This window comes from Pristiophorus japonicus, chromosome 19, assembly GCF_044704955.1.
Source record: "Pristiophorus japonicus isolate sPriJap1 chromosome 19, sPriJap1.hap1, whole genome shotgun sequence".
NCBI classification, from domain to species: Eukaryota; Metazoa; Chordata; class Chondrichthyes; family Pristiophoridae; genus Pristiophorus; species Pristiophorus japonicus.
In genome coordinates, this window is record NC_091995.1 from 59,125,284 (window position 1) to 59,196,857 (window position 71,574).

A 71,574-nucleotide genomic window follows, 5' to 3' on the forward strand; every position below is an offset into this window, starting at 1 on the left:
TACTCAATGGGACTCTCTCTGACCTTTCTCCCCAGTCCCCCAGGACCAGTTTGTATCTGAGTCAATGGGACTCCCTCTGACCTTTCTCCCCAATCCCCCAGGACCAGTTTGTATCTGAGTCAATGGGACTCTCTCTGACCTTTCTCCCCAGTCCCCCAGGACCTGTGTGTATCTGGTTCAATGGGACTCTCTCTGACCTTTCTCCCCGGTTCCTCAGGACCAGTGTGTATCTGAGTCAATGGGACTCTCTCTTACCTTTCTCCCCAGTCCCCCAGAACCACTGTGTGTCTAAGTTAACGGGACTCTCTCTGACCTTTCTCCCCAGTCCTTTCCCAGAACCAGTGTGTATCTGAGTCAATGGGACTCTCTCTGACCTTTCTCCCCAGTCCCCCAGGACCACTGTGTATCTCAGTCAATGGGACTCTCTCTGATCTTTCTCCCCAGTCCCCCAGGACCACTGTGTAGCTGAGTCAATGGGACTCTCTCTGACCTTCCTCCCCAGTCCATCTCCAGGACCAGTGTGTTTCTGAGTCAATGGGGCTGTCTCTGACCTTTCTCCCCAGTCCCCAGGACCAGTCCGTGTCTGAGTCAATGGGACTCTCTCTGACCTTTCTCCCCAGTCCCCCAGGACCAGTGTGTATCTGAGTCAATGGGACTCTCTCTGACTTTTCTCCTCAGTCCCCCAGGACCAGTGTGTATCTGAGTCAATGGGACTCTCTCTGACCTTTCTCTTCCGTCCCCCATGACCAGTGTGTATCTGCGTCAATGGGACTCTCTCTTACCTTTCTCCCCCGTCCCCCAGGACCACTGTGTATCTGAGTCAATGGGACTCTCTCTGACCTTTCTCCCCAGGCCCCCAGGACCAGTGTGTGTCTCAGTCAATGGGACTCTCTCTGACCTTTCTCCCCAGTCCCCCAGGACCAGTGTGTATCTGGGTCAATGGGACTCTCTCTGACCTTCCTCCCCAGTCCATCCCCAGGACCAGTGTGTATCTGAGTCAATGCGACTCTCTCTGACCTTTCTCCCCAGTCCCCCAGGATCAGTGTGTGTCCGAGTCAATGGGACTCTCTCTGACCTTTCTCCCCAGTCCCCCAGGACCAGTGTGTATCTGAGTCAATAGGACTCTCTCTGACCTTTCTCTCCAGTCCCCCAGGTCCAGTGTGTATCTGAGTCATGGAATTCTCTCTGACCTTTCTCCCCAGACCATCCCCAGAACTAGTGTGTATCTGACTCAATGGGACTATCTCTGACCTTTCTCCCCAGTCCCCAGGACCAGTGTGTATCTGAGTCATGGGACTCTCTCTGACCTTTCTCGCCAGTCCCCCAGGACCACTGTGTGTCTGAGTCAATGGGACTCTCTCTGACCTTTCTCCCCAGTCCCCCAGGACCAGTATGTGTCTGTGTAAATGGGACTCTCTCTTACCTTTCTCCCCAGTCCTTTCCCAGAACCAGTGTGTATCTGAGTCAATGGGACTCTCTCTGTCCTTTCTCCCCAGGACCAGAGTGTGTCGGAGTCAATGGGACTCTCTCTGACCTTTCTCCCCAGTCCCCCGGACCAGTGTGTATCTGAGTCCATGGGACACTCTCTGACCTTCCTCCCCAGTCCATCCCCCAGGACCAGTGTGTATCTGAGTCAATGGGGCTGTCTCTGACCTTTCTCCCCAGTCCCCAGGAAGAGTGTGTATCTGAATCATGAGATTCTCTCTGACCTTTCTCCCCAGTCCCCCGGGACCAGTTTGTATCTGAGTCAATGGGACTCTTTCTTACCTTTCTCCCCAGTCCCCCAGGACCTGTGTGTTTGTGGGTCACTGGAACTCTCTCTGACCTTTCTCCCCAGTCCCCCAGGACCAGTTTGTATCTGGGTCAATGGGACTCTCTCTGACCTTTCTCGCCAGTCCCCCAGGACCAGTGTGTGTCTGAGTCAATGGGACTCTCTCTTACCTTTCTCCCCAGTCCCCCAGAACCAGTGTGTGTCTGAGTCAATGGGACTCTCTCTGACCTTTCGCCCCAATCCCCCAGGACCAGTTTGTATCTGAGTCAATGGGACTCTATCTGACCTTTCTCCCCAGTCCCACAGGACCAGTTTGTATCTGGGTCAATGGGATACTCTCTGACCTTTCTCCCCGGTCCCCCAGGACCAGCGTGTATCTGAGTCAATTGGACTCTCTCTGATCTTTCTCCCTAGTCCATCCCCACGACCAGTGTGTATCTGAGTCAATGGGCCTGTCTCTGACCTTTCTCCCCAATCCCCAGGACCAGTATGTGTCTGAGTCAATGGGACTCTCTCTGACCTTTCTCCCCAGTCCCCCACGACCAGTGTGTAAAGAGTCAATGGGAATCTTTCTGACATTTCTCTCCAGTCCCCCAGGACCAGTGTGTATCTGAGTCAATGGGACTCTCTCTGACCTTTCTCCCCAATCCCCAGGACCAGAGTGTATCTGAGTCAATGGGACTCTCTCTGACATTTCTCTCCAGTCCCCCAGGACCAGTGTGTATATTACTCAATGGGACTCTCTCTGACCTTTCTCCCCAGTCCCCATGACCAGTGTGTATCTGAGTCATGGGATTCTCTCTGAAACTTTCTCCCCAATCCCCCAGGACCAGTGTGTGTCTGAGTCAATGGGACTCTCTCTGACCTTTCTCCCCAGTCCAACCCCAGGACCACTGTGTATCTGAGTCAATGGGACTCTTTCTGACCTTTCTCCGCAGTCCCCCAGGACCAGTGTGTGTCTGAGTCAATGGGACTCTCTCTTACCTTTCTCCCCAGTCCTTTCCCAGAACCAGTGTGTATCTGAGTCAATGGGACTCTCTCTGACCTTTCTCCCCAGTCCTTTCCCAGAACCAGTGTGTATCTGAGTCAATGGGACTCTCTCTGACCTTTCTCCCCAGTCCCCGAGGACCACTGTGTATCTGATTCAATGGGACTCTCTCTGATCTTTCTCCCCAGTCCCCCAGGACCACTGTGTATCTGAGTCAATGGGACTCTCTCTGACCTTTGTCCCCAGTCCATCTCCAGGACCAGTGTGTTTCTGAGTCAATGGGGCTGTCTCTGACCTTTCTCCCCAGTCCCCAGAACCAGTGTATATCTGAGTCAATGGGGCTGTCTCTGACCTTTCTCCCCAGTCCCCTGGACCAGTCCGTGTCTGAGTCAATGGGACTCTCTCTGACCTTTCTCCCCAGTCCCCCAGGACCAGTGTGTATCTGAGTCAATGGGACTCTCTCTGACCTTTGTCCCCAGTCCATCTCCAGGACCAGTGTGTATCTGAGTCAATGGGACTCTCTCTGACCTTTGTCCCCAGTCCATCTCCAGGACCAGTGTGTTTCTGAGTCAATGGGGCTGTCTCTGACCTTTCTCCCCAGTCCCCAGAACCAATGTGTATCTGAGTCAATGGGGCTGTCTCTGACCTTTCTCCCCAGTCCCCAGGACCAGTCGGTGTCTGAGTCAATGGGACTCTCTCTGACCTTTCTCCCCAGTCCTCCAGGACCAGTGTGTATCTGAGTCAATGGGACTCTCTCTGACCTTTCTCCCCAGTCCCCCAGGACCAGTGTGTGTCTGAGTCAATGGGACTCTCTCTGACCTTTCTCCCCAGTCCCCCTGGACCAGTGTGTATCTGAGTCATGGGATTCTCTCTGAACTTTCTCCCCAGTCCATCCCCAGGACCACTGTGTATCTGAGTCAATGGGACTCACTCTGACCTTTCTCCCCAGTCCCCCAGGACCAGTGTGTATCTGAGTCAATGGGACTCTCTCTGACTTTCTCCCCAGTCCCGCAGGACCAGTGTGTGTCTGAGTCAATGGGACTCTCTCTTACCTTTCTTCCCAGTCCTTTCCCCGAACCAGTGTGTATCTGAGTCAATGGGACTCTCTCTGACCTTTCTCCGCAGTCCATCCCCAGGACTAGTTTGTATCCGAGTCAATCGGACTCTCTCTGACCTTTCTCCCCAGTCCCCAAGAACCAGTGTGTGTCTGAGTCAATGGGATTCTCTCTGACCTTTCGCCCCAATCCCCCAGGACCAGTTTGTATCTGAGTCAATGGGACTCTATCTGACCTTTCTCCCCAGTCCCACAGGACTAGTTTGTATCTGGGTCAATGGGACACTCTCTGACCTTTCTCCCCGGTCCCCCAGGACCAGTGTGTATCTGAGTCAATTGGACTCTCTCTGATCTTTCTCCCTAGTCCATCCCCAGGACCAGTGTGTATCTGAGTCAATGGGCCTGTCTCTGACCTTTCTCCCCAATCCCCAGGACCAGTATGTGTCTGAGTCAATGGGACTCTCTCTGACCTTTCTCCCCAGTCCCTCCCCAGGACCAGTGTGTAAAGAGTCAATGGGACTCTTTCTGACATTTCTCTCCAGTCCCCCAGGACCAGTGTGTATCTGAGTCAATGGGACTCTCTCTGACCTTTCTCCCCAATCCCCAGGACCAGTTTGTATCTGAGTCAATGGGACTCTCTCTGACCTTTCTCGCCAGTCCCCCAGGACCAGTGTGTATCTGAGTCAATGGGACTCTCTCTGACCTTTCTCCCCAGTCCAACCCCAGGACCACTGTGTATCTGAGTCAATGGGACTCTCTCTGACCTTTCTCCGCAGTCCCCCAGGACCAGTGTGTGTCTGAGTCAATGGGACTCTCTCTTACCTTTCCCCCCAGTCCTTTCCCAGAACCAGTGTGTATCTGAGTCAATGGGATTCTCTCTGAACTTTCTCCCCAGTCCCCCAGGACCAGAGTGTGTCTGAGTCAATGGGACTCTCTCTGACCTTTCTCCCCTGTCCATCCCCAGGATCAGTGTGTATCCGAGTCAATGGGACTCTCTCTGATATTTCTCCACAATCCCCAGGACCAGTGTGCGTCTGAGTCAATGGGACTCTCTCTGACCTTTCTCCCCAGTCCCCCAGGACCAGTGTGAATCTGAGTCAATGGGATTCTCTCTGACCTTTCTCCCCAGTCCCTCCCCAGGACCAGTGTGTATCTGAGTCAATGGGACTCTCTCTGACCTTTCTCCCCAGTCCCCATGACCAGTGTGTATCTGAGTCATGGGATTCTCTCTGACCTTTCTCCCCAATCCCCCAGGACCAGTTTGTATCTGAGTCAATGGGACTCTCTCTGACCTTTCTCGCCAGTCCCCCAGGACCAGTGTGTGTCTGAGTCAATAGGACTCTCTCTGACCTTTCTCCCCAGTCCAACCCCAGGACCACTGTGTATCTGAGTCAATGGGACTCTCTCTGACCTTTCTCCGCAGTCCCCCAGGACCAGTGTGTGTCTGAGTCAATGGGACTCTCTCTTACCTTTCTCCCCAGTCCTTTCCCAGAACCAGTGTGTATCTGAGTCAATGGGACTCTCTCTGACCTTTCATTCCAGTCCCCCAGGACCACTGTGTATCTGATTCAATGGGACTCTCTCTGATCTTTCTCCCCAGTCCCCCAGGACCACTGTGTATCTGAGTCAATGGGACTCTCTCTGAACTTTCTCCCCAGTCCATCCCCAGGACCACTGTGTATCTGAGTCAATGGGACTCACTCTGACCTTTCTCCCCAGTCCCCCAGGACCAGTGTGTATCTGAGTAAATGGGACTCTCTCTGACTTTCTCCGCAGTCCCCCAGGACCAGTGTGTGTCTGAGTCAATGGGACTCTCTCTTACCTTTCTTCCCAGTCCTTTCCCCGAACCAGTGTGTATCTGAGTCAATGGGACTCTCTCTGACCTTTCTCCGCAGTCCATCCCCAGGACTAGTGTGTATCCGAGTCAATGGGACTCTCTCTGACCTTTCTCCCCAGTCCCCCAGAACCAGTGTGTGTCTGAGTCAATGGGATTCTCTGTGACTTTTCTCCCCAGTCCCCAGTACCAGTGTGTATCTGAGTCAATGGGACTCTCTCTGACCTTTCGCCCCAATCCCCCAGGACCAGTTTGTATCTGAGTCAATGGGACTCTATCTGACCTTTCTCCCCAGTCCCACAGGACCAGTGTGTGTCTGAGTCAATGGGACTCTCTCTGACCTTTCTCCCCAGTCCCCCTGGACCAGTGTGTATCTGAGTCATGGGATTCTCTCTGAACTTTCTCCCCAGTCCATCCCCAGGACCACTGTGTATCTGAGTCAATGGGACTCTCTCTGACCTTTCTCCCCAGTCCCCCAGAACCAGTGTGTGTCTGAGTCAATGGGATTCTCTGTGACTTTTCTCCCCAGTCCCCAGTACCAGTGTGTATCTGAGTCAATGGGACTCTCTCTGACCTTTCGCCCCAATCCCCCAGGACCAGTGTGTATCTGAGTCAATGGGACTCTCTCTGACCTTTCTCCCCAGTCCCCCAGGACCAGTGTGTGTCTGAGTCAATGAGACTCTCTCTGACCTTTCTCCCCAGTCCCCCTGGACCAGTGTGTATCTGAGTCATGGGATTCTCTCTGAACTTTCTCCCCAGTCCATCCCCAGGACCACTGTGTATCTGAGTCAATGGGACTCACTCTGACCTTTCTCCCCAGTCCCCCAGGACCAGTGTGTATCTGAGTCAATGGGACTCTCTCTGACTTTCTCCCCAGTCCCGCAGGACCAGTGTGTGTCTGGGTCAATGGGACTCTCTCTTACCTTTCTTCCCAGTCCTTTCCCCAAACCAGTGTGTATCTGAGTCAATGGGACTCTCTCTGACCTTTCTCCGCAGTCCATCCCCAGGACTAGTTTGTATCCGAGTCAATCGGACTCTCTCTGACCTTTCTCCCCAGTCCCCAAGAACCAGTGTGTGTCTGAGTCAATGGGATTCTCTCTGACCTTTCGCCCCAATCCCCCAGGACCAGTTTGTATCTGAGTCAATGGGACTCTATCTGACCTTTCTCCCCAGTCCCACAGGACTAGTTTGTATCTGGGTCAATGGGACACTCTCTGACCTTTCTCCCCGGTCCCCCAGGACCAGTGTGTATCTGAGTCAATTGGACTCTCTCTGATCTTTCTCCCTAGTCCATCCCCAGGACCAGTGTGTATCTGAGTCAATGGGCCTGTCTCTGACCTTTCTCCCCAATCCCCAGGACCAGTATGTGTCTGAGTCAATGGGACTCTCTCTGACCTTTCTCCCCAGTCCCTCCCCAGGACCAGTGTGTAAAGAGTCAATGGGACTCTTTCTGACATTTCTCTCCAGTCCCCCAGGACCAGTGTGTATCTGAGTCAATGGGACTCTCTCTGACCTTTCTCCCCAATCCCCAGGACCAGTTTGTATCTGAGTCAATGGGACTCTCTCTGACCTTTCTCGCCAGTCCCCCAGGACCAGTGTGTATCTGAGTCAATGGGACTCTCTCTGACCTTTCTCCCCAGTCCAACCCCAGGACCACTGTGTATCTGAGTCAATGGGACTCTCTCTGACCTTTCTCCCCAGTCCAACCCCAGGACCACTGTGTATCTGAGTCAATGGGACTCTCTCTGACCTTTCTCCGCAGTCCCCCAGGACCAGTGTGTGTCTGAGTCAATGGGACTCTCTCTTACCTTTCCCCCCAGTCCTTTCCCAGAACCAGTGTGTATCTGAGTCAATGGGATTCTCTCTGAACTTTCTCCCCAGTCCCCCAGGACCAGAGTGTGTCTGAGTCAATGGGACTCTCTCTGACCTTTCTCCCCTGTCCATCCCCAGGATCAGTGTGTATCCGAGTCAATGGGACTCTCTCTGATATTTCTCCACAATCCCCAGGACCAGTGTGCGTCTGAGTCAATGGGACTCTCTCTGACCTTTCTCCCCAGTCCCCCAGGACCAGTGTGAATCTGAGTCAATGGGATTCTCTCTGACCTTTCTCCCCAGTCCCTCCCCAGGACCAGTGTGTATCTGAGTCAATGGGACTCTCTCTGACCTTTCTCCCCAGTCCCCATGACCAGTGTGTATCTGAGTCATGGGATTCTCTCTGACCTTTCTCCCCAATCCCCCAGGACCAGTTTGTATCTGAGTCAATGGGACTCTCTCTGACCTTTCTCGCCAGTCCCCCAGGACCAGTGTGTGTCTGAGTCAATAGGACTCTCTCTGACCTTTCTCCCCAGTCCAACCCCAGGACCACTGTGTATCTGAGTCAATGGGACTCTCTCTGACCTTTCTCCGCAGTCCCCCAGGACCAGTGTGTGTGTGAGTCAATGGGACTCTCTCTTACCTTTCTCCCCAGTCCTTTCCCAGAACCAGTGTGTATCTGAGTCAATGGGACTCTCTCTGACCTTTCATCCCAGTCCCCCAGGACCACTGTGTATCTGATTCAATGGGACTCTCTCTGATCTTTCTCCCCAGTCCCCCAGGACCACTGTGTATCTGAGTCAATGGGACTCTCTCTGAACTTTCTCCCCAGTCCATCCCCAGGACCACTGTGTATCTGAGTCAATGGGACTCACTCTGACCTTTCTCCCCAGTCCCCCAGGACCAGTGTGTATCTGAGTAAATGGGACTCTCTCTGACTTTCTCCGCAGTCCCCCAGGACCAGTGTGTGTCTGAGTCAATGGGACTCTCTCTTACCTTTCTTCCCAGTCCTTTCCCCGAACCAGTGTGTATCTGAGTCAATGGGACTCTCTCTGACCTTTCTCCGCAGTCCATCCCCAGGACTAGTGTGTATCCGAGTCAATGGGACTCTCTCTGACCTTTCTCCCCAGTCCCCCAGAACCAGTGTGTGTCTGAGTCAATGGGATTCTCTGTGACTTTTCTCCCCAGTCCCCAGTACCAGTGTGTATCTGAGTCAATGGGACTCTCTCTGACCTTTCGCCCCAATCCCTCAGGACCAGTTTGTATCTGAGTCAATGGGACTCTATCTGACCTTTCTCCCCAGTCCCACAGGACCAGTTTGTATCTGGGTCAATGGAACACTCTCTGACCTTTCTCCCCGGTCCCCCAGGACCAGTGTGTATCTGAGTCAATTGGACTCTCTCTGATCTTTCTCCCTAGTCCATCCCCAGGACCAGTGTGTATCTGAGTCAATGGGCCTGTCTCTGACCTTTCTCCCCAATCCCCAGGACCAGTATGTGTCTGAGTCAATGGGACTCTCTCTGACCTTTCTCCCCAGTCCCCCAGGACCAGTGTGTAAATAGTCAATGGGACTCCTTCTGACCTTTCTCCCTAGTCCATCCCCAGGACCAGTGTGTATCTGAGTCAATGGGCCTGTCTCTGACCTTTCTCCCCAATCCCCAGGAGCAGTATGTGTCTGAGTCAATGGGACTCTCTCTGACCTTTCTCCCCAGTCCCCCAGGACCAGTGTGTAAATAGTCAATGGGACTCCTTCTGACCTTTCTCCCCAGTCCATCTCCAGGACCAGTGTGTTTCTGAGTCAATGGGGCTGTCTCTGACCTTTCTCCCCAGTCCCCCAGGACCAGTGTGTATCTGAGTCAATGGGACTCTCACTGACCTTTCTCCCCAGTCCCCCAGGACCAGTGTGTATCTTACTCAATGGGACTCTCTCTGACCTTTCTCCCCAGTCCCCATGACCAGTGTGTATCTGAGTCATGGGATTCTCTCTGACCTTTCTCCCCAATCCCCCAGGACCAGTTTGTATCTGAGTCAATGGGACTCTCTCTCACCTTTCTCCCCAGTCCCCCAGGACCAGTGTGTGTCTTAATCAATGGGACTCTCTTTTACCTTTCTCCACAGTCCTTTCCCAGAACCAGTGTGTATCTGAGTGAATAGGACTCTCTGTGATCTTTCTCCTCAGTCCCCAGTACCAGTGTGTATCTGAGTCAATGGGACTCTCTCTGACCTTTCTCCCCAATCCCCCAGGACCAATTTGTATCTGAGTCAATGGGACTCGCTCTGACCTTTCTCCCCAGTCCCCCAGGACCTGTGTGTATCTGGGTCAATGGGACTCTCTCTGACCTTTCTCCCCGGTCCCTCAGGACCAGTGTGTATCTGAGTCAATGGGACTCTCTCTTACCTTTCTCCCCAGTCCCCCAGGACCACTGTGTGTCTGAGTTAACGGGACTCTCTCTGACCTTTCTCCCCAGTCCTTTCCCAGAACCAGTGTGTATCTGAGTCAATGGGACTCTCTCTGACCTTTCTCCCCAGTCCCCCAGGACCACTGTGTATCTGAGTCAATGGGACTCTCTCTGATCTTTCTCCCCAGTCCCCCAGGACCACTGTGTATCTGAGTCAATGGGACTCTCTCTGACCTTTCTCCCCAGTCCATCTCCAGGACCAGTGTGTTTCTGAGTCAATGGGGCTGTCTCTGACCTTTCTCCCCAGTCCCCAGGACCAGTGTGTATCTGAGTCAATGGGGCTGTCTCTGACCTTTCTCCCCAGTCCCCAGGACCAGTCCGTGACTGAGTCAATGGGACTCTCTCTGACCTTTCTCCCCAGTCCCCCAGGACCAGTGTGCATCTGAGTCATGGGATTCTCTCTGAACTTTCTCCCCAGTCCATCCCCAGGACCACTATGTATCTGAGTCAATGGGACTCTCTCTGACATTTCTCCCCAGTCCCCCATCACCAGTGTGTGTCTGAGTCAATGGGACTCTCTCTGACTTTCTCCCCAGTCCCCCAGGACCAGTGTGTGTCTGAGTCAATGGGACTCTCTCTGACCTTTCTCTCCAGTCCCCCAGGACTAGTGTGTAAAGAGTCAATGGGACTCTCTCTGACATTTCTGTCCAGTCCCCCAGGACCAGTGTGTATCTGAGTCAATGGGACTCTCTCTGATCTTTCTCCCCAGTCCCCCAGGACCAGTGTGTGTCTGAGTCAATGGGACTCTCTCTGACCTTTCTCCCCAGTCCAACCCCAGGACCACTGTGTATCTGAGTCAATGTGACTCTTTCTGACCTTTCTCCGCAGTCCCCCAGGACCAGTGTGTGTCTGAGTCAATGGTACTCTCTCTTACCTTTCTCCCCAGTCCTTTCCCAGAACCAGTGTGTATCTGAGTCAATGGGACTCTCTCTGACCTTTCTCCCCAATCCCCAGAACCAGTATGTATCTGCGTCAATGGGACTCTCTCTGACCTTTCTCCCCAGTCCCCCAGGACCAGTGTGTATCTGAGTCAATGGGACTCTCTCTGACCTTTCTCCCCAGTCCATCTCCAGGTCCACTGTGTATCTGAGTCAATGTGACTCTTTCTGACCTTTCTCCGCAGTCCCCCAGGACCAGTGTGTGTCTGAGTCAATGGTACTCTCTCTTACCTTTCTCCCCAGTCCTTTCCCAGAACCAGTGTGTATCTGAGTCAATGGGACTCTCTCTGACCTTTCTCCCCAATCCCCAGAACCAGTATGTATCTGCGTCAATGGGACTCTCCCTGACCTTTCTCCCCAGTCCCCCAGGACCAGTGTGTGTCTGAGTCAATGGGACTCTCTCTGACCTTTCCCCCCAGTCCCCAGGACCAGTGTGTATCTGAGTCAATGGGACTCTCTCTGACCTTTCTCCCCAGTCCCCAGGACCAGTGTGTATCTGAGTCAATGGGACTCTCTCTGACCTTTCTCCCCTGTCGATCTATGGAAGCTGTGTGAATCGGAAGAGTTCTCTCTGTTTGATGATCTCACATTCCTGGGCTGGTTCATCTGCTGTTGTTCCTCAGATAACAATCCCTGTTTCCTTCCACCTGTGGAACTTTCTCAGTCACTCCGTCATTCACCGGGAGATCTAATTATTCCAGGGCAGTAAATGAGTCAAATATTGATGGTGTGAAGTAGAATGTAATGTATACTTTCCTTCCACTTAATAAAACTTAAAGTTCAGGGTTGAGTATTCCTGTTGAATTTTGTCATTTGCCTCAGATCCCCGGAAATCCGGCATGGCTACCCGCAAAGCGCCGGAGTTCTTGACGAAACTGCATAATTTACTGTCTATTGTTTACACAAACCAGCGCTGTGTAATCTCACTAATCCCATCTTTCTGGGGATACACACTGTCTCATCTCACTGGGCCCATCTTCCCCGGGTTACACACGGTCTCATCACACTGGGCCCATCTTCCCCAGGTTACACACTGTCTCATCTCACTGGAACCATCTTCCCCAAGTTACACACTGTGTCATCTCACTGGGCTCATCTTCCCCGGGTTACACACTGTCTCATCTCACTGGGCCCATCTTCCCCAAGTTACACACTGTCTCATCTCACTGGGCCTATCTTCCCCAGGTTACACACTGTCTCATCTCACTGGGCCTATCTTCTCCGGGTTACACACCGTCTCATCACACTGGGCCCATCTTCCCCGGGTTACACACTGTCTCATCACACTGGGCCCATCTTCCCCGGGTTACACACTGTCTCATCACACTGGGCCCATCTTCCCCAATTTACACACGGTGTCATCTCACTGGGCCCATCTTCCCCGGGTTACACACTGTCTCATCACACTTGACCCATCTTCCCTGAGTTACACACTGTCTCATCACACTTGGCCCATCTTCCCCGGGTTACACACTGTCTCATCTCACTGGGCCCATCTTCCCCGGGTTACACACTGTCTCATCACACTTGACCCATCTTCCCTGAGTTACACACTGTCTCATCACACTTGGCCCATCTTCCCCGGGTTACACACTGTCTCATCACACTTGGCCCATCTTCCCTGAGTTACACACTGTCTCATCACACTTGGCCCATCTTCCCCGGGTTACACACTGTCTCATCACACTGGGCCCATCTTCCCCGGGTTACACACTGTCTCATCTCACTGGGCCCATCTTCCCCGGGTTACACACTGTCTCATCTCACTGGGCCCATCTTCCCCGGATTACACACTGTCTGATCTCACCTGACCCCCGGGTTACACACTGTGTCATCTCACTGGGCCCAACTTCCCCGGATTACACACTGTCTGATCTCACCTGACCCCCGGGTTACACACTGTGTCATCTCACTGGGCCCATCTTCCCCAGTTGCACACTGCCTGATCGAACCGGGCCACTGGATTACACACTGTCTGATCTCACTGGGCCCACCCCCGGGTTACACACTGTCTGACCTCACTGGGCCCACCCCCGGGTTACACACTGTCTGATCTCACCTGGCCCCCGGGTTACACACTGTCTGACCTCACCAGGCCCCCGGGTTACACACTGTCTGACCTCACCAGGCCCCCGGGTTACACACTGTCTGACCTCACCAGGCCCCCGGGTTACACACTGTCTGACCTCACCAGGCCCCCGGGTTACACACTGTCTGACATCACCAGGCCCCCGGGTTACACACTGTCTGACATCACCAGGCCCCCGGGTTACACACTGTCTGCTCTCACCTGGCCCCCGGGTTACATACTGTCTGATCTCACTGGGCCCCCGGGTTACATACTGTCTGATCTCACTGGGCCCACCCCCGGGTTGCACACTGTCTGATCTCACCGGGCTCCCGGGTTACACACTGTCTGATCTCACTGGGCCCCCGGGTTACACACTGTCTGGGCCCACTGCTAGTTTCACTCTAACTCCCACATCTCCCCAAACCCCCAGCTCTGGGCCTGTGTTAAGTTCTGTGTTTGCCCTCACAGTACAATCCCGGCCGCCTGAGATTGCGCATTGTGAGCGGTGTGGGCGGATATGCGCCATTCTCTCCGCCGGCTGCACACTAAGCCCCCGCCCTCCATCCCCGGACCGTGCCCTGTATTGTGAGCCGGCTCAGCACATTCCCCGGGAACTGATGCTGACAGTAACAGGCCCGGTTTACCCGCTCAGTTACAGCCCCTTACTGTTAGTTTACAGTCCCTGGGTGTGTGATAGAAAGCCTCAGACCCGAGACTGCCGCATGTTGAGGCCTGCAGACTGTTCCAGCCCCTCACTGTCCCATTCCCGGGTGGATTCTCCGTGTGCCACACACAGTCTGGGGCTGAGCCGCCTGCTCTCAGTCTGTGAGCTCAACACAGCCCAGTTCCCCCAGTGAGAAAGCGGGCCCCGGTAACCTGGGCAACCCTCCTGTTCCTCACCCTCACTCACACACTGGCCCCGCCCCGGTAACCCGGGCAACCCTCCTGTTCCTCACCGTCACTCACACACCGGGCCCGGTAACCCGGGCAACCCTCCTGTTCCTCACCCTCACTCACACACCGGCCCCGCCCCGGTAACCTGGGCAACCCTCCTGTTCTTCACCGTCACTCACACACCGGGCCCGGTAACCCGGGCAACCCTCCTGTTCCTCACCCTCACTCACACACCGGCCCCGCCCCGGTAACCCGGGCAACCCTCCTGTTCCTCACCCTCACTCACACACCGGCCCCGCCCCGGTACAACAGGGACAGCTGCCCAGCACTGCGCCTGCGCAGGATCGAGGCTGCATCAGTACAGCGCCCCCAGTGGTGGGAGGACAACATTCATCTCACCCCCGATATTGCCACTCCCCCCCGGGCACAGCCTGGGGCTCAGTGTGGGGCCTAACCCCCCTCCCCGTTGGCACTGCCTGGGGCTTAGTGTGGGGCCTCCCCCCGGGCACAGCCTGGGGCTCAGTGCGGGGCCTCACACCCTCCTCCCCCCTGGGCACTGCCTGGGGCTCAGTGCGGGGCCTTCCCCCGGGCACAGCCTGGGGCTCAGTGCGGGGCCGAGAAGTGTTGGTGAGCGACAGACCCCAAGAAGGAGGAGAAGCGATCGGCCATGAACCCGGAAAGTGAGCCCGCCCGCCGAGTGCTCTGCCCCGGCTCCAGCCGCCCACCATCAGTCCGGTTCCCCCGCTGCATCCAGGGTCTCGGGATGGACAAGGCGGCACCGAGCATGCGTACGATGGCACACAGCGCGATCGCTGCATAAATTAATGATTCTGATTGAGTCCTCCCGTCTTACTGGCTGCGCACAGGAGATTGACAGCTGCTTGCACCAATCCCTGTTGCGCTCCACCACAGAGTCCCGCCCACGTTCCGCAGAAGCGCACGGGGGGTCACGTGGCTCCTGATTTGAACCTGCGGCAGTTGAACTGTCACGCCGAGCCCGGCCACGCGTGAGACATGGCCCCGCCCACCGTGTGTGAGGTCAGGGCCCCGCCCACACAGCCCCTGAGCTCAGCAGCGGGAATGCTGCAATGTGAGAGAATAAAGAGAGAAGGTGCTGGGAACAGTCAGCCGCTCAGGCAGTGTGTGTGGTGGGAGAGAGAGAATGGACCTGAGGGAAGCTCATTGTCATTACCCTGACATTCAGGGCCATGGGGCTTTACCTGCAGCTGGGGGAAGTGCAGCTGAAAGATTTATTGACAATACACAGGACTGTTTCCTGACTCAACATGTTAATGCAGTAACTGGGGAAAACCATAGATTGGATCTGGTGTTTAGTAGTGAGCCTGACCTTGGATCAGGCCTCCGTGTGGGGAACATCTGGGCAACACTGATCACATTATACCGTCCCAATTGGCCGGGAGAACCAAAGGGACTGAGAACCTATAACTCGGACCGCATTTCAGGGCAAACTTCTCCAAAATGGCACAGGACTTGCAACAGGTAAATTGGCCAACCCTCCTCGGTGGTGATGTGACCGATGTTGAATATAAATGGAAAGTTTTCAAGAACAAGATTAAAAATGTGGTAAACAAACGTAGCCAAAAATCAAAAGAAGGAAATGTGGTAAGAAAAAGCCAAGGTGGCCGACTGGCTCTGTACAAAGACAAATAAGATGTATACAGAAATGTTTCCATAAATTAAATAATTTAATACTCAAATAAATAGGGTGAATACAACGGACAACTAAAGAAAACGAATGCTGCTAAAATTGTTTCACAACTAATTACTTTTGAAATCAGCAAAAAGGCTCTCGGAATAAAAGGATTGAAGAGAACTGTGGCAGTAATGGGAAGAGCTTTTTCAGTTATGTGGTGAGTCAGAGAACTATCAAAGATTGTATTGGGCCACTGAAGGGTGTTTGGGCACAGGTTACACAAGACTCACTGAGTATGGCGGAAATATTAATGAGTACTTTGCATCAGTCTTCACTATTTAACATCATGCTCAAATATTAGAATGTAATAATAAAAGTTTTATCAGTGACATTAACATATATAAGATTATTGTTTTAGAAAAAAATTAAGAACTTGAAAATAGATACAACAGCAGGATATTCACCCGAGGGTCCTCCAGGAGATGGGACATGTGCTGTGAAAGGGTCCTCCGGGAGATGGGACATGTGCTGTGTGAGCCCCTCCGTGAGATGGGACATGTGCTGTGTGAGCCCCTCCGGGAGATGGGACATGTGCTGTGTGAGGGTCCTCTGCGAGATGGGACATGTGCTGTGTGAGCCCCTCCAGGAGATGGGACATGTGCTGTGTGAGCCCCTCCGGGAGATGGGACATGTGCTGTGTGAGGGTCCTCTGGGAGATGGGACATGTGCTGTGTGAGCCCCTCCGGGAGATGGGACATATGCTGTGTGAGCCCCTCCGGGAGATGGGACATGTGCTGTGTGAGGTTCCTCCGGGAGATGGGACATGTGCTGTGTGAGGGTCTTCTGGAGATGGGACATGTGCTGTGTGAGGGTCCTCCGGGAGATGGGACATGAGCTGTGTGAGGGTCTTCTGGAGATGGGACATGTGCTGTGTGAGGGTCCTCCGGGAGATGGGACATGTGCTGTGTGAGGTTCCTCCGGGAGATGGGACATATGCTGTGTGAGCCCCTCCGGGAGATGGGACATGTGCTGTGTGAGGGTCCTCCGGGAGATGGGACATAAGTTGTGTGAGGGTCCTGCAGGAGGTGGGACATGTGATGTGTGAGACCCTCCGGGAGATGGGACATGTGCTGTGTGAGTGTCCTCCGGGCGTTGGGACATGTGCTGTATGAGGGTCCTCCGGGAGATGGGACATGTGCTGTGTGAGGTTCCTCCAGGAGATGGGACATGTGCTGTGTGAGGTTCCTCCGGGAGATGGGACATGTGCTGTGTGAGGGTCTTCTGGAGATGGGACATGTGCTGTGTGAGGGTCCTCCGGGAGATGGGACATGAGCTGTGTGAGGGTCCTGCAGGAGGTGGGACATGTGATGTGTGAGACCCTCTGGGAGATGGGACATGTGCTGTGTGAGTGTCCTCCGGGAGATGGGACATGTTCTGTGTGAGCCCCTCCAGGCTATGGGACATGTGCTGTGTGAGGGAACTCCGGGAGATGGGATATGGTGTGTGAGGGTCGTCTGGGAGATGGGACATGTGTGTGTGAGGGTCCTCCGGGAGATGGGACATGTGTGCGAGCCCCTGGCCTGTATGTTTAATAGCTAACTCTGAAATGCTTCCTACAGGTTGGAAGGATGCTACTGAAGTCCCCATTTTTAAAAAAATGAGATAAGGCAGACCCGGGTAACAAGAGGCCCATCAGTTTAACATCAGTAATAGGTAAGATGTTTGAAAGAATCATAAGGGATACAATATATGAATATTGGATAGGGAGGGACATATTAGGGACACCACAACCCATAATAAAGAGTTCTTGTCTCATAACTCTAATTGTATTTTTTGAAGTTACAAAGTTGGTTGATGAAGGAAGCCCAGTAGACATTATCTACTTAGATTTCCAAAAACCTTTTGACAAGGTACCGCACAAGAGGCTTCTCTATAAGATCGGAGCCTCTGGTAGTGATAATATATTGAGCTGGATACAGAACTGGCTGGCAGGATGTAGGTAAAGAGCAGTTATAGATGGATTTGGATCTGTTTGGAGACCGGTCACCAGTGATGTCACGCAGGGATCAGTGTTGGGACCGTTGCTTTTCACTATTTTTATTAATGATCTGGATTTTGGGGTTGGGGGCACAATTTGCAAATTTGGAAATGATAGCAAGATCTGTGCGAGTGCTCGAACTGTAGAAGAGGCTCGTCTGATTCAGGCAGATCTTAAAGTGTTGGGAGACTGGCCTCATGACTGGAAAATGATGTATAACTTAGATAAGTTCAGTGTTATGCATGTGGGCAAATGCTCAACATTCATACTCCCTCCAGGGAAAGGCATTAAAGATGGTGGAGATAGAAAGAGATTTGGGCATTCTAGTGCATACATCCTTAAAAGGTACATGAGCAATGCGGTGCAGCGACAGCTGGAGCAAATAGGGTGTTGGGGTGTATCCATAGGACAATTGAGTATAAGCCGAGGAGTACTGTTTTGTCCGAGTACAAAACCTTAGTCAGGTCGCAGTTGGAATACTGTGTCCAGTTTTGGTCTCCTCACATGGTGGGTGATATTGAGGCTCTGGAAAGGGCTACTAGACTAATTCCAAGTCTAAAGCATCTTAGTTACCAAGGTAGGTTAAAAGAGTTGGGACTCTTTACCTTAGAGCAGTGTAGAGTTAGGGCGATATAATTGAGGTTTATAAGATAATGGAGGTGAAAGAGAGTGTTCCAGCTGACCATTTATTTCAATTAAGTAGGTTAGGCAGGACCAGGGGCACACATTTCAGTTGTATAAGGCTAGATCTCGGTTAGATGTCAGGAGTGGTTCTTTTCCCAGAGAATAGTAGACCTCTGGAACAAGCTGCCCTCTCATGTGGTGGATACAGACTCACTGAATTCCTTCAAGCAAAAGCTGGATTTGTTTCTGGCTGCGGCGGAGATTAACACTTCCGAAAGGTAGGTACTGCAGGGAATTTAATGGCCAAAGTGATCTCCTGGACTAGTTTCAATTGCTTAGATGGGTTGGAGAGGAATTTCCAGATTTTATTTTCCCAAATTGTCCTAGTGTTAGCGCGAATGTACCCTCCAAGAATCACTCGTCACTCAGGGTCGGTCCATACATCAAAACGGTCTATTATGCCGACGGGGAGATGAAGCAACTGTTGGGTCCAGGTACCTCTCTCCGCCGAACAAAGGGTTTCATGGATTTTTATATCTTTTACAACAGTTTACTACAGTTACATCAGCCCATTTCGGCCAATTACGATCCAATCATATTGATTATAGATTACATATAGATTCAAATAAACCAATAGAAGTGGTCTCTAACCATTAGATGACTGTGTGATTGTCTCATGTGTTACTAAGGGTTGCTCATGGTCTTGTGACATGGTCTGCAACGCCCCCCCCCCCCCCCCCTCCTTATCTTACTGTCCTTGAGTGCTGTCTTTGGGCAGTCTCCTTATCTTAGTCCTGTTATAGAGTCGTATTGTTCTAACATAAACCAGGACACCTTGTCTGAGGCCTGTCAGTCCGTTGATTAGGAACATCTGCAGAGCTCATGTGTATCCCTGCATGAGAAAACAGGGATACACATGAATAACAGCCTGGGTCCCAGTGCCCGGGAGATGGAGCATCCTGGGCATGAGGCTTTTCATCATCTTAGAATCAGAGAGTGGTTACAGCACGGAAGGAGGCCATTTGGCCCGTGGAGCCGATGCTGGCTCCCTGCAAGAGCTTCAGCTAAACCCACTCTAAATACTCTGTCCAGACCCCTCATGATTTTGAACACCTGTCAAATCTCCTCTCAATCTTTCCTGTTCTCAGGAAAACAACCCCAGCTTCTCCAGACTATCCACGTAACTGAAGTCCCTCATCCCTGGAATCATTCTCGTAAATCTTTTCTGCACCCTATCCAAGGCCTTCTCATATTTATTAAAATGAGGTACCCAGAATTGATCCACCTCAGTCAATAAGCTCCCTGCTGGAGTGGAACTAAACTACAGAACCAGTGGCAACCTGTTCAACCTTTGTCGTCTCCAGGCTAGGTCCAACACCATCCACACCTGTTGTCGAGCTACCGTATGCGGACAATGTCTACATCTGTGCACATACAGAGGCTGAACGCCAAGTCATAGTCAACGTATTTACTGAGGCGTATGAAAGCATGGGCCTTACACTAAACACCCATAAGACAAAGGTCCTCCACCAACCTGTCCCCACCGCACAGCACTCTTCCCCCACCCCGCCCCCCACCCCCACCCCCACCCATCAAGATCCAAGGTGCGGCCCTGAACAACGTGGGCCATTTCCCATGCCTCGGGAACCTCTTATCAACAAGAGCAGACATTGGCAACGAGATTCAACACCGCCTCCAATGCACCAGTGCAGCCTTCAGCCACCTGAGGAAAAGAGTGTTTGAAGACCAGGCCTTCAAATTTGTGACCAAGCTCATGGTCTACAGGGCTGTAGTAATACCTGCCCTCCTGTATGGCTCAGAGACATGGACCATGTACAGTAGACACCAAGTCGCTGGAGAAATACCACCAACGATGTGTCCACAAGATCCTACAAATCCCCTGGGAGGACAGACGCACCAACATTAGCGTCGGCGACCAGGCCAACATCCCCAGCATTGAAGCACTGACGCACTGACCAGACTTGATCAGCTCTGCTGGGAAGGCCACATTGTTCGCATGCTGGACACGAGACTCCCAAAGTGAGTGCTCTCCTCGGAACTCCTTCACGACAAATGAGCCAAAGGTGGACAAAGGCAATGTCACAAGGACACCCACAAAGCCTCCCTGATAAAGTGCAATATCCGCACTGACACTTGGGAGTCCCTGGCCAAAGACTGCCCTAAGTGGAGGAAGTGCATCCGGGAGGGCGCTGAGCACCTCGAGTCTCACCCGCCGAGAGCATGCAGATATCAAGTGCAGGCAGCGGAAAGAGCATACGGCAAACCTGTCCCACCCACCCTTTCCCTCAATGACTATCTGTCCCACCTGTGACAGGGACTGTGGTTCTCATATTGGAGTGTTCAGTTACCCAAGGACTCATTTTTAGATGGAAGAAAGTCTTCGTCGATTCCGAGGGATTGCCTATGATGAGACCAGCATCGCGAGAGCGGGCGGCACAGGAGGATAAAGGGCAGCGGCAGCGAGTGGGAGCGGTGGCAGCGGTGGCAGATCAGAGAAGGCCAGCATCGCGAGAGCGGGCGGCGCAGGAGGATAAAGGGTGGCGGCAGTGAGTGGGAGTGGTGGCAGCTTGGAGACGACCAGCTGGTGCAGGGGCAGAAGGTAAACAAAGAAGTAAAAAGAAATTGAAGTGTGACATCACAGTCAAGCGGGTAAGTGATTGGCTGGTGCATTGGTGAGTATTTAATCTTTTTCTTTTTCTTTTTATTTCCTTAGCAACAAGAAACCTCGTCATTGTTGCCAAATTAAATTAATTCAGAGGTTAAGTCATGGCAGGGGAGCCCAGACCATTGTCATGCTCCTCCTCTGCTATGTGGACGTTTCCGGTGTCCCTGACTATGTGTGCAGGAAGAGTATCCAGCTGCAGTTCCTGACAGACCGCATTGTGGCACTGGAGCTGCGAATGGATTCACTCTGGAGCATCCACGATGCTGAGGATGTCGTGAATAGCATGTTTAGTGAGTTGATCACATCACAGGTAAAGGTTACTCAGGCAGATAGGGAATGGGTGACCATCAGGCAGAGCAGTGGAAGGAAGGTAGTGCAGGGGTCCCCTGCGGTAATCTCCCTCCAAAACAGATACACCGTTTTGGGTACTGTTAGGGGAGATGGTTCATCAGGGGAGGGCAGCAGCAGCCAAGTTCATGGCACAATGGGTGGCTCTGCTGCACAGCAGGGCAGGAAAAAGAGTGGGAGAGCTATAGTGTTAGGGGATTCTATTGTAAGGGGAAGAGATAGACGTTTCTACGGCCGCAATCGAGACTCCAGGATATTATGTTGCCTCCTTGGTGCAAGGGTCAAGGATGTCTGAGCGGCTGCAGGGCATTTTGGAGAGGGAGGGTGAACAGCCAGTTGTCGTGGTGCTTATAGGTACCAATGATAAAGCTAAACAATGGGATGAGGTCCTCCAAGCTGAATTTAGGGAGCTAGGAGTTAAATTAAAAAGTCGGATCTCAAAGGTAGTAATCTCAGGATTGCTACCAGTGCCACGTGCTAGTCAGAATAAAACTATCAGGAGAGTGAAGAAGAATGCATGGCTTGAGGAGTGGTACAAGAGGGAGGGATTCAACTTCCTGGGACCAATGTCCTAAGGGGAATGTTTGCTAGCGCTGTTGGGAAGGTTTTAAACTAATATGGCAGTGGGATGGGAATCTATTAAGGGAGACAGATAGAAGAAAAATGGGGGCAGAAGCAACAGGTAGAAAGGAGATAAGGAAAGGTGGAGGGCAGAGAGATCAAAGGCAAAAATCATAAAGGGCCACATTACAACATAATTCCAAAAGGAAAAAGTGTTAAAAAATCAAGCCTGAAGGCTGTGTGTTTCAATGCGAGGAGCATTCGTGATAAGGTCGATGAATTAACTGCGCAGATAGTTGTTAACGGATATGATGTAAATGAGACATGGCTCCAGGGCGACCAAGGCTGTGAACTCCACATCCAGGGGTATTCAATATTCAGGAAGGATAGACAGAAAGGAAAAGGCGGTGGGGTAGCGTTGTTGGTTAAAGAGGAGATTAATGCAATAGTAAGGAAGGACATTAGCTTGGATGTCGAAACTGTATGGACAGAGCTGCGGAAGCCAAAGGGCAGAAAATGCTGGTGGGATTTGTGTACAGACCACCAAACAGTAGTGGTGAGATTGAGGATGGCATCAACCAGGAAATTAGGGATGCGTGCAATAAAGGTACAGCAGTTATCATGAGTGACTTTAATCTATATATAGATTGGGCTAACCAAACTGGTTACAACACGGTGGAGGAAGATTTCTTGAAGTGTATGAGGGATGGTTTTCTCGACAATATGTCGACGAATAGAGAGCCGGCCATCCTAGAGTGGGCCTTGTGTAATGAGAGAGGATTAATTAGCAATCATGTTGTGCGAGGCCCCTTGGGGAAGAGTGACCATAATATGGTAGAATTCTTCATTAAGATGGAGAGTGACAGTGTTAATTCAGATACTAGGGTCGCGAACTTAAAGAAAGGTAACTTCGATGGTATAATTGGTTCGTATAGACTGGCAAATGATACTTAAAGGGTTGATGGTAGATAGACAAAGGCAGACAGTTAAAGATCACATGGATGAACTTCAACAATTGTACATCCCTGTCTGGCGTAAAAATAAAACGGTGAAGTTGGCTCAACTGTGGTGAACAAGGGAAATTAGGGATAGTGTTAAATCCAAGGAAGAGGCATATAAAGTGGCCAGAAAAAGCAGTAAACCTGAGGACTGGGAGAAATTTAGAATTAAGCAGAGAAGGACAAAGGGTTTAATTAGGAGGGGGAAAATCGAGTATGAGAGTAAGCTTGCAGGGAACATAAAAAAGGATTGCAAAAGCTTCTATAGATATGTGAAGAGAAAACGATTCGTGAAGACAAATGTAGGTCCCTTGCAGCCAGAATCAGGTGAATATATAATGGGGAACAAAGAAATGGTGGAGCAATTGAACAAATACTTTGGTTCTTTCTTCACTAAGAAAGACACAAATAACCTTCCGGAAATAATATGGGACCGAGGATCTAGCAAGAAGGAAGAACTGAAGGAAATCCTTATTAGTCAGGGAATTGAGTTAGGGAAATTGATGTGATTGAAATCCGATAAAACCCCAGGGTCTGATAGTGGGCATCCCAGAGTACTTAAGGAAGTGGTTCTAGAAATAGTGGATGTATTGATGGTCATTTTCCAACATTCTATAAACTCGGGATCAGTTCCTATGGATTGGAGGGTAGCGAATGTAACCCCACTTTTTAAAAAAAGGAGGGAGAGAGAAAACGGGGAATTATAGACCAGTTAGCCTGACAGCAGTAGTGGGGAAAATGTTGGAATCAATTATTAAAGACTTAATAGCAGCGCATTTTGAAAGCAGTGACAGAATCGGTCCAAGTCAGTATGGATTTATAAAACGGAAATCATGCTTGACAAATCTTCTAGAAGTTTTTCAGGATGTAACAAATAGAGTGGACAAGGGAGAACCAGTGGATGTGGTGTATTTGGACTTTCAAAAGGCTTTTGACAAGGTCCCACATAAGAGATTAGTGTGCAAAATTAAAGCACATGGTATTGGGGGTAATGTATTGACGTGGATAGAGAATGGGTTGGCAGATAGGAAGCAAAGAGTAGGAATAAACGGGTCCTTTTCAGAATGGCAGGCAGTGACTAGTGGGGTGCCGCAAGGTTCAGTGCTGGTCCCCCAGCTATTTACAATATACATTAATGATTTGGATGAAGGAATTGAATGTAATATCTCCAAGTTTGCGAATGACACTAAGTTGGGTGGCAGTGTGAGCTGTGAGGAGGATGCTAAGAGGCTGCAGGGTGAATTGGACAGGTTAGGTGAGTGGCCAAATGCATGGCGGACACATTATAATGTGGATAAATGTGAAGTTATCCATTTTGGTGGCAAAAACAGGGAGGAGAATATTATCTGAATGATGACAGATTAGGCAAAGGAGAGGTGCAACAAGACCTTGGTGTCATGGTACATCTGTCATTGAAAGTTGGTATGCAGATACAGCAGGTGGTGAAGAAGGCAAATGGCATGTTAGTCTTCGTAGCGACAGGACTTGAGTATAGGAGCAGGGAGGTCTTGCTGCTGTTGTACAGGGCCTTGGTGAGGCCGCATCTTGAATATTGTGTACAGTTTTGGTCTCCTAATCTGAGGAAGGACATTCTTGCTATTGAGGGAGTGCAGCGAAGGTTCACCAGACTGATTCCCGGGATGGCTGGACTGACATATGAAAAAAGACTGGATCGACTAGCTTATATTCACTGGAATTTAGAAGAATGAGGGGAGATCTCATAGAAACATGTAAAATTCTGATAGAATTGGACAGGTTAGAAGCAGGAATAATGTTCCCGATTTTGGGGAAGTCCAGAGCCAGGGGTCACAGTCTAAGGAAAAGGGGTAAGACATTTAGGACTGAGATGAGGCAAAACTTCTTCACTCAGAGAGTTGTGAACCAGTGGAATTCTCTTCCACAGAAAGTTTTTGAGGTCAATTCGTTAGATTATATTCAAAAGGGAGTTAGATGTGGCCCTTACGGCTAAACGGATCAAGGGGTATGGAGAGAAAGCAGGAATGGGGTACTGAAGTTGCATGATCAGCCATGATCATATTGAATGGTGGTGCAGGCTCGAAGGGCCGAATGGCCTACTCCTGCACCTATTTTCTATGTTTCTTTGTTTCTATGATGATGATAATGACCCAGATTTGGACACAATACTCCAGTTAAGGCCGAACCAGTATTTTATGCAGGTTCATCCTAATATCCACACTTCTGTCCTCTATTCCTCAAGCCTCGGATCTGATAAGCCTTTGTAACTGCTTTCTCAACCAGCGCTGCAACCTTCAGCAATTGGTGCACATATTCTCCTGGGTCTCTCTGTTCATGCACCCCTTTAAAATTGTACCCTTTAGTTAATATTTCCTCTCCTCTTTCCTCCTACCAAAATGTATCACTTTTGAACTTTTCCACGTTAAATTTCATCTGCCACGTCAGCACATTCCACCAGCCTGTATGTCTTTCTGAAGTCTATCACCATCCTCCTCACTGTTCACTATACTTCAAAGTTTTGTGTCACCTGCAAATTTGGAAATTGTGCCCCGTATACCCAAGTCTAAGTCATTAATATAGATCAAGAAAAGCAGTAGCCCTACTACCGACCCCTGGGGAATACCACTTCCTCCAGTCTGAAAAATCACCGTTCACCACTACTCTGTGTCACTTAGCCACTTTCATATCCATGCTGCCACTGTCCCCGTTATTCCATGGGCTTCGATTTTGCTGCGATTGCTAACACGCCCGGGATCACTAAACACAAAACCCAGTCTGTTAATCACTTTCAGCTACTGGACTTAGCTTGTACACCACAGTGTCTCTTCTACCTTCAATATGTGAATAGAGCATCACACCTGCAAACCTGGTTTAAGTTTTTATCCACTCAGCAAATCGATTTAAGAAAAGCCTGTAGGCCGATGAGACACTGTTAAGGTGTCAGTGTGTTGCTGGTTTGCTCGGCATTTTGCCTGTAATGGACTCCGTATTTTGGTCTCCATATACTTGCATTGAAGGCTGTTCAGTGAAGGCTCACTAGGTTGATTCCGGAGATGAGGGGATTGACTTATGAAGATAGATTGGGCCTAAGCACATTGGAGTTCAGAAGAATGAGAGGTGATCTTATCGAAACATAAGATAATGAGGGGGCTCAACAAGGTGGATGCAGAGAGGATATTTCCACTCATAGGGGAAAGTAAAACTAGGGGACATGGTCTTAGAATCAGGGGACACCCATTTAAAACTGAGATGAGGAATTTCTTCTCTGAGGGTTGTAAATCTGTGGAATTCTCTGCCCAAAAGAGCTGTGGAGGCTGGGTCTTTGAATATATTTAAGGCAGAGATGGACAGATTTTTGAGTGATTAAGGGAGTAAAGGATTATGGGGAGCAGACAGGGAAGTGGAACTGAGTCCATGATCAGATCAGCCATGATCTTATTGAATGGCGGAGCAGGCCTGAGGGGCTAAATGGCCTACTCCGACTCCTATTTCTTATGTTCTCATGTTCTAACTGAACATTTCACCCAGTATAACCTTGTCTGTAATGAAATACGTGTCATTTAGTAAGCCTCAGGTCTTTGCTCATGTCTGCTGCAAATTCCAGAGTTGATTCCGGAGATGAGGGGGTTGACTTATGAAGATAGGTTAAGTCGGTTGGGCCTATACACATTGGAGTTCAGAAGAATGAGATGATCTTAGTGTGGCCCTGAAGGACTGTGTCCAGGCTGAAGTTCTGTTCCCCCTGTAAGATCCTCCCCCCAGATTGTCCTTTCTCAGCTCCAGCCAGGTGATGCTAAACACTCAGGTGGGAAAGACAAAAATCCACAGCAATGTGTTGAAAGCAACACTAATTTATGTGTCTATATCCCAAATATTAATAACTCCTGTAACTGGGCTGGAGTTTAACATCAGCGTTACAGGAGTTATAAACCCCAACTGTCAGAATGAACACGATTCAGTCTGGGATGTGATTAACAGCAGCAATAACAGCAGAATCCAACCCCTGCAGTCACTTGTGAACTCGCTGGTGGCTCAGCAAGTGGGATGACCGAATGAATCCTTTCCCACACTCTGAGCAGGTGAACGGCCTCTCCCCAGTGTGAATTCGCTGATGTGTCAGTAGGTCGGATAAGCTAGTAAATCTCTTTCCACATTCAGAGCAGGGGAACGGTCTCTCCACAGCGTGAACTCGCTGGTGTGTCAGCAAGTCGGATAACTGCATGAATCCCTTCCCACACTCAGAGCAGCTGAACGGCCTCTTCCCAGTGTGAACTCGCTGGTGTCTCAGCAGGTGGTATGATATAGTGAATCCCTTCCCACAGTCGGAGCAGGTGAACGGCCTCTCCCCGGTGTGAAGTCGCTGGTGTCTCAGCAGATGCTCTTTGCTTTTAAAACTCTTCTCACAGTCAGAACATTTAAAAGGTCTCTCCTCAGTGTGAACTCGCTGGTGTATCAGGAGGTGCTGTTTTCTTTTAAAACTCTTCTCACAGTCAGAACATTTAAAAGGTCTCTCCCCGGTGTGAACTCGCTGGTGTGTCAGCAGTTGGGATGACACAGTGAAACCCTGCCCACACTCAGAGCAGATGAACGGCCTCTCCCCGGTGTGACCTCGCTGGTGTATCAGCAGCTGCTGTTTTCTTTTAAAACTCTTCTCACAGTCTGAACATTTAAAAGGCCTCTGCCCAGTGTGAACTCGCTGGTGTATCAGCAGCTGCTGTTTTCTTTTAAAACTCTTCTCACAGTCAGAACATTTAAAAGGTCTCTCCCCGGTGTGAACTCGCTGGTGTGTCAGCAGCCTGCACGATGCAGTGAATCCCTTCCCACAGTCGGAGCAGGTGAATGGCCTCTCCCCGGTGTGAATTTGCTGGTGTCTCAGCAGGTGGTATGACAGAGTGAATCCCTTCCCACAGTCAGAGCAGGTGAACGGCCTCTCCCCAGTGTGAACTCGCTGGTGTGTCATCAGTTGCTCTTTGCTTTTAAAACACTTCTCACAGTCAGAACATTTAAAAGGCCTCTGCACAGTGTGAACTCGCTGGTGTATCAGGAGGTGCTGTTTGCTTTTAAAACTCTTCTCACAGTCAGAACATTTAAAAGGTCTCTCCCCAGTGTGAACTCGCTGGTGTGTCAGCAGGTTGGATGACAGAGTGAATCCCTTCCCACAGTCGGAGCAGGTGAACGGCCTCTCCCCAGTGTGAACTCGTTGGTGTGTCAGCAGATGCTCTTTGCTTTTAAAACTCTTCTCACAGTCAGAACATTTAAAAGGTCTCTCCCCAGTGTGAACTCGTTGGTGTGTCAGCAGATGCTCTTTGCTTTTAAAACTCTTCTCACAGTCAGAACATTTAAAAGGTCTCTCCCCAGTGTGAACTCGCTGGTGTATCCGCAGGTTGGATAACTGAGTGAATCCCTTCCCACAGTCGGAGCAGGTGAACGGCCTCTCCCCAGTGTGAACTCGCTGGTGTGTCCGCAGGTCGGATGACCGAGTGAATCCCTTCCCACAGTCAGAGCAGGTGAACGGCCTCTCCCCAGTGTGAAGTCGCTGGTGTGTCATCAGTTGCTCTTTGCTTTTAAAACTCTTCTCACAGTCAGAACATTTAAAAGGCCTCTGCCCAGTGTGAACTCGCTGGTGTATCAGGAGGTGCTGTTTGCTTTTAAAACTCTTCTCACAGTCAGAACATTTAAAAGGTCTCTCCCCAGTGTGAACTCGCTGGTGTGTCCGCAGGTTGGATGACAGAGTGAATCCCTTCCCACAGTCGGAGCAGGTGAACGGCCTCTCCCCGGTGTGAACTCGTTGGTGTGTCAGCAGATGCTCTTTGCTTTTAAAACTCTTCTCACAGTCAGAACATTTAAAAGGCCTCTGCCCAGTGTGAACTCGCTGGTGTGTCAGCAGATGCTCTTTGCTTTTAAAACTCTTCTCACAGTCAGAACATTTAAAAGGTCTCTCCCCAGTGTGAACTCGCTGGTGTGTCCGCAGGTTGGATAACTGAGTGAATCCCTTCCCACAGTCGGAGCAGGTGAACGGCCTCTCCCCAGTGTGAACTCGCTGGTGTGTCCGCAGGTCGGATAACTGAGTGAATCCCTTCCCACAGTCGGAGCAGCTGAACGGCCTCTCCCCAGTGTGAAGTCGCTGGTGTATCAGGAGGTGCTGTTTGCTTTTCAAACTCTTCTCACAGTCAGAACATTTAAAAGGTCTCTCCCCAGTGTGAACTCGCTGGTGTGTCCGCAGGTGGGATGACAGAGTGAATCCCTTCCCACAGTCGGAGCAGGTGAACGGTCTCTCCCCAGTGTGAACTCGCTGGTGTGTCCGCAGGTGGGATAACCGAGTGAATCCCTTCCCACAGTTGGAGCAGGTGAACGGCCTCTCCCCAGTGTGCCTTCGCTGATGTATTTCCAGCTGAGACGGATAGTTGAATTGTTTCCCACAATCCCCACATTTACATGGCCTCTCCCCAGTGTGACTGTGCTTGTGTCTCTCCAGGTTGGATGATCGGCTGAAGCCTTGTCCACACACAGAGCACGTGTACCGTTTCTCCCCACTGTGAACAGTGCCTTCTGCTTCCATGGTCAAAAGCTGATGATATTCCAGTCCCAATGGATCGAGTGACTGTCAGATCTTGAAGTGATGTTTGGTTTGAGCTTCCAGTCTACAAATCCTCCCCTTTTAACATCCTGTAAAATGAATTTCAAACAGGAAAAAGGGAGTGTGAGAGAGAACCCACAAAAACACAAAGGCAGGTTGTGAAATTGAGCTTAATGACTCTGGTCATTTGTGGGGCCGGCACTAGACAAAAGTGACCATGAAAGCTGCTGGATTGTCGTAAAAACACATCTGGGTCAGTACTGTCCTTCAGGGAAGGGAACCCACCTCCCATCACAATCCCACATGGGAAATTGTTGGCCCCACTGGGTTAAGAGTTACTGGGGGTGAAACCCAGCAGCTTCCCCCCCCTCTCCACTCCAGCTCAAACTGATGCAACAAACAGACCCACACAGGAGGCCAGTGAGTGACTTCCACATCCAGCACCTACCCTGACAGAGCGGCTGGGAATTGCTGGGCCTGCTGTATAAACGCAAGTTGTTGTTTTCTTGATGTGGGGGAGGTGCTGCCCCCGGGGTTTGCTGGTGCCTGGCCCGGCGGCCCGGGAGCCGCACTCGGTGTTGCCCGGGGCCCGGGAGCCGCACTCGGTGTTGCCCGGGGCCCGGGAGCCGCACTCGGTGTTGCCCGGGGCCCGGGAGCCGCACTCGGTGTTGCCCGGGGCCCGGGAGCCGCACTCGGTGTTGCCCGGGGCCCGGGAGCCGCACTCGGTGTTGCCCGGGGCCCGGGAGCCGCACTCGGTGTTGCCCGGGGCCCGGGAGCCGCACTCGGTGTTGCCCGGGGCCCGGGAGCCGCACTCGGTTAAAAAGGAGGCAGACAAAATGCAGAAAACTATAAACCAGTTAGCCTAACATCTGTGGTTGGGAAAATGTTGAAGAGTTCATTATTAAAGAAGCATTAGCACGACATTTGGAAAAACATAATTCGGTCAGGCAGTCAGCACGGATTTATGAAGCGGAAGTTAAATTTGACAAATTTGCTGGAATTCTTGGAGCATGTAACCAACAGGGTGGATAAAGTGGGTGTGGTGTATTTGGGCTTCCACAAGGCATTTGACAAGGTGCCACATGAAAGGTTACTGCACAAGATAAAAGTTCACGGGCTTGATGTGAATATATTAGCGTGGATAGAGGATTGGCTTACTAACAGAAAACAGAGAGTCGGGGTAAATGGTTCTTTTTCCGTTTGGCAATCAGTAACTAGTGGGGTGCCGCAGGGATCGGTGCTGGGACCCCAACTATTTACAATCTATATCAACGACTTGGAAGAAGAGACCGACTGTAATGTAGCCAAGTTTGCTAGCGATACAAAGATGGGAGAAAAAGCAATGTGTGAGCAGGACACAAATAATCTGCAAAAGGGCACAGATAGGCTAAGTGAGTGGGCAATAATTTGGCAGATGGAGTATAATGTTGGTAAGTGTGAGGTCATGCACTATGGCAGAAAAAAAATCAAAGAGCAAGTTATTATTTAAATGGAGAATGATTGCAAAATGCTGCAGTACAGCGGGACCTGGGGGTACTTGTGCATGAAACACAAAAGGTTAGTATGCAGGTACAGCAAGTGATCATGAAGCCCAATGCAATCTTGGCCTTTATTGCAAAGGGGCTGGAGTATAAAAGCAGGGAGGTCTTGCTACAGTTATACAGGTTATTGATGAGGCCACACCTGGAATACTGCATGCAGTTTTGGTTTCCATATTTACGAAAGGATATACTTGCTTTGGAGGAAGTTGAGAGAAGGTTCACTAGGTTGATTCCAGAGATGAAGGGTTGAGAAAAGGTTGAGGAGGTTGGGCCTCCACTCATTGAATTCAGAAGAATGAATGAGAGGTGATTTATCGAAACGTATAAGATTATGAGGGGGCTTGACAAGGTGGTAGCAGAGAGGATGTTTCCACTGATAGGGGAGACTAGAACTAGGAGGCATAATGTTAGAATAAGAGCCCCCCCCATTTAAAACTGAGGGGAGGAGGAATTTCTTCTCTGAGGGTTGTAAATCAGTGCAATTCGCTGCCTCAGAGAGCTGTGGAAGCTGGGACATTGAATATATTTAAGAGAGAGATAGACAGTGTCTTAACCGATAAGAGAATAAGGGGTTATGGGGAGCGGGCAGGGAAGTGGAGCTGAGTCCATGATCGGATCAGCCATGATTGTATTAAACAGCGCAACAGGCTAGAGGGGCCATATGGCCTACTCCAGCTTCTATTTCTTATATTCTTATTTTCTTATATAGTGGGTGTCTGGTATGGAAGTGTGGATTTGACTCTGCATCTCTGGTATGTCCGGGGTCGAGGAGGGCTAAAAAGGCTTGTCGGAGGAGGAGTTCGGGCAGTTGAACAGTGCAAGTCCGGGGTCGGTGAGGCCTATAAAAACTCGTCGGAGGAGGAGTTCGGCCAGTTGAGCAGCGCGAGTCTGGGGTCGGTGAGGCCTATAAAGGCTCGTCGGAGGAGGAGTTCGGGCAGTTGAGCAGTGAGAGTCCGGGGTCGGTGAGGCCTATAAAGGCTCATCGGAGGAGGAGTTCGGGCAGTTGAGCAGTGCGAGTCCGGAGTCGGTGAGGCCGATAAAGGCTCATCGGAGGAGGAGTTCGGGCAGTTAAGCAGTGAGAGTCTGGGGTCGGTGAGGCCTATAAAGACTCGGAGGAGGAGGAGTTCGGGCAGTTGAGCAGTGCAAGTCCGGGGTTGGTGAGGCCTATAAAGACTCGTCGGAGGAGGAGTTCAGGCAGTTGAGCAGTGCAAGTCCGGGGTCGAGGAGGCCTATAAAGACTCGTGTGCGGGAAGTGTGTCCACCTCCAGCTCCTGACGGTCCGCGTTGCGGAGTTGGAGCTGCGGGTGGATTCACTTTGGAGCATCCACGATGCTGAGAATGACGTGAATAGCACGTTTAGTGAGTTGGTCTTACCACAGGTAAAGGGTACACAGCCAGATAGGGAATGGGTGACCAACAGGAAGAGCAGTGCAAGGAAGGTAGTGCAGGGGTCCCCTGCGGTCATCACCCTGCAAGACAGATACACCACTTTGGGTACTGTTGAGGGGGATGACTCATCAGGGGAGGGCAGCAGCAGCCAAGTTCATGGCACCGTGGCTGGCTCTGCTGCACATGAGGGCAGGAAAAGGAGTGGGAGAGCGATAGTGATAGGGGATTCAATTGTAAGGGGAATAGATAGGCGTTTCTGCGGCCACAACCGAGACTCCAGGATGGTATGTTGCCTCCCTGGTGCAAGGGTCAAGGATGTCTTGGAGCGGGTGCAGGACATTCTGAAAAGGGAGGGTGAACAGCCAGTTGTCGTGGTGCATATAGGTACCAATGACATAGGTAAAAAATGGGATGTAGTCCTATGAAACAAATTTAGGGAGCTAGGAGTTAAAATTTAAAAAGTAGGACCTCAAAAGTAATAATATCAGGATTGCTACCAGTGCCACGTGCGAGTCTGAGTAGGAATCGCAGGATAGCTCAGATGAATACGTGGCTTGAGGGGTGGTGCAGAAGGGAGGGATTCAAATTCCTCGGACATTGGAACTGGTTCTGGAGGAGGTGGGACCAGTACAAACCGGACGGTCTGCACCAAGGCAGGACCGGAACCAATGTCCTTGGGGGAGTGTTTGCTCGTGCTGTTGGGGAGGAGTTAAACCAATATGGCAGGGGGATGGGAACCTAGGCAGGGAGACAGAGGGAAATAAAATAGAGGCAGAAGCAAAAGATAGAAAGGAGAATAGTAAAAGTGGAGGGCAAAAAACAAAAAGGGCCACATTACAACAAAATTCTAAAGGGGCAAAGTGTGTTAAAAAGACAAGCCTGAAGGCTCTGTGCCTCAATGCGAGGAATATTCGGAATAAGTTGGATGAATTAAATGCGCAGATAGCAGCTAACGGATACGAAGTGATTGGCATCACAGAGACATGGCTCCAGTGTGACCAAGGCTGGTAACTCAACATCCAAGGATATTCAGCATTTAGAAAGGATAGACAGAAAGGAAAAGGAGGCGGGGTGATGTTGCTGGTTAAAGAGGAAATCAATGCATTTGTAAGGAAGGGCATTAGCCTGGATGATGTGGAGTCGGTACGAGTGGAGCTACGGAATTCCAAACGACAGAAAACGCAAGTGGGAGTTGTATAGACCACCAAATAATAGTAGTGAGGTTGGGGACAGCATAAAACAAGAAATAAAGGATGTGTGCAATAAAGGTACAGCAGTAATCATGGGCGACTTTAATCTACATATTGATTGGGCTAACCTAACTGGTAGCAATGCGGTGGATGAGGATTTCCTGGAATGTATTAGGAATGGTTTTCTGCACCAATATGTCGAGGAACCAACCAGGGAGCTGGCCATTCTAGACTGGGTGATGTGTAATGAGAAGGGACTAATTAGCAATCTTGTTGTGCAAGGCCCCTTAGGGAAAAGTGACCATAATATGGTAGAATTCCTTATTAAGATGGAGCGTGACAAAGTCAATTCGGAAACTAGGGTCCTGAACATAAAGGTAACTTTGACGGTATGAATAGACTGGCAAAGGATACTTAAAGGGTTGATGGTGGATAAGCAATGGCAAACATTTAAAGATCACAAACTTCAACAATTGTACATCCCTGTCTGGAGTTAAAATAAAACGGGGAAGGTGGCTCAACCATGGCTAACAAGGGAAATTAAGGACAGTGTTAAAGCCAAGGAAAAGGCATATAAATTGTCTAGAAAGAGCAACAAACCTGACGACTGGGAGAAATTTAGAATTCAACCGAGGAGAACTAAGGGTTTAATTAAGAGGGGGAAAATAGAGTACGTGAGGAAGCTTGCAGGGCACATAAAAACTGACTGCAAAAGCTTCTACAAATATGTGAAGAGAAAAACATTAGTAAAGACAAACGTAGGTCCCTTGCAGTCAGATTCAGGTGAATTTATAATGAGGAACAAAGAAATGGCAGACCAATTGAACCAATACTTTGGTTCTGTCTTCATGAAGAAAGATTCAAATAACCTTCCGAATGTACTAGGGGATAGTGGGTCGAGGGAGAAGGAGGAACTGAAGGATATCCTTATTAGGCGGGAAATTGTGTAAGGGAAATTGATGGGATTGAAGGCCGATAAATCCCCGGGGCCTGATAGTCTGCATCGCAGAGTACTTAAGGACGTGGTCCTAGAAATAGTGGATGCATTGATGATCATTTTCCAACAGTCTATCGACTCTGGATCAGTTCCTATGGACTGGAGGGTAGCTAATGTAACACCACTTTTTAAAAAAGGAGGGAGAGAGAAAACGGGTAATTATAGACTGGTTAGCCTGACATCAGTAGTGGGGAAAATGTTGGAATCGATCATTAAGGATGAAATAGCAGCGCATTTGGAAAGCAGTGACAGGATCAGACCAAGTCAGCATGGATTTATGAAAGGGAAATCATGCTTGACAAATCTTCTGGAATTTTTTGAGGATGTAACTAGCAGAGTGGACAAGGGAGAACCAGTGGATGTGTATTTGGACTTTCAAGAGGCTTTTGACAAGGTCCCGCACAAGAGATTGGTGTGCAAAATAAAAGTGCATGGTATTGGGGGTAATGTACTGGCGTGGATAGAGAACTGATTGGCAGACAGGAAGCAGAGAGTCTGGATAAACGTGTCCTTTTCAGAATGGCAGGCAGTGACTAGTGGAGTGCTGCAGGGCTCAGTGCTGGGAACCCAGCTCTTTACAATATACATTAACGATTTACATGAAGGACTAGAGTGTAATATCTCCAAGTTTGCAGATGACACTAAACTGGTGACGTTGTGAGCTGTGAGGATGACGCTAAGAGGCTGCAGGGTGACTTGGACAGATTAGGTGAGTGGGCAAATGCATGGCATGATACAGGAATAATGTGGATAAATATGAGGTTATCCATTTTGGGGGCAAAAACACGAAGGCAGAATATAATCTGAATGGCGGCAGATTAGGAAAAGGGGAGATGCAAGGAGACCTGGGTGTCATGGTTCATCAGTCACTGAAAGTGGGCACGCAGGTACAGCAGGCGGTAAAGCAGGCAAATGGTATGTTGGCCTTCATAGCTTCGGGATTTGAATTTAGGAGCAGGGACGTCTTAATGCACCTGTACAGGGCCGTAGTGAGGCCTCACCTGGAATAGTGTGTTCAGTTTTGGTCTCCTAATCGGAGGAAGGATATTCTTGCTATTGAGGGAGTGCAGCGAAGGTTCACCAGACTGATTCCAGGATGGCTGGACTGTGATATGAGGAGAGACTGGATCAACTGGGCCTTTATTCACTGAAGTTTAGAAAGATGAGAGGGGATCTCATAGAAACATTTTAGATTCTGACGGGACGGGACAGGATGCAGGAAGAATGTTCCCGATGTTGGGGAAGTCCAGAACCAGGGAACATAGTCTTAGGATAAGGGGTAGGCCATTTAGGACTGAGATGATGAGAAACTTCTTCACTCAAAGTTGTTAACCTGTGGAATTCCCTGCCGCAGAGAGTTGTTGATGCCAGTTCATTGGATATATTCAAGAGGGAGTTAGATATGGCCCTTACGGTTAAGGGGATCAAGGGGTATGGAGAGAAAGCAGGAAAGGGGTACTGAAGGAATGATCAGCCATGATCTTATTGAATGGCGGTGCAGGCTCGAAGGGCTGAATGGCCTACTCCTGCACCTATTTTCTATGTTTCTATGTGGATGAGTGTTTTACTCATATGTTAGTTTCTGATACGAGAGCGTGGATTTTATCCTGTACCTGTCAATTTCTGGTAATTACCTGTAGGTTTCATTCTGTATCAAAAAGGACCACATTACAACATAATTCTAAAAGGACAGAGTGTTAAAAAAACAAGCCTGAAGGCTCAGTCTCAAAGCAAGGAGCATCCGTAATAAGGTGGACGAATTAACTGCACAGATAGCTGTTAACGGACAATATGTAATTGGGATTACAGAGACATGGCTCCAGGGTAACCAAAGCTGGGAACATAACATCCAGGGGTATTCAATATTCAGGAAGGATAGCCAGAAAGGAAAAGGAGGTGGGGTAGCGTTAATGGTTAAAGAGGAGGTTAATGCAATAGTAAGGACGGACATTAGCTGGGATGATGCGGAATCTATATGGGTAGAGCTGCGAAACACCAAAGGGCAGAAAACGTTAGTTGGGTTGTGTACAGACCACCAAACAGGAGTAGGGAGGTTGGGGATGGCATCAAACAGGAAATTAGGAATGCGTGCAATAAGGGTACAGCAGTTATCATGGGTGACTTTAGCCTACATATTGATTGGCTAACCAAACTTGTAGCAATACTGTGGAGGAGGATTTCCTGGAGTGTATAAGGGATGGTTTTCTAGACCAATATGTCAAGGAAACAACTGGAGAGCAGGCCATCCTAGACTGGGTCCTGTGTAACGAGAGGGGATTAATTAGCAATCTGGTCTTGCATGGCTCCTTGGGGAAGAGTCACCATAATATGATAGAATTCTTCATTAAGGTGGAGAGCGACACAGTTAACTCAGAGACTAGGGTCCTGAACTTAAAGGAAACTTCGATGGTGCGAGACGTGATTTGGCTGGGATAAACTGGCGAATGATACTTAATGGTTTGATGGTGCATAGGCAATGACAGACATTTAAAGATCACATGGATGTATTACAACTATTGTACATCCCTGTCTGACATAAAAATAAAACCTGAAAGGTGGCTCAACCGTGGCTAACAAGGGAAATTAGGGACAGTGTTAAATCTAAGAAAGTGGCATATAAATTGGCCATTAAAAGCAGCAAACCTGAGGACTGGAAGAAATTTAGAATTCAGCAGAGGAGGACTAAGGGTGTAATTAGGAGGGGGAAAATAGAATATGAGTGTAAGCTTGCTGGGAACATAAAAATCTGACTGCAAAAGCTTCTATAGATATGTGAAGAGAATAAGATTAGTGAAGTCTAATGTAGGCCCCTTGCAGTCAGAATCAGGTGAATTCATAATGGGGAACAAGGAAATGGCAGACCAATTGAACAAATACTTTGGTTCTGTCTTCACTAAGGAAGACACGAATAACCTCCCAAAAATACTAAGGACCGAGGAGCTAGCGGGGAGGAGGAACTGAGGGAAATCCTTATTAGTCAGGAAATGGTTGTCGGGAAACTGATGGAACTGAAGGCCGATAAATCCTCAGGGCCTGATAGTCTGCATCCCAGAGTAATTAAAGAAGTGGCTCTAGAAATAGTAGATGCATTGGTAGTCATTTTCCCAAATTCCATGGACTCTGGATCAGTACCTATGGATTGGAGGGTAGCTAATGTAACCCACTTTTTAAAAAAGGAGGGAGAGAGAAAACAGGGAATTATAGGCTGGTTAGCCTGATATTGGTGGTGGGGAAAATGCTGGAATCAATTATTAAAGATGTAATAGCAGAGCATTTGGAAAGCAGTGACAGGATCGGTCCAAGTCAGCATGGATTTATGAAAGGGAAATCATGCTTGACAAATCTGCCAGAGGTTTTTGAGGATGTAACTAATAGAGTGGCTAAGGGAGAACCAGTGGATGTGGTGTATTTGGAATTTCAAAAGGCTTTTGACAAGGTCCCACACAAGAGATTAGTATGCAAAATTAAGGCACATGGTATTGGGGGTAATGTGTTCACATGGAGGGAGAACCGATTGGCAGACAGGAAGCAAAGAGTGGGAATAAACAGGTCCTTTTCAGAATGGCAGGCAGTGACTAGTGGGGTGCCGCAAGGTTCAGTGCTGGGATCTCAGTTATTTACAATATACATTAATGATTTAGACGAAGGAATTTAATGTAATAGCTCCAAGTTTGCAGATTACACTAAGCTGGGTGGCAGTGTGAGCTGTGAGGCGGATGCTAAGAGGCTGCAGGGTGACTTGGACAGGTTAGGTGAGTGGGCAATTGCATGGCAGATGCAGTATAATGTGGATAATTGTGAAATTATCCACTTTGGTGGCAAAAACAGGAAGGCAGATTATTATCTGAATGGTGACAGGTTAGTAAAAGGGGAGGTGCAAAGAGACCTGGGTGTCATGGTACATCAGTCACTGAAGGTAGGCATGCAGGTACAGCAGGCAGTAAAGAAAGCAACTGGCATGCTGGCCTTCATAGTGAGGGGATTTGAGTGAAGGAGCAGGGAGGTCTTACTGCAGTTGTACAGGTCCTTGGTGAGACCACACCTTGAGTATTGTGTGCTGTTTTGGTCTCTTAATCTGAGCAAGGATGTGCTTGCTATTGAAGGAGTGCAGCAAAGGTTCACCAGACTAATTCCCGGGATGGCAGGACTGACATATGAAGAAAGACTGGATCAGCTAGGCTTACACTCACTGGAATTTAGAAGAATGAGAGGGGATCTCATAGAAACATATAAAATTATGACGGGACAGGACAGGTTAGATACAGGAAGAATGTTCCCGATGTTGGGGGAAGTCCAGAACCAGGGGTCACAGTCTAAGGATAAGGGGTAAGCCATATCGGACTGAAATGAGGAGAAACTTTTTCACCCAGAGAGTAGTAAACCTGTGCAATTCTCTACCACAGAAAGTAGTGGAGTCCAGTTCGTTGGATATATTTAAGAGTGAGTTAGATTTGGCCCTTACAGCTAAGGGTATCAGGGGGTATGGAGAGAAAGCAGGAGTGGGGTACTGAAGTTGCATGATCAACCATGATTATATTGAATGGCAGTGCAGGCTCGAATGGCCTGCTCCTGCACCTATTTTCTATGTTTCTATGTATCTTTCCATTCCTGGTGTGTGAGTGTGTATTTTGCGCTGTATCTGTCCATCTGATTCTACTGCTCCATGTGGCTGTAAGATTCACAATGTAACTCTGCCACTTCGGTTCACTATGGGACTGACAGCTTCTGCTGCCTGTGACAATAGGATTGAGGCCAGTTCTGTGTCTCTGCGGTCTGTGAGTGATAATCTACTTACTGTGTGTGAGAAGGAGCTGCCTGCACGGTTCCTTGTGTTCTGGGTGGAAGAAAGATCACATTTGTTCTGGCTGAAGAATTTTGCTCTGAGAATAAGACAAGAACATTAGTTCTAAGATATGGATGCGGGGGAGAATATGATGTACCTGAGGGAGCGATAATGTATCTCTCGATCACCAGCAACACGGTTCTGGAGAATTCAGTTCACCGAAACAATATAACCGGTCTTTAAAATATCTTCTCTCACACTCTTCTCCTAGTGCCTGCAATAGATGCACTTTGTGAAACTCCCCACATCCTCACTGTCAGGCTGTGTTTCCACTGCTCACTGTCCAAGAACAACAGACACGGTGAGATTGGAACTGAATCAGGAACATTCACTACTGATTTGGGGAAAGAAGGCAGCAATGATTTGAAAGAGCGAGGTGGTTTACTTTCTCTGTTACCTTACACTATCCACACACAGCCCGAGAATGGCCTCTCCCTCCCCCCACTCACACCATGTTCCGGAACTAGTTCCTGCTTCACTCTGCCTCTTACACACAGCCCCCGATGGAACTAAACCAGGAACATTCACGACTGGTTTGGAGAGAGAAAGCAGCAGATTCTGCCCATTCTGTCTCCCTTACCCTGGACACACGCTGTCCACACACAGCCCGAGAATGGCCTCTCCCTTCCCCCACTCACACCACGCACTGAGGCTGGTTCTTGCTCCACTCTGCCCCTGACTCCCCTGAACTCCCCGCGGACTCAATGCCGATCTCTGAGCCCATCTGCGGACAAGCTCCCAAAGCGCTGCGCGGCTGTAAGGAGGCTGCTGCTCGCTGCCGTACCCCGGGGCCGCGGTGTCTCCATTCCCGGCTGTTTTAAACCATCTTCTTCCGCTCACTGAATGAATGGCGATCACAGGCAGGGCTGGGGGAGGGGAGGGCACATGCGCTCTTCTGCTCACTGGAAATCGACACCGGGGGCGGGGCTTATTCGCGCATGCGCAGCTCTCTGCACTAATTCAGCCTGTAAAAATCAAAGTGCACTTTTCCCAATTTACTTTAATCCGAAGCTGAGCAAAGGAACTGGGCCTGGGGGTAAAGGACAGAGAATGATTAAAGCTGGGACTCTCTCCATGAGCCCGTCTTCACAAAGCAACCTGCAGCAACATCGGAGGGACGAGGGAGTGGGAGTGTTTGCAGGGACCATGCAGGAGTTAATATCTGACAGAAACAGTCCGAGATCAGTTTAATTAGAGTAAAACACTCGGTCACTGAGAGTAATACCGAGCGGCCCTGAGCTGCAAGATTGCAGAGATTACAACAGGCAAGCGAGGGTTAAATGTGAGCCATTGTTTCTCTCACTCTCTGACACTGTCCCGCAGTGTGGGATTAATAATGTGTCTGTCTCTGGTACAATACCAGTGAGAGAGGAGACTGCATCTTCTGTCTCTCCGATGGGAACGTTCAGGATAAAACGGGACTTCACAGGTCAGTCTGGAACTGATACTGTGCATGTCTTTCTGTGTCTCATCGCCCTACCTCGCACTCTCCTGTCTCTCGCTCAGCCCTCTCCCCTCGCTCTGTCTCTCTGTTGGTATCCGCTCTTTCTTGTACTGGTTGTGAAGGCGGATACTGTTATATAGCGTGATGTGGAAACACTGTTGGAGGTGCAAGACTGATAATGTCTCTGTTTCTCTCTCTGGTGCAATACGTGAAGGTGTGGCACTGTTACTGAGCGTAATATGGAGACACTGATACAAAGTGTCTGTCTCTCTTTTCCACTGGTGCTGGACATGAATATGTGATGCTATTACTGAGCTTAAGATGGAGACACAGTTCGGGAGTTTAAGACTGATACTGTGTCTGTCTGTCTGATAGCCATCTCTGGGTGTTGAGTATGGGATGGATAGGACACCAGTTACTGGTAAATGTCCCTCATTTTCGGAGGAGAGAGAGACAAAGAGAGGGCGCAGGGGCGGTGAGCACATCATTTGTATTTTCATGTTAGTCAAACATATTTCTGCATTCGAACAATATCACAACTTAAAGCAGAGATGGGTTAAACCAGCCACAGCTGTGATTGGCTCCTGCCCCTGAATCTGGGAACAGACACTGTGAGGAGCGCCGGCCTCAGAGTGTTTAACATTTACTGAGCTGGGAAACTACAACTGACCCGAGAATCGGCAGCACAGCCGGGCGGAGAGGAGAACCTGTGCTGGGAACTGTAAATCTGGGAACAGTTTGTGTTTGAATGTGCAGATTTCAACATTGTGTGAGTGAGAGTGCGTTAAAGGGGCGGGCGGGTTCGACTAATGTCACAGTGTTTGTGTGTCCGCTCTCATCGCCGGATTTCAGAGTCCCTCTTGTGTAAAATTCAAAGTTTTCGCTGTCACAGGATCGCCCTGCTGCCCTGCTCAGGCCTGAAGCGGGAATTAAACAGAAAGTTTGATTTGATTTCAAATTTCAGTCGAAAAACAGAAAATATCCGCGATCGACTGAGAGAGCGCGACCAGTGCAGCAATGAAACGGGTTTCAATCGAAATTGCTGCCTTCCATTCGGATGAACCTTTCTCGACAGCAAACATCCCGGTCTTGGGGAGAGAAAGAAGCCAGTCTGGGAATCGGGAGGGCCCGAGTTGAATTGGAATCGGAGAGTTAGTGAGGAGAGAGAAACACAGAGAGGCTGGAGGGGCGGGGAGCTGACAGCAGGATGTCTCCGCCCCGTCCGCTCGCTGCCTTTAAGTTGCTCTGTGTCGCCGCCTCTCGTTTCATTTCTGACCCAGCTCTGACTGTCAGAGAGATTTTCCACAGAGTCGCAGACATGACTGATACTGCAGCCGCCGACACGGCCCTTCCTGCCGCCGCCGCTCAAACCAAGGCTTCCAGCAAGAAGCAGGCGGCGGCTCCCCGCTCCAAGCCAGCCACTCCCAAGTTGGGCGAACAGATCCTCAAGGTTGTGGCCGATGGCAGTGATCGCAAGGGGATGTCCCTGGCCGCGATAAAGAAGGCTCTGGCGGCCAAATGAGTCGATGTGGAGAAGCGCGGGTCCCAGATCAGGTCCAGTATCAAGAAGAATGTGACAAATGGCTCCCTGAAGCAGATCAAGGGCACGGGCGCCTCGGGATCCTTCAAAGTTACTGAGAAGGAAACCGCGGGGAAGAGGAAGCTTGCAGGGAACATTAAGACGGACTGCAAAAGTTTCTATAGATATGTAAAGAGAAAAAGGTTAGTAAAGACAAACGTAGGTCCCTTGCAGTCAGAATCAGGGGAAGTCATAACTGGGAACAAAGAAATGGCAGACCAATTGAACTTTGGTTCGGTATTCACTAAGGAGGACACAAACAACCTTCTGGATATAAAAGGGGTCAGAGAGTCTAGTAAGAAGGAGGAACTGAGGGAAATCCTTATTAGTCGGGAAATTGTGTTGGGGAAATTGATGGGATTGATGGCCGATAAATCCCCAGGGCCTGATGGACTGCATCCCAGAGTACTTAAGGAGGTGGCCTTGGAAATAGCGGATGCATTTCCAGTCATTTTCCAACATTCCATTGACTCTGGATCAGTTCCTATGGAGTGGAGGGTAGCCAATGTCACCCCACTTTTTAAAAAAAGGAGGGCAAGAGAAACCAGGGAATTATAGACCGGTCAGACTGACATCAGTAGTGGGTAAAATTATGGAATCAATTATTAAGGATGTCATAGCAGTGCATTTGGAAAGAGGTGACATGATAGGTCCAAGTCAGCATGGATTTGTGAAAGGGAAATCATGCTTGACAAATCTTCTGGAATTTTTTGAGGATGTTTCCAATAGAGTGGACAAGGGAGAACCAGTTGATGTGGTGTATTTGCACTTTCAGAAGGCTTTCGACAAGGTCTCACACAAGAGATTAATGTGCACATGGGATTGGGGGTCGTGTGCTGACGTGGATTGAGAACTGGTTGTCAGGCAGGAAGCAACGAGTAGGAGTAAATGGGCACTTTTCAGAATGGCAGGCAGTGACTAGTGTGGTACCACAAGGTTCTGTGCTGGCCCCCAGCTGTTTACATTGTACATTAATGATTTAGAAGAGGAGATTAAATGTAGTATCTCCAAATTTGCAGATGACACTAAGTTGGGTGGCCGTGTGAGCTGCGAGGAGGATGCTATGAGGCTGCAGAGCGACTTGGATAGGTTAGGTGAGTGGGCAAATGCATGGCAGATGAAGTATAATGTGGATAAATGTGAAGTTATCCACTTTGATGGTAAAAACAGAGAGACAGACTATTATCTGAATGGTGACAGATTAGGAAAAGGGGAGGTGCAACGAGACCCGGGTGTCATGGTACATCAGTCATTGAAGGTTGGCATGCAGGTACAGCAGGCGGTTAAGAAAGCAAATGGCATGTTGGCCTTCATAGTGAGGGGATTTGAGTACAGGGACAGGGAGGTGTTACTACAGTTGTAAAGGGCCTTGGTGAGGCCACACCTGGAGTATTGTGTACAGTTTTGGTCTCCTAACTTGAGGAAGGACATTCTTGCTATTGAGGGAGTGCAGTGAAGGTTCACCAGACTGATTCCTGGGATGGCGGGACTGACCTACCAAGAAAGACTGGATCAACTGGGCTTGTATTCACTGGAGTTCAGAAGAATTAGAGGGGATCTCATAGAAATGTTTAAAATTCTGATGGGTTTAGACAGGTTAGATTCAGGAAGAATGTTCCCAATATTGGGGAAGTCCAGAACCAGGGGTCACAGTCTCAGGATAAGGGGTAGGCCATTTAGGACCGAGATGAGGAGAAACTTCTTCACCCAGAGAGTGGTGAACCTGTGGAATTCTCTACCACAGAAAGTTGTTGAGGCCAATTCACTAAATATATTCATAAAGGAGTTAGATGTAGTCCTTACTACTAGGGGGATCAAGGGGTATGGCGAGAAAACAGGAATGGGGTACGAAAGTTGCATGTTCAGCCATGAACTCATTGAATGGCGGTGCAGGCTCGAAGGGCCGAATTGCCTACTCCTGCGCCTATTTTCTATGTTTCTATGTTTCTAAAGTGGGAAGGAAAGTGAAGAAACCTCCAGCCAAGAAATCTCCAGCCTGTCATGTATTCAACTATCATTGTAACCCATGTAGAGGCTGACCTAAGTTGTACACCTTGAGAACATTGACCACAAGGGGGTGAACTTGTGGGAGACACTCCTAACCTGGACTTTCAGGTGTAAAAGTGGAAGCTCTACCCACCTTTATCACTCAAGTCTTGGTAATAAAGGTAACTTGTCACAGAGTGACCCTCTCTCAAGTATGGGCCTCGTGTGCATTTATACTGTATAGTAAGGACATATAATGGCCAAGACATCTCCAGCCAAGAAATCTCCAGCCAAGAAACCAGCACCAAGCTAACGAGCACCAAGAAGGCGCCAACGGCAAAAAAGACAGCGAAAGCACCGGCTGGGAAGAAGGCGACAGCGAAGAAGCCCAAGAGGCCCAAGAAGGCCACAGGCGGCCAAAAAGGTGGAGAATCCGAGGGCCAAGGCCACACCCAAATTAGCAAAGACCAAGAAAGCAGCGACCAAAAAGTAAATAAAAAGGGCAACTTGTAAACATCTGAAGCCAAAGGCTCTTCTCAGAGCCACTCAGGCCTCTCAGACAAGAGCTGATCCCAGAATCAACTGATCCCTGTCCAGGGGCCGGGCTCAGATTCCAGATAAAAATCATCGAAAATGATCCCAGGATCCCTGACACTTGCTGACACTGGCTGCATCCACCACTCCCGCAGTGTCTGCACTCACCCCTCCCTCAGTGTCTGCACCCACCCCTCCCCCAGTGTGTGCACCCACCCCTCCTTCAGTGTCTGCACCCACCCCTCCCCCAGTGTCTGGACCCACCGCTCCCCCAGAGTCTGCATCTACCCCTCTGCCAGTGTCTGCACCCACCTCTCCGCCAGTGTCTACACCCACACCTCTGCCAATGTCTGCACCAAATCTTCTCCCAGTTTGTGCACCCACCTCTCTGCCAGTGTCTGCACCCACCCCTCCCCCAGTGTCTACACCCAGCACTCCCCCAGTGTCTGCACACGCCCCTCCACCAATGTCTGCACCCACTCATTCTCCAGTGTCTGCATCCACGCCTCTCTCCAGTGTTTGCCCCCACGCCTCCCTCCAGTGTCTGCCCTCACGCCTCCCTCCAGTGTCTGCACCCACACCTCCCCCAGTGTCTGCGCCCAGCCCCCCCTCCAGTGTATACACCCAGCCTTCTCTCAGTGTCTGCTCCCACCCGTCTTCCAGTGTCTGCACCCACCCCTCTCGCAGTATCTGCACCTATCCATCCACCTCCCGCAGTGGCTGCACACACCATCCCTCAGTGTCTGCACCCACCCCGCCCCCAGTGTCTGTACAATCCCCTCAGTGTCTGAACTAACCCCTCTCCCAGTGTCTGCACACAAGCCCCCACAGTGTCTGCACCCACCGATCCACCGGTGTCTGCACCACCACACCCCCAGTGCCTGCACCCAAACCTCCCCCAGTGTCTGCACTCACAGCTGCCACAGTGTCTGCACACGCCTCTCCCCCACTGTGTGCACACACCTCTCCCCCAGTGTCTGCATCCAACCCCTCCCCCAGTGTTTGCACTCAGCCCTCCCCCAGTGTCTGCAACCAGCCCTCCCCCAGTGTCTGCAACCAGCCCGCCCCCAGTGTCTGCACCCACCCCTCCCCCAGTGTATGCACCCACACTTACTGCACGTACCCTCCCGCAGTGTATGCACCCACCCCTGCCCGAGTGTCTGCACCCACCCCTCCCCAAGTTTCTGCACACACCCCTCCCCCAGTGTATGCACCACCCCATCCCCACAGTCTTCACCCACCCCTCCTGCAGTGTCTGCACCCACCTCGCCCAGTGTCTGCACCCACCCTTCCAACAGTTTCTGCACTCACCCCTCCTCCAGTTTCTGCACCCACCCCTACCCCAGTGTCTGCAGCCACCCCTCGCCCAATGTCTGAATCCATCCTTTCCCCAGTGCCTGCACCCACCCTCCCCCAGTTTCTACACCAACCCCTACCCCAGTGTCGGCAACAACCCCTCGCCCAGTGTCTGTACACTCCCCAGTGTCTGCTCTCACCACTCCCCCAGTGTCTGCACCCACCCCTTCCCCCAGTGTCTGCAGCCACCGCTCCCCCAGTGTCTGCAGACACCGCTCCCCCAGTGTCTGCAGACACCGCTCCCCCAGTGTCTGCCCCCACCCTTCCCCCAGTTTCTGCACAACCCCTCTCCCAATGTCGACACCCACCCCTCTCCCGTTGTCTGCACCCACCCCTCTCCCATTGTGTACACCCACCCCTCCCCCGGTATTTCCACCTACCCCTCCCCCACTGTCTGCACGCACCCCTCCCCCACTGTCTGCACCCACCCCTCCGCCAGTGTCGATGCCCATCCCCTCCGACTGTGTCTCCACCCACCCCACCCCCAGTGTCTGCACAGACCCCTCCCCGGTGTCTGCACCCGACCTTCCCCCAGTGTCTGCACCCAACCCTCCTCCAGAACCTGCACACACCGCTCCCCCATTGACTGCACTCACCCTCGCCCAGTGTCTGCACCCACTACCATCCCCATTGTCTGCACCCACCCCTCCTGCAGGGTCTACACCCACCCCTCTCCCGGTGTCTGAACCCACCCCTCCTGCAGTGTCTGCACCCACCCCTCACCCAGTGTCTGCACCTATCCATCCACCAGTGTCTGCATGCCCCCCTCCCACAGTAGCTGCACACACCATCCCTCAGTGTCTGCACCCAGCCTCCTCCAGGGTGTACATCCACCCTGCCCCCAGTATCAGCACCCTCCCCTCTGTGTCTGCATAAACCCTCCCCCAGTGTCTGCACCCACCCCTCCCACGGTGTCTGCTCCCTCCACTCCCCCAGTGTCTCCACCCAACTCTCCCGGTGTCTGCACCCACCCCTCCCCCGGTGTCTGCACCCACCCCTCCCCCGGTGTCTGCACCCACCCCTCCCCCAGTGTCTGCAAAACCCCTCCCTTGGTGTCTGCACCCACCCTTACCCCTGTGTCTGCAAACACCCTCCCTCCCCCCCAGTGTCTGCAACTATCCCTTCCCCAGTTTTCCGCATCCAACCCTCCCTCAGTGTCTGCACCCATCCTCCCCCACTGACTGCCCGCACCCCTCCCACACTGTCTGCACCCATCCTCCCCGAGTGTCTGCACCCATCCTCCCCGGTGTCTGCACCCACCCATCCCCCAGTGTCTGCACCCATCCTCCCCTCACTGTCTGCACGCACCCCTCCCCCAATGTCTGCACAACCCCTCCCCGGTATCAGCACCCACCTCTCCCCCAGTGTCTGCACCCACCACTCCCCCAGTGCCTGCACCCGCACTTCCTCCAGTGTGTGCACCCACCCCTTCCGCCAGTGTCTGCATCCATCCCTCCCCCAGTGTCTGCACCCATCCCTCCCCCAGTGTAAGCACCCAACCCTCCTTCATAATCTGCATGCACCGTGCCCACAGTGACTGCACTCACCCTCGCCCATTGTCTGCACCCACCCCTCCTGCAGGGTCTGCACCCACCCCTCTCCCGGTGTCTGCACCCACCCCTCCTGCAGGGTCTGCACCCACCCCTCTCCCGGTGTCTGCACCTATCCTTCCACCAGTGTCTGCATGCCCCCCTCCCACAGTGGCTGCACACACCATTCCTCAGTGTCTGCACCCAGCCTCCTCCAGGGTGTGCATCCATCCCGCCCCCAGTGTCAGCACCCTCCCCTCTGTGTCTGCACAAAACCCCTCCTCAGTGTCTGCACCCACCACTCCCATGGTGGCTGAACCCACCCCTCCCCCGGTGTCTGCACCACCACACTCCAGGTGCCTGCACCCGCCCCTCCCCCAGTGCCTGCACCCACCCTCCCCCAGTCTCTACACCCACCCCTACCCCAGTGTCGGCACCAACCCCTCGCCCAGTGTCTGCACTCACCACTCCCCCAGTGTCTGCACCCACCCTTCCACCAGTGTCTGCACCTACCCCTCTCCAATTGTTTGCACCCACCCCTGCCCCAGTGTCTGCACCCTCCACTCCCCCAGTTTCTGCACCCTCCACTCCCCCAGTGTCTGCATCCACCCCTCCGCCAGTGTCTGCAACCAAACCTCCCCCAGTGCCTGCACCCACCCATCCCCCAGTGTCTGCACCCACCCCTCCCCCAGTGTCTGCACCCACCCCTCCCCCAGTGTCTGCACCCATCCCTCCCCCAGTGTCTGTACCCAACCCTCCCCCAGTGTCTATACCCACCCCTCCCCCAGTGTCTACACCCACCCCTCCCCCAGTGTCTGCACCCACCCCTCTCCAATTGTTTGCATGCACCCCTCCCCAAGTGTCTGCACCCACCCCTGCCCCAGTGTCTGCACCCTCCACTCCGCCAGTGTCTGCAACCAAACCTCCCCCAGTATCTGCAACCACCCGTCCCACAGTGTCTACACCGAACCCTCCCCCAGTGTATGCACCCACCCCTCCCCCAGTGTCTGCACCCAACCCTCCCCCAGTGTCTGCATACACCCCTCCGCCAGTGCCTGTACTCACCACTCCCCCAGTGTCTGCACCCACCCTTCCCCCAGTGTCTGCACCCACCCCTCTCCAATTGTTTGCATGCACCCCTCCCCAAGTGTCTGCACCCACCCCTGCCCCAGTGTCTGCACCCTCCACTCCCCCAGTGTCTGCACCCTCCACCCACCCAGTGTCTGCATCCACCCCTCCGCCAGTGCCTGCACCCGCACTTCCTCCAGTGTCTGCACCCTCCACTCCCCCAGTGTCTGCATGCACCCCTCCCCCAATGTCTGCACAACCCCTCCCCGGTGTCAGCACCCACCTCTCCCCCAGTGTCTGCACCCACCCCTCCCCCAGTGCCTGCACCCGCACTTCCTCCAGTGTGTGCACCCACCCCCTCCGCCAGTGTCTGCATCCATCCCTCCCACACTGTCTGCACCCATCCTCCCGGGTGTCTGCACCCACCCATCCCCCAGTGTCTGCACCCATCCTCCCCTCACTGTCTGCACGCACCCCTCCCCCAATGTCTGCACAACCCCTCCCCGGTGTCAGCACCCACCTCTCCCCCAGTGTCTGCACCCTCCACTCCCCCAGTGTCTGCATCCACCCCTCCGCCAGTGTCTGCAACCAAACCTCCCCCAGTGCCTGCACCCACCCATCCCCCAGTGTCTGCACCCACCCCTCCCCCAGTGTCTGCACCCACCCCTCCCCCAGTGTCTGCACCCACCCCTCCCCCAGTGTCTGTACCCTCCCCAGTGTCTGCACCCTCCACTCCCCCAGTGTCTGCACCCTCCACTCCCCCAGTGTCTGCACCAACCCCTATCCAATTGTTTGCATGCACCCCTCCCCAAGTGTCTGCACCCACCCCCGCCCCAGTGTCTGCACCCTCCACTCCGCCAGTGTCTGCAAACAAACCTCCCCCAGTGTCTGCAACCACCCGTCCCACAGTGTCTACACCGAACCCTCCCCAGTGTATGCACTCACCCCTCCCCCAGTGTCTGCATCCTTCCCTCTCCCAGTATCTGCATCCACCCCTCCCCCAGTGTCTGCACCCACCCCCTCCCCCAGTGTCTGCACCCTCCCCAGTGTCTGCACCCTCCCCTCCCCCGGTGTCTGCACCCACCCCTCCCCCAGTGTCTGCAAAACCCCTCCCTCGGTGTCTGCACCCACCCTTACCCCTGTGTCTGCAAACACCCTCCCTCCCCCCCAGTGTCTGCAACTATCCCTTCCCCAGTTTTCTGCATCGAACCCTCCCTCAGTGTCTGCACCCATCCTCCCCCACTGTCTGCCCGCACCCCTCCCACACTGTCTGCACCCATCCTCCCCAAGTGTCTGCACCCATCCTCCCCGAGTGTCTGCACCCATCCTCCCCGGTGTCTGCACCCACCCATCCCCCAGTGTCTACACCGAACCCTCCCCCAGTGTATGCACCCACCCCTCCCCCAGTGTCTGCACCCAACCCTCCCCCAGTGTCTGCAAACACCCCTCCCCCAGTGCCTGTACTCACCACTCCCCCAGTGTCTGCACCCACCCTTCCCCCAGTGTCTGCACCCACCCCTCTCCAATTGTTTGCATGCACCCCTCCCCAAGTGTCTGCACCCACCCCTGCCCCAGTGTCTGCACCCTCCACTCCCCCAGTGTCTGCACCCTCCACTCCCCCAGTGTCTGCATCCACCCCTCCGCCAGTGTCTGCAACCAAACCTCCCCCAGTGCCTGCACCCACCCATCCCCCAGTGTCTGCACCCACCCCTCCCCCAGTGTCTGCACCCACCCCTCCCCCAGTGTCTGCACCCACCCCTCCCCCAGTGTCTGTACCCAACCCTCCCCCAGTGTCTATACCCACCCCTCCCCCAGTGTCTACACCCACCCCTCCCCCAGTGTCTGCACCCACCCCTCTCCAATTGTTTGCATGCACCCCTCCCCAAGTGTCTGCACCCACCCCTGCCCCAGTGTCTGCACCCTCCACTCCCCCAGTGTCTGCACCCTCCACTCCCCCAGTGTCTGCACCCACCCCTCCCCCAGTGTCTGCACCCACCCTTCCCCCAGTGTCTGTACCCTCCCCCAGTGTCTGCACCCACCCTTCCCCCAGTGTCTGTACCCTCCCCAGTGTCTGCACGCTCCACTCCCCCAGTGTCTGCACCCTCCACTCCCCCAGTGTCTGCACCCACCCCTCTCCAATTGTTTGCATGCACCCCTCCCCAAGTGTCTGCACCCACCCCCGCCCCAGTGTCTGCACCCTCCACTCCGCCAGTGTCTGCAACCAAACCTCCCCCAGTGTCTGCAACCACCCGTCCCACTTCTGTCTACACCGAACCCTCCCCCAGTGTATGCACCCACCCCTCCCCCAGTGTCTGCATCCTTCCCTCCCCCAGTGTCTGCACACACCCCTCCACCAGTGTCAGCACCCATCCCCTCCGCCAGTGTCTGCACTGACCCCTCCCCCAGTGTCTGCATCCTTCCCTCTCCCAGTATCTGCATCCACCCCTCCCCCAGTGTCTGCACCCACCCCCTCCCCCAGTGTCTGCACCCTCCCCAGTGTCTGCACCCTCCCCTCCCCCGGTGTCTGCACCCACCCCTCCCCCAGTGTCTGCAAAACCCCTCCCTCGGTGTCTGCACCCACCCTTATCCCTGTGTCTGCAAACACCCTCCCTCCCCCCCAGTGTCTGCAACTATCCCTTCCCCAGTTTTTTGCATCCAACCCTCCCTCAGTGTCTGCACCCATCCTCCCCCACTGTCTGCCCGCACCCCTCTCACACTGTCTGCACCCATCCTCCCCGAGTGTCTGCACCCATCCTCCCCGAGTGTCTGCACCCATCCTCCCCGGTGTCTGCACCCACCCATCCCCCAGTGTCTGCACCCATCCTCCCCTCACTGTCTGCATGCACCCCTCCCCCAATGTCTGCACAACCCCTCCCCGGTGTCAGCACCCACCTCTCCCCCAGTGTCTGCACCCACCCCTCCCCCAGTGCCTGCACCCGCACTTCCTCCAGTGTGTGCACCCACCCCCTCCGCCAGTGTCTGCATCCATCCCTCCCACACTGTCTGCACCCATCCTCCCGGGTGTCTGCACCCACCCATCCCCCAGTGTCTGCACCCATCCTCCCCTCACTGTCTGCACGCACCCCTCCCCCAATGTCTGCACAACCCCTCCCCGGTGTCAGCACCCACCTCTCCCCCAGTGTCTGCACCCACCCCTCCCCCAGTGCCTGCACCAGCACTTCCTCCAGTGTGTGCACCCACCCCCTCCGCCAGTGTCTGCATCCATCCCTCCCCCAGTGTCTGCACCCATCCCTCCCCCAGTGTATGCACCCAACCCTCCTCCAGAATCTGCATGCACCGCGCCCACAGTGACTGCACTCACCCTTGCCCATTGTCTGCACCCACCCCTCCTGCAGGGTCTGCACCCACCCCTCTCCCGGTGTCTGCACCCACCCCTCCTGCAGGGTCTGCACCCACCCCTCTCCCGGTGTCTGCACCTATCCATCCACCAGTGTCTGCATGCCCCCCTCCCACAGTGGCTGCACACACCATTCCTCAGTGTCTGCACCCAGCCTCCTCTAGGGTGTGCATCCATCCCGCCCCCAGTGTCAGCACCCTCCCCTCTGTGTCTGCACAAAACTCCTCCTCAGTGTCTGCACCACCACTCCCATGGTGGCTGAACCCACCCCTCCCCCGGTGTCTGCACCACCACACTCCAGGTGCCTGCACCCGCCCCTCCCCCGGTGCCTGCACCCACCCTCCCCCAGTCTCTACACCCACCCCTACCCCAGTGTCGGCACCAACCCCTCGCCCAGTGTTTGTACCCGCCCCAGTGTCTGCACTCACCACTCCCCCAGTGTCTGCACCCACCCTTCCCCCAGTGTCTGCACCTACCCCTCTCCAATTGTTTGCATGCACCCCTCCCCAAGTGTCTGCACCCACCCCTGCCCCAGTGTCTGCACCCTCCACTCCCCCAGTGTCTGCACCCTCCACTCCCCCAGTGTCTGCATCCACCCCTCCGCCAGTGTCTGCAACCAAACCTGCCCCAGTGCCAGCATCCACCCATCCCCCAGTGTCTGCACCCACCCCTCCCCCAGTGTCTGCACCCACCCCTCCCCCAGTGTCTGCACCCACCCCTCCCCCAGTGTCTGCACCCACCCCTCCCCCAGTGTCTGTACCCAACCCTCCCCCAGTGTCTATACCCACCCCTCCCCCAGTGTCTACACCCACCCCTCCCCCAGTGTCTGCACCCACCCCTCTCCAATTGTTTGCATGCACCCCTCCCCAAGTGTCTGCACCCACCCCTGCCCCAGTGTCTGCACCCTCCACTCCGCCAGTGTCTGCAACCAAACCTCCCCCAGTATCTGCAACCACCCGTCCCACAGTGTCTACACCGAACCCTCCCCCAGTGTATGCACCCACCCCTCCCCCAGTGTCTGCATCCAACCCTCCCCCAGTGTCTGCACACACCCCTCCCCCAGTGCCTGTACTCACCACTCCCCCAGTGTCTGCACCCACCCCTCTCCAATCGTTTGCATGCACCCCTCCCCAAGTGTCTGCACCCACCCCTGCCCCAGTGTCTGCACCCACCCCTCTCCAATTGTTTGCATGCACCCCTCCCCAAGTGTCTGCACCCACACCTGCCCCAGTGTCTGCACCTTCCACTCCCCCAGTGTCTGCACCCTCCACTCCCCCAGTGTCTGCATCCACCCCTCCGCCAGTGTCTGCAACCAAACCTCCCCCAGTGCCTGCACCCACCCATCCCCCAGTGTCTGCACCCACCCCTCCCCCAGTGTCTGCACCCACCCCTCCCCCAGTGTCTGCACCCACCCCTCCCCCAGTGTCTGCACCCACCCTTCCCCCAGTGTCTGTACCCTCCCCAGTGTCTGCACCCTCCACTCCCCCAGTGTCTGTACCCTCCACTCGCCCAGTGTCTGCACCAACCCCTCTCCAATTATTTGCATGCACCCCTCCCCAAGTGTCTGCACCCACCCCCGCCCCAGTGTCTGCACCCTCCACTCCGCCAGTGTCTGCAACCAAACCTCCCCCAGTGTCTGCAAACACCCGTCCCACAGTGTCTACACCGAACCCTCCCCAGTGTATGCACTCACCCCTCCCCCAGTGTCTGCATCCTTCCCTCTCCCAGTATCTGCATCCACCCCTCCCCCAGTGTCTGCACCCACCCCCTCCCCCAGTGTCTGCACCCTCCCCAGTGTCTGCACCCTCCCCTCCCCCGGTGTCTGCACCCACCCCTCCCCCAGTGTCTGCAAAACCCCTCCCTCGGTGTCTGCACCCACCCTTACCCCTGTGTCTGCAAACACCCTCCCTCCCCCCCAGTGTCTGCAACTATCCCTTCCCCAGTTTTCTGCATCCAACCCTCCCTCAGTGTCTGCACCCATCCTCCCCCACTGTCTGCCCGCACCCCTCCCACACTGTCTGCACCCATCCTCCCCGAGTGTCTGCACCCATCCTCCCCGAGTGTCTGCACCCATCCTCCCCGGTGTCTGCACCCACCCATCCCCCAGTGTCTACACCGAACCCTCCCCCAGTGTATGCACCCACCCCTCCCCCAGTGTCTGCACCCAACCCTCCCCCAGTGTCTGCAAACACCCCTCCCCCAGTGCCTGTACTCACCACTCCCCCAGTGTCTGCACCCACCCTTCCCCCAGTGTCTGCACCCATCCTCCCCTCACTGTCTGCACGCACCCCTCCCCCAATGTCTGCACAACCCCTCCCCGGTGTCAGCACCCACCTCTCCCCCAGTGTCTGCACCCACCCCTCCCCCAGTGCCTGCACCCGCACTTCCTCCAGTGTGTGCACCCACCCCCTCCGCCAGTGTCTGCATCCATCCCTCCTACACTGTCTGCACCCATCCTCCCCGAGTGTCTGCACCCATCCTCCCCGAGTGTCTGCACCCATCCTCCCGGGTGTCTGCACCCACCCATCCCCCAGTGTCTGCACCCATCCTCCCCTCACTGTCTGCACGCACCCCTCCCCCAATGTCTGCACAACCCCTCCCCGGTGTCAGCACCCACCTCTCCCCCAGTGTCTGCACCTACCCCTCCCCCAGTGCCTGCACCAGCACTTCCTCCAGTGTGTGCACCCACCCCCTCCGCCAGTGTCTGCATCCATCCCTCCCCCAGTGTCTGCACCCATCCCTCCCCCAGTGTATGCACCCAATCCTCCTCCAGAATCTGCATGCACCGCGCCCACAGTGACTGCACTCACCCTTGCCCATTGTCTGCACCCACCCCTCCTGCAGGGTCTGCACCCACCCCTCTCCCGGTGTCTGCACCCACCCCTCCTGCAGGGTCTGCACCCACCCCTCTCCCGGTGTCTGCACCTATCCATCCACCAGTGTCTGCATGCCCCCCTCCCACAGTGGCTGCACACACCATTCCTCAGTGTCTGCACCCAGCCTCCTCCAGGGTGTGCATCCATCCCGCCCCCAGTGTCAGCACCCTCCCCTCTGTGTCTGCACAAAACTCCTCCTCAGTGTCTGCACCACAACTCCCATGGTGGCTGAACCCACCCCTCCCCCGGTGTCTGCACCACCACACTCCAGGTGCCTGCACCCGCCCCTCCCCCGGTGCCTGCACCCACCCTCCCCCAGTCTCTACACCCACCCCTACTCCAGTGTCGGCACCAACCCCTCGCCCAGTGTTTGTACCCGCTCCAGTGTCTGCACTCACCACTCCCCCAGTGTCTGCACCCACCCTTCCCCCAGTGTCTGCACCTACCCCTCTCCAATTGTTTGCATGCACCCCTCCCCAAGTGTCTGCACCCACCCCTGCCCCAGTGTCTGCACCCTCCACTCCCCCAGTGTCTGCACCCTCCACTCCCCCAGTGTCTGCATCCACCCCTCCGCCAGTGTCTGCAACCAAACCTCCCCCAGTGCCTGCATCCACCCATCCCCCAGTGTCTGTACCCACCCCTCCCCCAGTGTCTGCACCCACCCCTCCCCCAGTGTCTGCACCCACCCCTCCCCCAGTGTCTGCACCCACCCCTCCCCCAGTGTCTGTACCCAACCCTCCCCCAGTGTCTATACCCACCCCTCCCCCAGTGTCTACACCCACCCCTCCCCCATTGTCTGCACCCACCCCTCTCCAATTGTTTGCATGCACCCCTCCCCAAGTGTCTGCACCCACCCCTGCCCCAGTGTCTGCACCCTCCACTCCGCCAGTGTCTGCAACCAAACCTCCCCCAGTATCTGCAACCACCCGTCCCACAGTGTCTACACCGAACCCTCCCCCAGTGTATGCACCCACCCCTCCCCCAGTGTCTGCATCCAACCCTCCCCCAGTGTCTGCACACACCCCTCCCCCAGTGCCTGTACTCACCACTCCCCCAGTGTCTGCACCCACCCCTCTCCAATTGTTTGCATGCACCCCTCCCCAAGTGTCTGCACCCACCCCTGCCCCAGTGTCTGCACCCACCCCTCTCCAATTGTTTGCATGCACCCCTCCCCAAGTGTCTGCACCCACCCCTACCCCAGTGTCTGCACCTTCCACTCCCCCAGTGTCTGCACCCTCCACTCCCCCAGTGTCTGCATCCACCCCTCCGCCAGTGTCTGCAACCAAACCTCCCCCAGTGCCTGCACCCACCCATCCCCCAGTGTCTGCACCCACCCCTCCCCCAGTGTCTGCACCCACCCCTCCCCCAGTGTCTGCACCCACCCCTCCCCCAGTGTCTGCACCCACCCTTCCCCCAGTGTCTGTACCCTCCCCAGTGTCTGCACCCTCCACTCCCCCAGTGTCTGTACCCTCCACTCGCCCAGTGTCTGCACCAACCCCTCTCCAATTATTTGCATGCACCCCTCCCCAAGTGTCTGCACCCACCCCCGCCCCAGTGTCTGCACCATCCACTCCGCCAGTGTCTGCAACCAAACCTCCCCCAGTGTCTGCAACCACCCGTCCCACTGTGTCTACACCGAACCCTCCCCAGTGTATGCACTCACCCCTCCCCCAGTGTCTGCATCCTTCCCTCTCCCAGTATCTGCATCCACCCCTCCCCCAGTGTCTGCACCCACCCCCTCCCCCAGTGTCTGCACCCTCCCCAGTGTCTGCACCCTCCCCTCCCCCGGTGTCTGCACCCACCCCTCCCCCAGTGTCTGCAAAACCCCTCCCTCGGTGTCTGCACCCACCCTTACCCCTGTGTCTGCAAACACCCTCCCTCCCCCCCAGTGTCTGCAACTATCCCTTCCCCAGTTTTCTGCATCCAACCCTCCCTCAGTGTCTGCACCCATCCTCCCCCACTGTCTGCCCGCACCCCTCCCACACTGTCTGCACCCATCCTCCCCGTGTGTCTGCACCCATCCTCCCCGAGTGTCTGCACCCATCCTCCCCGGTGTCTGCACCCACCCATCCCCCAGTGTCTACACCGAACCCTCCCCCAGTGTCTGCACACACCCCTCCCCCAGTGTCTGCACCCAACCCTCCCCCAGTGTCTGCAAACACCCCTCCCCCAGTGCCTGTACTCACCACTCCCCCAGTGTCTGCACCCACCCTTCCCCCAGTGTCTGCACCCACCCCTCTCCAATTGTTTGCATGCACCCCTCCCCAAGTGTCTGCACCCACCCCTGCCCCAGTGTCTGCACCCTCCACTCCCCCAGTGTCTGCACCCTCCACTCCGCCAGTGTCTGCATCCACCCCTCCGCCAGTGTCTGCAACCAAACCTCCCCCAGTGCCTGCACCCACCCATCCCTCAGTGTCTGCACCCACCCCTCAACCAGAGTCTGCACCCACCCCTCCCCCAGTGTCTGCACCCACCCCTCCCCCAGTGTCTGCACCCACCCCTCCCCCAGTGTCTGTACCCTCCCCAGTGTCTGCACCCTCCACTCCCCCAGTGTCTGCACCCTCCACTCCCCCAGTGTCTGCACCCACCCCTCTCCAATTGTTTGCATGCACCCCTCCCCAAGTGTCTGCACCCACCCCCGCCCCAGTGTCTGCACCCTCCACTCCGCCAGTGTCTGCAACCAAACCTCCCCCAGTGTCTGCAACCACCCCTCCCCCAGTGTCTGCACCGAACCCTCCCCCAGTGTATGCACCCACCCCTCCCCCAGTGTCTGCATCCTTCCCTCCCCCAGTGTCTGCACACACCCCTCCCCCAGTGTCTGCATCCTTCCCTCTCCCAGTATCTGCATCCACCCCTCCCCCAGTGTCTGCACCCACCCCCTCCCCCAGTGCCTGCACCCTCCCCAGTGTCTGCACCCTCCCCTCCCCCGGTGTCTGCACCCACCCCTCCCCCAGTGTCTGTAAAACCCCTCCCTCGGTGTCTGCACCCACCCTTACCCCTGTGTCTGCAAACACCCTCCCTCCCCCCCAGTGTCTGCAACTATCCCTTCCCCAGTTTTCTGCATCCAACCCTCCCTCAGTGTCTGCACCCATCCTCCCCCACTGTCTGCCCGCACCCCTCCCACACTGTCTGCACCCATCCTCCCCGAGTGTCTGCACCCATCCTCCCCGAGTGTCTGCACCCATCATCCCCGGTGTCTGAACCCACCCATCCCCCAGTGTCTGCACCCATCCTCCCCTCACTGTCTGCACGCACCCCTCCCCCAATGTCTGCACAACCCCTCCCCGGTGTCAGCACCCACCTTTCCCCCAGTGTCTGCACCCACCCCTCCCCCAGTGCCTGCACCCGCACTTCCTCAGTGTGTGCACCCACCCCCTCCGCCAGTGTCTGCATCCATCCCTCCCCCAGTGTCTGCACCCATCCCTCCCCCAGTGTATGCACCCAACCCTCCTCCAGAATCTGCACGCACTGCGCCCACAGTGACTGCACTCACCCTCGCCCATTGTCTGCACCCACCCCTCCTGCAGGGTCTGCACCCACCCCTCTCCCGGTGTCTGCACCCACCCCTCCTGCAGGGTCTGCACCCACCCCTCTCCCGGTGTCTGCACCTATCCATCCACCAGTGTCTGCATGCCCCCCTCCCACAGTGGCTGCACACACCATTCCTCAGTGTCTGCACCCAGCCTCCTCCAGGGTGTGCATCCATCCCACCCCCAGTGTCAGCACCCTCCCCTCTGTGTCTCCACAAAACCCCTCCTCAGTGTCTGCACCACCACTCCCATGGTGGCTGAACCCACCCCTCCCCCGGTGTCTGCACCACCACACTCCAGGTGCCTGCACCCGCCCCTCCCCCGGTGCCTGCACCCACCCTCCCCCAGTCTCTACACCCACCCCTACCCCAGTGTCGGCACCAACCCCTCGCCCAGTGTTTGTACCCTCCCCAGTGTCTGCACTCACCACTCCCCAATGTCTGCACCCACCCTTCCCCCAGTGTCTGCACCCACCCCTCTCCAATTGTTTGCATGCACCCCTCCCCAAGTGTCTGCACCCACCCCTGCCTCAGTGTCTGCACCCTCCACTCCCCCAGTGTCTGCATCCACCCCTCCGGCAGTGTCTGCAACCAAACCTCCCCCAGTGCCTGCACCCACCTATCCCCCAGTGTCTGCACCCACCCCTCCCCTAGTGTCTGCACCCACCCCTCCCCCAGTGTCTGCACCCACCCCTCCCCCAGTGTCTGCACCCACCCCTCCCCCAGTGTCTGTACCCACCCCTCCCCAGTGTCTATACCCACCCCTCCCCTAGTGTCTGCACCCACCCCTCCCCCAGTGTCTGCACCCACCCCTCCCCCAGTGTCTGCACCCAACCCTCCCCCAGTGTCTGCAAACACCCCTCCCCCAGTGCCTGTACTCACCACTCCCCCAGTGTCTGCACCCACCCTTCCCCCAGTGTCTGCACCCACCCCTCTCCAATTGTTTGCATGCACCCCTCCCCAAGTGTCTGCACCCACCCCTGCCCCAGTGTCTGCACCCTCCACTCCCCCAGTGTCTGCACCCTCCACTCCGCCAGAGTCTGCATCCACCCCTCCGCCAGTGTCTGCAACCAAACCTCCCCCAGTGCCAGCATCCACCCATCCCCCAGTGTCTGCACCCACCCCTCCCCCAGTGTCTGCACCCACCCCTCCCCCAGTGTCTGCACCCACCCCTCCCCCAGTGTCTGTACCCTCCCCAGTGTCTGCACCCTCCACTCCCCCAGTGTCTGCACCCTCCACTCCCCCAGTGTCTGCACCCACCCCTCTCCAATTGTTTGCATGCACCCCTCCCCAAGTGTCTGCACCCACCCCCGCCCCAGTGTCTGCACCCTCCACTCCGCCAGTGTCTGCAACCAAACCTCCCCCAGTGTCTGCAACCACCCGTCCCACAGTGTCTACACCGAACCCTCCCCCAGTGTATGCACCCACCCCTCCCCCAGTGTCTGCATCCTTCCCTCCCCCAGTGTCTGCACACACCCCTCCACCAGTGTCAGCACCCATCCCCTCCGCCAGTGTCTGCACTGATCCCTCCCCCAGTGTCTGCATCCTTCCCTCTCCCAGTATCTGCATCCACCCCTCCCCCAGTGTCTGCATCCTTCCCTCTCCCAGTATCTGCATCCACCCCTCCCCCAGTGTCTGCACCCACCCCCTCCCCCAGTGTCTGCACCCACCCCCTCTGCCAGTGTCTGCATCCACCCCTCCCCCAGTGTATGCACCCACCCCTCCCACAGTTACTGCATGCATGCTCCCCCAGTGTCTGCTACCATCCCTCTCCCAGTGTCTGTACCCAACCCTCCTCCAGAATCTGCACACACCGCTCCCCCAGTTACTGCACTCACCCCTGCCCAGTATCTGCACCCAACCCTCCTGCAGGCTCTGCACCCACCCCTCTCCCGGTGTCTTCACCCACCTCTTCTGCAGTGTCTGCACCCACCCCTCTCCCAGTATCTGCACCTATCCATCCACCAGTGTCTACACCCACCCCTCCCTCAATGTCTGCTCCCACCCCTCCCCAAATGTCAGCACCCACCCCTCCCCAAGTGTCTACACCCACCCCTCCCCCAGTGTCTGCACCCAACTCGGCCAGTGTTTGCACTCTCCCTTCCAATACTTTCTGCACCCACCCCTCTCCCAGTGTCTGCACCCAACTGTCTTCCAGCGTCCGCACCCAACCCAACCATAGTGTCTGCACACACCCCTCTCCTGCTGTCTGCACCCAACCGTCTTCCAGTTTCTGCACCCACCCCTCCCCCAGTGTCTGCACCCACCCCTCCCCCAGTGTCTGCACCCTCCTCGCCCAGTGTCTGCACTCACCCCTCCTCCAGTGTCTGCATCCACCCCTCCCCCAGTGTCTGCACCCACCCCTCCCCCAGTGTCTGCACCCACCCCTCACCCAGTGTCTGCTCCCTCCCCTCCCACACTATCTGCACCCTCCCCTCTCGCAGTCTCTGCACTCACCCCTCCCATAGTGTCTGCAACCACCTCTCCCCCAGTGCCTGCACCCACACTTCCCCTAGTGTCTGCACACACCTCTCCCGCAGGGTCTGCACACACCCCTATCCCAGTGTCCGCACCCACCCATCCCCCAATGTCTGAATCCACCCCTCCCCCAGTGCCTGCACCCACACTCCCCCAATATCTACATCCATCCCTCCCTCAGTGTCTGCACCCGCCCCTACCCCAGTGTCTGCACCCACCCCTTGCCCAGTGTCTGTACTCTCCCCCAGTGTCTGCACTCACCATTCCCTCAGTGTCTGCCCCCACTCTTCCCCCAGTTTCTGCACAACCCCTCCCTCAGTGTTGCAAAGAGTTCAGTATTACAAATATGTGTTAGTAATAGTAGATGTGTTTAGCAAATGGATCGAAGCCTACCCTACCCTGGACAATAAGGCTCAAACTGTTGTTAAGGTGTTAATGAGGGAAATTGTTCCTAGATATGGTATCCTAGCTCGACTGAGTTCCAATAATGGCCCTCACTTTATTGGCCAAGTTAACAAAGAATTCTATTCCCAGATGCGCATTAACCAGCAGCTGCATTGTGCCTACCGACCCCTAGCTGCGGGACTAGTTCAGCGTGCTAATCAAACTCTTAAAACCAAGCTTGCAAAACTGGTAGCATCAACCGGACTCAATTGGCTCAAACTCCTTCCCATAGCCCTATTCCAGATCTGAACTGCTCCCACTGGTAAGGCTAGACTGACCCCCGCTGAAGTCATTTATGGTAGGCCCCTTAGGACCACCTGGAATCAGAATGTCCCCTCCACTGTCCAATTCCACCACATGACTGAGGAAATGACCACCTATGTTCTTTCTCTGACTCAGGCTCTGCAACTAGCTCACAACCAGGTTCGAGAGGCTCACCTCGACCTCCCAGTTTTACCCGAATCGTCCCTCGTGGCACCAGGGAAGTATGTCCTGATGGATTCGGAAGGGATTAGAGTCACAATGGGAGGGGCCTTTTCAGGTGTTACTTACTACCCCCACTGCAGCTAATGTTGATGGGAGGGGTGCCTGGCTTCACCTGCACCACTGCAAGCTCACCACCCTCTAACGAACCTATTTTACTGGTTATTCTAACTCCTGTTTCTGTTCCAGACTTCCTCTTCTCCATAGCTGAATAAGGTCCTTTCCAGGAGCATCCCGACTAAATGAGTGGGTCCCGAGGAGAACAGTTTGAACTCCTACCCGTAGTGATAGACAACCAGCTACACCGACGGTGACCTGAGAAGAGAGGCGAAAAAACCGAACTCTTTGAATCAGCAAAATATTCGGACTATTTATCCTTGTCCATAGAGACGCTACAAGAAACATTTTGTTCCCGAGTAATTGTTAACCTAGAGCGATAAGATGAAACTGTCTGTGTGCCACAGTCTGTATAGTAGCGTTGATGTACAACAGGTGCGGCGCATGGGAAGAGAGACAGAGACGAGAGCTCCATGTAAACACCTTTTTGTACATGTCTTATGTTTATGCACGAAATGGGAACTTTTCTAGATGCTGGGTGTGCTCACATATTCCTATACATTCCAAAGGGGGAATTCCTTTGCGCCCCGTTCCACTGACCCTAACTGAAACTGTCAAGTGGCTTCTTAGCCAGACTAGCATGAGAGGAGGGGGGCCAATGCAAATACGAAAGATGAAAGGCGGGTCAAGTGAGGGATCATGGAGGGCAGGAGGAGCATCATACCGTTACCATGTGGACAACCACGGGGACTTCACCAAGTGGGAGAGTGCTGGGTACCCCATTAGTCAAACGTTCCAGGGATGGTACCAACCACCCTATGACCGTAAAAAGGAACCCCCATTCTTAGTCCTGACCAATACCTCAGGGCTCGGGAGGCCAACCGGGAACATATGTTTAACCCGAAATGACACCAGTAGCAAGGGACATATCATAGGGTACAGCGATTGCCCACACAGTCTCAACATCACAACAGGTGCATGAGTCACTATCCTCTCTCACCTTCCGAATAAAACAGGTGGAGGTCTGTGGGCCCAGTCTTGGGACCCCAACACAATATGTCAGAAGGCAGCGTATAACGGCGCGTATTTTGTGTGGAGGCATAGGGCATATCCCTGGTTGCCTAGGCGATGGACAGGGTCCTGCTATCTGGGATATGTGGTGCCATTTGTGCGGCAAACACATACCCTGGCGGAAGCACATGCCTCCAGCCGACACAGGCGAGCCCTCACCCCCGCTGAAAGGTTCTTTGGGGTCATGATGTTCCCATTCGGGATAGGACGCACCATGGATGAAGTACAGAACCTAGAGAGGGTATTGGAACAGATAGCTAACTATACTGCTGAAGCTCTGGAGGACATCATGGCCGAAATGGTAGCAGTGTGGACCGTAGCATTACAAAACCGAATGGCCCTCGATTATCTGTTAGCTGAGAAAGGGGGAACGTGTGCCCTGATAGGATCTGAATGTTGCACTTACATTCCCGATAGGTCAGAAAACATAACCAATCTCGCTGATCACATAAGAAGGGAGGTAAAGAAGTTATCCATGCCAGCAGGAGCATCTAGCTATTTGATTGGCTATTAGGTGGATCCTGGGGATCCTATCTAATGCATGGGGCAATTATTCTCATCGTAGTAATAATTACCTGTTGCTTGATTGTTGGTTGCTTTAACCTTTGTTATAAAGTCATGATGACAAGGTTAGCAAACCCTCTTGTGGCCATGGGCTCCCGGGTTATGATCCAGCAAACTAAAGACCTACTCGATGAGGGGGATCAGGAAAGAGAATGCGAATGGCTGAATGCGATACTCCTGGAATAATCCTAAAGATTATCATGGAATGATAAAAGGGGGGAATGAGAATGTGGGAAAATGTATAGAGACAGTGAAGTTGAGAATGTGGGAAAATGTATAGAGACAGTGAATTGAACAAAGGATTCATGGAAGTATAGCCTTAAGAATGTCAGACTGCAAATGTTACAACATTGGCACAAATAACAGACTGGCTCAAGGTCTTGCTAGTCACACCAGTAAACTTGAAACAATAACAAGGGTGAGAAAGGCTCTTTGTGTAAAAACAGTTGAACAATTATTGCTACACATAACTGCGTGCCTATACCTAATTGAGCCAGGAAGGCCAGATGTCGGCTCATGAGTGGACAGAGGGAAGGAGGGATCATAAGTGGATCGGGTGAACTGAATGTCACTCAAATTGTATCATGTACTGAAAATGTATAACCGTTGCACCCCTACATTGTAACGGGACTTGTCCATGGGGAGTGAGTGCACTCTAAAGGGAGAGCATTCCTTCATTCTGATAAGTCCCGGCCGGTGAAACAATTAATAAAGTCTGCTTTGTTATAAGCGGCTACGGTGTTTGACTCAGTGAATTCGCTGAACCAGATTGAGGGAAAAGAATCCGTATTAACAGCTCCATCTCCCCCCACCACCACGCCCCCCGCCCCGGGACACTCACCCTCAGCCCCCAGCTGCTCTTCCCCACCTGCCCCGGGACACTCTCCCTCAGCCACCAGCTCCCTCTCCCCCCGGGACACTAACCTGAACCCCTGGCTCCCTCTCCCCCGGGACACTAACCTCAGCCGCCGATCACTTTCCGTAATTTTGTTTTTCCTTCACCAACCGTCAACATCCGGGTCACGCTCAGCGAGTTGATGTGATCCGTCGCTGCTATTGGGTCAAATCAGATGATTGACAGCTCGTGTGACCAATCGCGGCCGGCACAGCTCCAGAAGCACCCCGCCCACTCCCACAGTCGGAGGCGGTGCTGCTCCAAGTCACGTGGTTCCTGATTTAAATCCGCGCGCGTTCCAAAGGCCTCAGTGCCTGTGACGTCCGTCACCTAGCAACGCTGTGTCCGGGCTGTCTGTGATATATGTCTGTGTATGGGCTGTGTGTGATATATGTCTGTGTATGGGCTGTGTGTGTGTGATATATGTCTGTGTACGGGCTGTGTGTGTGATATATGTCTGTGTATGGGCTGTGTGTGTGATATATGGTGATGCTTTAATCTTCCACCTATGTGAAGGTGGCAGCATCTACGATGACCAGTTCTGAGATGGTTGATGGTTCCCAATATTTATGAGGAAGGTTTGATCCTTCAAGTTGTACTCTGGGGTCTTCTATAAGGAATCCATTCCATATGTCGCAATTCTTCCAAGCATTTTGCCATCGGTCATCAAGGCTGAGGGGAGATCGCTGAAGAGCTTCAGTGACGGTCCAAAATGGCCTTGTAGATTTGAGATGGGTTGGTGGTAGGTTCGTCAAGTCAGCCTAGATCAGCGTGTCTTTACTGGTGTAGTGCTGATGTACGGAATGTTTGAGCATCTGCTCCCCATGTGGATCCGGTGAGTTTCTGGAACAGGTTGACCCTACTCTTGAGTTACTTCCCAAGGTTCTGGAGATGTTGCCTATGTGACAGGGTGCGATCAAGCGTGACTCCTAAATAGGAGGGTTTTTTGGCATGGTTTACCTCTGTGTCGCCAATGGAGCCTTTCAAAGCCTGGTTTGCTTGATGTGCATTGTAGTGGAATGTCGAGGTGACAGCCTTTTGCAGGGTTTGGCCAGACTCACCATCAATGGAGGTAGGTCTCAATCCTCTGTAAATCACTGCTCAGGGTCCATTCGGTGATGGAAAGATTTGTGTTTTGCATGGCCAAGGCAATGTCATCAGCATATATGAATTTGTGGGACTCGAGCAGATCACTTGTGTAAACGTTCAATAACATGGGTGCCAGGACAGAACTCTGTGGGAGTCCGTTGTCCAATGTCCTCCATCTCTTCTGGGTGCCAGAGTACACATGGGAGCGTCGGTTGCTAAGCATGGAGTGAGGAGATGGATCGTTGTTGCGCAGGGTAAAATGATGCAGAGCTTGAAAAGCAATCCATGCTTCCCTACTGTGTCATACGCCGCTGACAGGTCCACGAGTGCTGTGGCAGTCTTGAGCTTTTGCTGGAAACTTGCTTCGATGTGCGTTACTAAAGCTACCACTTGGTCGCAGCAGATACGGCCACTCCGGAAGCCCACTTGCTCCTCAGGAATAGTTCGCTCGATGATGGGGACTAGTCTGTGGAGTAGTAGCCTCTCCAGCACTTAATAACAAGTACATAGTAAGGAGATCGGGCGATAGCTGGAGGTTTCACAGGCATTCTTCCCCTGCTTCAGGAGGACAATTATTTTAGTCTCCCACCAAAGAGGTGGAATTTTAACAGTTGCCAGTACCTCAGAGAAGGAGCTCAACCATCTCTTCAATTTGGATCCCAGTGTATTAAAGCATTCAGGGTAAACACCATCTGGACCAGCAGCTTTTCCAGATTTGGTTGTGGACAGGGCTGTGTTTAGTGCATCCCGGGTGAATGGATCAGACACAGTTGACCATCTCGGTGCTGCCGTCAAGTCTGTCGATGAAAGTCTTTGTCCACCGGAGCCTTTGATGTTTGTATCGAGTGGATGCAATGGTGCCTGCTCTGATGGTGTGCATAGGTGGGGTTTGTCCCACCAAGTTTACGGAGCAGGGTCCGTGCTTTCCTGATGGAGTGAATGAAGTTAATCTTCTCCGCAAGGTTCCTCCACCTTTCACATCTCGCCGAGTTTATGGACTGCAGCATTGTGCTGGCTACAGCTGGGTTCTTGTTCAGCGAATACTCCTGGTAGTGAGCCTCACTTTCTCCCATCCAACAAGGAATATATGTCTGGGTTCCTGTTCAGCGAATACTCCTGGTAGTGAGCCTCACTTTCTCCCATCCAACAAGGAATATGTGTCTGGGTTCTTGTTCAGCGAATACTCCTAGTAGTGAGCATCACTTTCCTTTGTCTAACAAGAAAGAAATGTCTTCCTAAACCCACGAGGTATACTGCATTTTGCAACAGCTTTAATAATTCCTATTAATCGGTTGAAGGCATTGGTGGTTGGCAGAATTCACCTGATGTTGGTGTCAACTGACCGTTGGAAGGTTTCCCACTCTGCTTTTTTGAAGTTCCATCGTGGTTCTGGTGTTGATGTAATGACAGGAATTGCGATCCCGATATTGATGATCGAGGGCCTGTGATGACTGTTGGGGAAGTTACCGAGAACGGTTCTGGAGGCCGTGATTGGGTTTCCTTTGTTGTCTTTAGAGAGCAAACATCGATCTGGATTATAATCTGCAGACGTTCGATGTCCTTTGCGATGACATTAGTTGTGATCTCCGAGCTAAGATCATGTAACAGGGTGGGACACGAGAACCCCTGTAAAAGGAAAGGGTGTCAGATTATAACCTTGACAAATGGAACTTACCTCCATCTTTGGCGTCAAAATGGAGGAATGTGTTCTCTGTGAAGCCCACAATGACTTCTCCATTATAATTGGTGTTTGCATAGCCCCAAGTTGTGTGGTGGCTATTAAAATCTCTGAGATGGATGGACGGATGTTGATTAGGAGGGAGCGGTGGGTCAGGCCACTGTAAAAATGGTGGTTTATAGACATCAGAGATTGTTAGCTCTCCTATGCCCATTGCTGTAGTGAAAACTCTGGCAATACTGGTATGCGCCAGTTCAGTGCAGCCTCCAATGTCTCATTTAACATAGCATGCCAGGCCATACGTGGGATGGTTATTGAATGTGATTAGGTCACAACCTGTGATCCATCCTCTTGTGTCAAACTGGTGTGTGTGTTAAGTGTGTGTTTCTTCAAGCACAGAACATCGACGCTGTGTTCTTTGAACAACCTTTGGAGATATTCACATTTTGAACGGGAGATGCCTTTAATATTGAGTTGGCATGTTCAGATGGCGGGGCCTACATCCAGTTTTCTTTGGAGAGGACCGTTCAATTTGCCTGGTTTGCTACAAACATCGAGAGGTTGATTTAACGACAAGTTCGGTGCCCTTTGGGATGACATTAGTTGTGATCTCCGAGCTACGATCACGTAGCAGGGTGGGCCACGAGATCCCGTGTAAAAGGAAGGGGTGTCAGAGGCACATTGTAGGGGTTATCAGGACTATCAATGGCTGGGGCCATATGAACAATAGTTAGAGGGGAATCATGGTCAATAATAGTTAAAGCTGCATCTACACTGTCCCATCAAACACTCCCAGGGCAGGTACAGCACGGTGTTAGGGACAGAGTAAAGCTCTCTCTACACTATCCCATCAAACACTCCTAGGGCAGGTACTGCATGGGTTAGATATAGAGTAAAGATCACTCTACACTGTTCCATCAAGCACTCCCAGGGCAGGTACAACATAGAAACATAGAAATTAGGTGCAGCAGCAGGCCATTCGGCCCTTCGAACCTGCACCGCCATTCAATAAGATCATGGCGGATCATTCAACCTCAGTAACCCTTTCCTGCTTTCTCTCCATACCCCTTGATCCCTTTGGCCGTAAGGGCCAGATCCAACTCCCTTTTGAATATATCTAACGAACTGACCTCAACGGCAGAGAATTCCACGGGTTCACCACTCTCTGAGTGAAGAAGTTTCTCCTCATCTCAGTCCTAAATGGCTTACCCCTTTTTCTTCGACTATGACCCCTGATTCTGGAACTCCCCAGCAACGGGAACATTCTTCCCGCCTCTAACCTGTCCAATCCCATCAGAATTTTGTGTGTTTCTATGAGATCCCCTCTCATTCTTCTAAACTCCAGTGGATACAAGCCAAGTTGGTCCAGTCTCTCCTCATATGTCAGTCCTGCCATCCCGGGAATCAATCTGGTGAACCTTCGCTGCACTCCCTCAACAAGAAGAATGTCCTTCCTCAGATTAGCAGACCAAAACTAAAGGTGTGGCCTCACCAAGGCTCTGTACAACTGCAGTAAGACCTCCCTGCTCCTATATTCAAATCCTCTAGCTATGAAGGCCAACATGCCATTTGCCTTCTTCACCACCTGCTGTATCTGCATGCCAAACTTCAATGACCTGATCCCTGAAGGTATTTCTAGATTGTTTCCAAACCTTTTAGTTTTATTTCCTCCTTTTTTCTTTAAGAGATCAGATTCAATTTAATAATTTTTTTTTTAGTTTGAATCCACCTCAGTATTTTGCTGTGCCTTCCCTTAATATCTCAAAATCCCAATTAAAAATTTGTAATTTCAATCTTTATTTAAAACTCTTTTTTTTTTAGCTAGAAGCTTTTTTAAAAGGCATTCTTTATCTCATTCCGAGACTAAATTTATGTCTTTCAACCCAAAGTAATTAATCCTTTGTGCATTTCCTAGCTCCGTAACTTATCATCCGAATAAATCCACACCTGCGTTTCTAACTTAAAATGTCTTAAAACTTCCCACATACAGGACAACACTACAAAGGGTTGAAAAAACTTTCACTCTGTTTGGAGAAGTGGGTGGAGCTAAAATTAACAGACAGCTGCACCACTCTTCCAAACAGACTTTTAAAAACATGAAAACATAAAAATTCATTCTGCAGTCAAAAAATCACATAAGGACTCTCACTCAACGACAGACCTTCACAAAAGTCTCTCTTCATTCAACAAAGCTTATTAATTAATTTTTTTCTTTGGCCGGCTCTATTTTTGGATCCATGATTGGCCATTCCTGCATCACCCTGCGATAGTCTATTTTTATCCTTACACAATTCCTCGCGTTGCCCCGCGATTTAGTTTTACACAATTTCCCTATCCCTCCGCGTCGCCCCGCGGTGTTCCTATTCGCGTCACCCCGCGATAGTCTATTTCCCTTTCCCTCCACGTCGCCCCGCAGTTTCCTAAGTTAAAAGGTATTTGCCAGATTGACCTGGATCTCGTTCGGACGCTACCTGAGAACCAGCGAGTGACAAAACTTTCTTCAGACTTTTGGGACTGGAGGGAACCAAGGTGGTATTTAAAGGATACTCACCCCCGGTGGCCACTTTCCTCCCGTCTTGTTCGAGGCTAGTTCAGCTCTTAATTCACAAGCTTTCGGCAGTCGTCCGTTGAGATTCCACTTCTGACACCAAATGTTAATACGGATTATTTTTCCCTCAATCTGTTTCAGTGAATACACTTGCTGCCTTTTCTGTAAAAGACCTTTATTGAAGATTCTCCGGCTGGGACTTGTCAAGACAAAGGAACACTCTCTGTCAGAGCCTGTTTACCTTCTTCTGGACAAGTCCCTTTACAGCGCGAAAAGCACAGTAGTTAGACATTTTCAAAACGTAACACATTTGATTAGCACTTGGTCTATCCACTCCCTTTCTTCCTCCCCCCCGAGTATGTCCAATGGCAGGCGAGGAGGTCTCCTAATTAGAGCTGGCCCCAAGGTCAGCTTGTTTATAGCCTCATTAAATTCTTCTTCCTTATCAGTAAAACCTATTTCCCTCTTATCAGTAAAAACCATTACGTTCTCCTGTCCGTGATTGCTTTTTCTTTCCAGCAACCCGTGTTTAACCTCAACTCTCAGTAACCCCTTTTTTTTCTGTTGATTCTGCAATTGTCAGCATCTTGACACTTCTTTAGCTATTTTCCCATGATTCCCTATCTCCATCCCTCTGCCACATTCATAATCCTCCTGCACACATTCTCAGTTGCACCCCCCCTTTTCCTAATCTGTCACCATTCAGATAATATTCTGTCTTCCTGTTTTTGCCACCAGAGTCGATAACCTCACATTTATCGACATTATACTGCATCTGCCATGCATTTGCCCACTCACCTAACCTGTCCAAGTCACCCTGCAGTCTCTTAGCATCCTCCTCACAGCTCACACCACCACCCAACTTAGTGTCATCTGCAAACTTGGGAGATATTACATTCAATTCCTTCATCTAAATCATTGATGTATATTGTAAATAGCTGAGGTCCCAGCACTGAACCCTGCGGCACCCCACTGGTCACTGCCTGCCATTCTGAAAGGGACCCATTTATTCCAACTCTCTAGCAGTTCTCTATCCACTTCAGTACATTACCCCCAATACCATGTGCTTTAATTTTGCACACCAATCTCTTGTGTGGGACCTTGTCAAAAGTCTTTTGAAAGTCTAAATACACCATATCCACTGGTTCTCCCTTGTCCACTCTACTAGTTACATCCTCAAAAAATTCTTGGAGATTTGTCAAGTATGATTTCCCTTTCATAAATCCATGTTGACTTGGACCGATCCTGTCACTGTATTCCAAATGCGCTGCTATTTCATCTTTAATAATTGATTCCAACATTTTCCCCACCACCGATGTCAGGCTAACCAGTCTATAATTCCCTGTTTTCTCTCTCCCTCCTTTTTTAAAAAGTGGCATTAGATAGAGTAAAGCTCCCTCTACACGGTCTCATCAAACACTCCCAGGGCAGGTATAGCACAGGATATAGCAAAAGTTTCTATAGGTATATAAAAAGGAAAAGAGTGGCTAAAGTAAATGTTGGTCCCTTAGAGGTCGAGACCGTGGAACTAGTGATGGGGAACATGGAGATGGCAGAAACTCTGAACAAATATTTTGTAACAGTCTTTATGGTAGGGGACACTAACAATATCCCAACAGTGGGGCTATAAAAGGGGCTATAAAAGGGGAGGAACTTAACACAATCACAATTACTAAGGCGGTAGTACTCAATAAGATAATGGATCTAATGGCAGATAAATCCCCTGGACCTGATGTCTTCTCTCCTCGGGTCTGAAGAGAAGTAG

At 52.6% G+C, this 71,574-nt stretch overlaps 1 protein-coding gene across 3 annotated transcripts; it reads right to left on the bottom strand.

The window, feature by feature from the left end:
• Positions 1 to 26,418: 26,418 nt before the first annotated feature.
• LOC139230467 (zinc finger protein 850-like) lies at positions 26,419 to 40,794 on the bottom strand. Of its 3 annotated transcripts, none has more exons than XM_070862289.1 (3): positions 40,724 to 40,794; positions 39,196 to 39,280; positions 26,419 to 29,372 (listed from the first exon to the last, which is right to left on the bottom strand). In XM_070862289.1, exon 3 carries the CDS (start codon positions 29,263 to 29,265, stop codon positions 26,716 to 26,718), a length of 2,550 nt encoding a protein of 849 aa, XP_070718390.1. In that variant the 5' UTR covers positions 29,266 to 29,372; positions 39,196 to 39,280; positions 40,724 to 40,794; the 3' UTR covers positions 26,419 to 26,715. The 3 variants fall into 3 exon arrangements, with proteins under 3 accessions (XP_070718390.1, XP_070718389.1, XP_070718391.1); XM_070862288.1 differs by lacking the exon at positions 40,724 to 40,794 and adding an exon at positions 40,028 to 40,114; XM_070862290.1 differs by lacking the exons at positions 39,196 to 39,280; positions 40,724 to 40,794 and adding an exon at positions 40,028 to 40,075.
• Between the last annotated feature and the right edge of the window lie 30,780 nt (positions 40,795 to 71,574).

Bases quoted from the DNA above. Each gene is read 5' to 3' on its own strand.
- LOC139230467 (XM_070862289.1), bottom strand. From the start codon at position 29,265: ATGGAAGCAGAAGGCACTGTTCACAGTGGGGAGAAACGGTACACGTGC.